The 69,303-nt window shown below is 35.0% G+C and overlaps 9 protein-coding genes, 1 non-coding gene and 1 pseudogene across 11 annotated transcripts in view; 6 read left to right on the top strand and 5 right to left on the bottom strand.

Moving 5' to 3' along the window:
• Positions 1–1,838, bottom strand: part of LOC139882712 (serine hydroxymethyltransferase 3, chloroplastic-like) — a 2,514-nt gene extending 676 nt beyond the window's left edge. The window contains exons 1-8 of one of the 2 annotated variants that reach the window (XM_071866988.1): positions 1,615–1,838; positions 1,245–1,430; positions 984–1,158; positions 778–895; positions 575–687; positions 340–462; positions 120–224; positions 1–39 (exon numbers count right to left, since the gene is read on the bottom strand). The exon at positions 1–39 is cut by the window's left edge and continues 48 nt beyond it. In XM_071866988.1, coding sequence (XP_071723089.1) covers positions 1–39; positions 120–224; positions 340–462; positions 575–687; positions 778–895; positions 984–1,158; positions 1,245–1,430; positions 1,615–1,838 — 1,083 coding nt within the window. Of the gene's footprint in view, positions 40–119; positions 225–339; positions 463–574; positions 688–777; positions 896–983; positions 1,159–1,244; positions 1,441–1,614 lie in introns of both variants that reach the window. The other variant, XM_071866987.1, reaches the window with a different exon arrangement.
• A 2,547-nt stretch (positions 1,839–4,385) lies between these two features.
• On the top strand, positions 4,386–7,183 carry LOC139882720 (rho GTPase-activating protein 5-like). Its single transcript, XM_071866998.1, has 5 exons — positions 4,386–4,669; positions 5,568–5,688; positions 5,783–6,133; positions 6,359–6,924; positions 7,075–7,183. Exons 1-5 carry the CDS (start codon positions 4,524–4,526, stop codon positions 7,181–7,183), a joined length of 1,293 nt encoding a protein of 430 aa, XP_071723099.1. The 5' UTR covers positions 4,386–4,523.
• A 490-nt stretch (positions 7,184–7,673) lies between these two features.
• On the bottom strand, positions 7,674–9,173 carry LOC139882719 (uncharacterized). Its single transcript, XM_071866997.1, has 3 exons — positions 8,804–9,173; positions 8,305–8,529; positions 7,674–8,206 (listed from the first exon to the last, which is right to left on the bottom strand). The coding sequence occupies exons 1-3, from the start codon at positions 9,171–9,173 to the stop codon at positions 7,674–7,676; spliced, it is 1,128 nt and encodes a 375-aa protein (XP_071723098.1).
• Positions 9,174–29,988: 20,815 nt separating this feature from the next.
• LOC139882714 (RNA-binding protein BRN1-like) lies at positions 29,989–37,686 on the bottom strand. The gene is made up of 10 exons (XM_071866991.1): positions 37,650–37,686; positions 32,783–32,920; positions 32,578–32,660; positions 31,710–31,761; positions 31,475–31,600; positions 31,212–31,291; positions 30,818–30,997; positions 30,433–30,736; positions 30,198–30,341; positions 29,989–30,116 (listed from the first exon to the last, which is right to left on the bottom strand). Exons 1-10 carry the CDS (start codon positions 37,684–37,686, stop codon positions 29,989–29,991), a joined length of 1,272 nt encoding a protein of 423 aa, XP_071723092.1.
• An 18-nt stretch (positions 37,687–37,704) lies between these two features.
• LOC139882718 (U1 small nuclear ribonucleoprotein C-like) lies at positions 37,705–38,532 on the top strand. The gene is made up of 3 exons (XM_071866995.1): positions 37,705–37,773; positions 37,815–38,052; positions 38,282–38,532. Exons 1-3 carry the CDS (start codon positions 37,705–37,707, stop codon positions 38,530–38,532), a joined length of 558 nt encoding a protein of 185 aa, XP_071723096.1.
• A 506-nt stretch (positions 38,533–39,038) lies between these two features.
• LOC139882717 (uncharacterized) lies at positions 39,039–42,701 on the bottom strand. The gene is made up of 8 exons (XM_071866994.1): positions 42,644–42,701; positions 42,018–42,359; positions 40,208–41,856; positions 39,835–40,104; positions 39,684–39,764; positions 39,465–39,576; positions 39,292–39,358; positions 39,039–39,126 (listed from the first exon to the last, which is right to left on the bottom strand). The coding sequence occupies exons 1-8, from the start codon at positions 42,699–42,701 to the stop codon at positions 39,039–39,041; spliced, it is 2,667 nt and encodes an 888-aa protein (XP_071723095.1).
• Positions 42,702–42,905: 204 nt separating this feature from the next.
• On the top strand, positions 42,906–42,977 carry TRNAP-AGG (transfer RNA proline (anticodon AGG)). The gene has a single exon. It is a non-coding gene; the product is annotated as a tRNA-Pro (tRNA).
• A 1,066-nt stretch (positions 42,978–44,043) lies between these two features.
• LOC139882716 (secoisolariciresinol dehydrogenase-like) lies at positions 44,044–45,919 on the top strand. The gene is made up of 3 exons (XM_071866993.1): positions 44,044–44,090; positions 44,958–45,026; positions 45,115–45,919. The coding sequence occupies exons 1-3, from the start codon at positions 44,044–44,046 to the stop codon at positions 45,917–45,919; spliced, it is 921 nt and encodes a 306-aa protein (XP_071723094.1).
• Positions 45,920–46,297: 378 nt separating this feature from the next.
• LOC139882723 (bifunctional 3-dehydroquinate dehydratase/shikimate dehydrogenase, chloroplastic-like) lies at positions 46,298–49,416 on the bottom strand (annotated as a pseudogene).
• A 10,164-nt stretch (positions 49,417–59,580) lies between these two features.
• Positions 59,581–65,649, top strand: LOC139882715 (protease Do-like 2, chloroplastic). The gene is made up of 21 exons (XM_071866992.1): positions 59,581–59,796; positions 59,916–60,041; positions 60,241–60,288; positions 60,711–60,784; positions 60,947–61,010; positions 61,283–61,327; positions 61,468–61,575; positions 61,869–61,946; positions 62,025–62,091; positions 62,250–62,308; positions 62,551–62,650; positions 63,068–63,147; positions 63,534–63,590; positions 63,706–63,809; positions 64,318–64,405; positions 64,498–64,583; positions 64,702–64,726; positions 64,820–64,891; positions 65,135–65,185; positions 65,260–65,320; positions 65,408–65,649. Exons 1-21 carry the CDS (start codon positions 59,581–59,583, stop codon positions 65,647–65,649), a joined length of 1,851 nt encoding a protein of 616 aa, XP_071723093.1.
• A 1,643-nt stretch (positions 65,650–67,292) lies between these two features.
• Positions 67,293–68,471, top strand: LOC139882713 (F-box protein At3g07870-like). Its single transcript, XM_071866989.1, has 2 exons — positions 67,293–68,197; positions 68,240–68,471. Exons 1-2 carry the CDS (start codon positions 67,293–67,295, stop codon positions 68,469–68,471), a joined length of 1,137 nt encoding a protein of 378 aa, XP_071723090.1.
• Positions 68,472–69,303: the final 832 nt, after the last annotated feature.

Below are 69,303 nucleotides of genomic sequence, written 5' to 3'. Positions count from 1 at the left end.
AACTGTTAGTGCCCCGATTGTGTTATTGTGAGGACCGCCCTGTACAAATAAAAATTATGTCATTAATCAAAACTATGTAGAAGATAGAGATTTTAAATAAATATAAACAAGATGCATGCCTGCAAACCAGGAAACACAGCATTGTTGATGGCAGATTCTAAATCAACGCCAAGAACAGGATCCTTCTTGAAGAAAACCATGCCACCTCTCGGACCTCTCAAAGACTGTAAATGAATGTTTAAATTAACATTAAAACTAGAAGATAAGAAAACCCAGTTTCTACAACACATAAAATCGAGAAAGAAGATGTATTGAACAGCGTTAGCAAAAAGCATTCACCTTATGTGTTGTTGTTGTCACAACATCACAGTATTCAAATGGGTCAGCAACTACAGAAGCAGCAACAAGTCCACTTATGTGAGCCATATCCATCATCAGAAAAGCACCAACAGAATCGGCTATCTACATGTGTAAAAGAAAAATCCAGCAAGTTAATTGCAAGAAAATAAGCACCATGCAGAAAATTAGTCCGCTGAAAAAATCGAGTATTTTAGCAGCCATATGAAGCAACTACCTTCCTCATGCGAGGGTAGTCAAAATCTCTGGAATAAGCACTAGCGCCAGCTATAATGAGTTTTGGCCGAAATAAGATAGCTGTTTTTTCCAGCATATCATAATCAACAAGACCTGATTCAAATTTCATTCAAAGTTTAATCAACCATCAAGCAATTGATACAGCAATTTATTGCTTAAGACCTAAGTAACACGGTGCATTACCTGTAGTTTCATCAAGTCGATATGGCATTGACTCAAAATAGATCGAAGTGCCAGACACCCGTCTTTTAGGGGTCATGAACCCATGAGACAGATGTCCGCCATGAGGCAAGTCCAAACCCTGAGCCGAAATACGTGCAAAAAACATTAAATTTAGCATTTTATACCAGAAAAAGATTATGATGACACGATGAATGAAGGAAACCTACCATTATCCGATCATGTGGATTAAGTAGGGCTGTGTAAACCTCAAAATTAGCTGGAGAACCAGACAATGGTTGAACGTTGACACCCCATTTCTTTCCATCTAAGCGGAAGGCAACCAAAGCTCTTTCCTGGCAAAGTATCTCAAGCTCGTCGATGTACTCATTGCCACCATAGTATCTTTCATGCATAAAGAGATTGTCAGACAGCTACAAATGTATAAATTAAAATATAAAGAACCGTTGCATGCAATTCTCAAGCTTCACCTTTTGCCAGGTAACCCTTCAGAATACTTGTTCGTGAGGCATGAGCCAAGAGCCTCCATCACTGCTCTAGATGTAAAGTTCTCCGATGCAATAAGCTCCAAGCTCTTGACTTGACGCTCCTTCTCCTTATTGATTATTTCACACACCTCAGGATCTGCTTCGCTCAACCCATAATCTACGAAGTTGCTTATGATACCTACATATTTTGGACATTCGAATCCTCAAAAGACGTAACACATTAATCCAACATAATTCAGCATTCAAATCCTCAACATTGCATATACACCCACAATGACAGAAAAAAAATCCATATTAGAAGTGTATAAAACAGTTTGAAAAAGACGAATGGAAGAGGGAGTTAAATTTAGACTAACCTCCGTTTTCAGGCACAGACACAGAGATCGAAGAAGACGGCCTCCCAGTAACCAAGCTACCTTCGAGGGAAGATGATCTACAGGGCTTCAATGAGTTGAGCTTAGCCTGAAGTGGAAATCCATTAACAAAAATGCCATTGGAAGGGATTGCAGAGGACTTAGTCCAAATGGGAAGCTTCTGCAAAGGACCCATCATTGCGGCTCCAGTACAAGCTTGCATTTTGAATTGGAGAGGCGTTCAAGACAAAAAGTCCTACACAAATCCAATTGAAATGAGAACTAATCAGAGAATGATCCTTATTACAAACAAATTCGCAAACTTAGAGCAAGGGGGAGGAAGTTAAATGCAGTTTTTCATCCACTTCCACTACATACACTGACAAGTCTCTCTGAAAAGAAAAAATTCCGGGCTGGGGTTTTTCTCAGTACTGAATAAATAAACCTCCAAGTTTCAACATATTTTTCATTTCAAAAACACTATCAAATAGGGCTCTTCGAATGGGAAACTGCTAAAACACAACTGTAAGCAATAAACACAGCCAGCTCGCTTGAAAGCCAATAAGAAAAAAGAAATTCTTACTTACACAGTAGACGAGAAAACCCTCTGTTGAGTGGTGGTTGGCTGCGGAGAGTGATTGTCGAATAGAAAGAATATTGTAGCGGCGGCAAGCAAGTCGCGCGACTGTTGAACAAAAAGATGTAGTAAGTAGCAAGGAGAAAGAAATGGTCTTATTGGTCCTAAGATTTTATAGTCATGCATAAGTTAGTCCCGATTAAAGTTTTTCAACAATCCATCGTCCAAACACTATTTCAGGGCTGTAAAATTAATAATAGTAGCCTTTGCTGAGCATATAAAATCATGGGCCTGAGCCTGTGAGTTTTATTGGGCCTTACACTGCTTGTCTGCCGAAGAATGAGTGTATCGTACTGTATTTTTAGTACACACAAGTGTGTTAAAAGGACAGTTATTGTATTTCGTCTATACTACGAAGCAGATTTGTTTGTTAAAAATTAAAATTAAAATAACGAAAGTGTTTTCATGGCTAATGCAAATAGTAAGAGATGCTATTAATTGCAAATTGAACGAACGTGAAGTCCGTGAATAAACAAAAGAAATTAATAATGTTGTTAAGCAAGCAGAAACAGAAAACAAATAAAATCAGGAAAAAGTCAGAATTTGAATTTCGAATTTAGGAGGGAGAGAGATAGAGATTAGAGAGAGAGCCAATACTTATACAAAAGTAAGCTTTGATTGTCTATTCGTGCCACACATGCCGTATACTGTAGGTCCCATATAACCTATTTATGTTTTTTACTTTCTCTGTCTTCGTAATTCAATTCCTATCACATTTTGTACTGTACATTTTGGAAGATATATGTATCTTTGGAAAACACTAGGACTCTAGTAGTATTTCATTACCAACAATCATGATTAAATAAGTAATCCTTCAAGGACAATCATCAAGTTATAATGCTCAAATCTAACGACAAAGCTGAGTTTTGCAGCATAAACGGGTTTTCAAGTTTCTCTTTCGCCATTCGTTGGTCTATTGCATTTACTATTCAAGTTTTCCTTTCTCTTAATTAATTTTTCATTAAGAATGCATCTTATCCAACTAGACAAGATGATTCACATGTAGAGCTACGTTCTGGCAATCAAAACTAATCTTATGAAGAATGGTAATGAGATTATCGTTAGCTAGATTATGAGCCACCTTATGTCCATCCCTCTTGACAAAATAAAAAAACACAAATCGGATATAAATTATGCTTTATTCTTAATAACCTCTTTTAAATTACCACTGAGGTAGAAGATTTACAAGCATCTAAAAGATTCACATTTTAATATGAATCAGATCCTTCACTAACTATTGTCAAGAATATTACTAAGGAGCGAGTATAACAAGTAAATGGATTAGTTTTTTTTTTTTAGTTAATCGATTAGTTAAGCAGTAAGTAACATCAAATTACATTTTCGAGCTAACCACCCTTTCAATTATTTTTCTAATATTTTCGTGTACTGATCTTAATCCTACCTGTTTCATTAGATCACCCTTTCGGTTAATTTGTTCAACCACCTATTTATATAACATACAAATACACCATGATGATAATGATTTTTCAAGCAACCAATTCAGAAGTCAATTTGTCTTTTTGATGAAAAGCTCCTTATTTCTCTACTCAATTGTTTTTGACAACGTGTACAAATAAATGTTGATAAACAATGAGATTTACTAATATTTTTAGAAAAATGATTTAGTGCATTCGATTTATATTTAAAATATGTTTCGTCTTGTTTTAATTAACCTAAAAAATCAATTTTTCGGTAATTTTTAATGAAATGGCGAAAAAAATACTCACACAATTAAAATTAATTAGAAGCCCCGCTACACACGACAAACAAAAATATCAGTACGAGTAATTTGAATAAGTCCAATGGTCAGAGTAATAAGCAGAGTATAGATAAAAGTTGTCTCTTTAAAAATATAATTTTTTGAAACGAGTGGCCGTTTGAAGTTTGAACTCCCATTTCGAAGCAACAAGTCACGTTAAAAGCTTCAAGCGGCTTAAAAAAAACCAGGTCTTTCTTCAATGCAACCAAAACCCATTGAAACTCTACTTTCAAACTCACTGTTGCTTAGAGATTACAGAGGAGCTCATCAAACCAAACAGGTACAGTGTACTTTGTTCAAGGAAGTAGTAAACGCTGTGTCTAACAAAGAAATTCCGGAAAACTATGATGATGGTATCAAAAAGCGGCGTATGCGGCGGCGGCGGAGGAGTGAAAACGAGGGAGGAGGAAGAAGAGGAGCAGGAACAGAGCCAGGTCTCTATTTTGGAGCTGTTGCTGGTTGCTCTGAGGAAGTCAATTGGGTCTTGCCGTGTAGAGAGGGCTGATGACATCATGAGCACCGGCGTCCGTCAGATGGAGATCGGGTGGCCGACAAATGTGAGGCACGTCGCACACGTCACTTTCGATCGGTTTAATGGATTCTTAGGACTCCCGGTTGAGTTCGAGGTTGAGATTCCAGGTCGAGTCCCAAGTGCGAGGTAATTACTAATTTATCTGCTATAAAGTCATAAAATTCGTCTTTTTTATTACTATATTATGATGGGTGATTGTAGTTTCTTGTGTATTCATCTGGGTTTTTCGCAGAAATTCAAATTTGAATCAATTAGGCAGGCGTACATTTCATATCTTCTCATATTTGTTTTTGGCTTAAGTTCAGATCTACTAAAACGAGAGCTAGTCTGTTGAATTCAATTTGGACGTGATAGTTCATAACTGATAAGAACTGTTCGTGTTTGCATTAATGTTTTAGAGAGGGAGAGAGAGAGATCAGTAGTATTGGGTTGTTGTGAAGAGTAAAAGAGAAATGAATTGAATGTAGCATTGGTCTTATATTGAAATGCCATTTGATTACGCATAAATGGTGGTACAAATTTTAGAAAGGTATAAAAGTATTGACCTTTTATGTTCCCATTTATCATTAATCTTAAAGTAGTTGAAGAATTTTAACTTCGTTAGGTTCCTTAATCCTCATATCATATAAAGTTTTGACTTATTTTCCTATGAGCAATTTAATTGCCAAATTAAGGAGGAGGTTCATATTCAACCTCCCATGACTCTCCTGAATTCTACTTGTAAATGTCGCATAGTCAGTTAACAAGTCAATTTAATTCAATGAAGAATATGTGGTTATTGCATGTCATAAACGGTGTAAAGCTATCTAAATTCTGCCGATGAGTGATTGCAAATGTGAAGCTAGTCAAGTACTATGTAATGATATGTTTTAGGCACCCTATTGTTTCGTTACAATGGATTTCTAGTTATTGCTCCATGATTCTACAAATAACAGTATGGATACTTATCGAGATGTGAATTCCTTTTCTTGTTAATTTCGTTTTACTTTGCTTATTCTAACTCGTGAATTTTTCGAAAACACAGTGCTAGCGTGTTTGGTGTGTCTGCAGAATCAATGCAATGCTCTTTTGATTCAAAAGGGAACAGCGTGCCAACAATCCTTTTGCTAATGCAAGAGAGATTATACATTCAGGGAGGCCTAAAGGTGCTATTAATCTGTACCTTATATTTGAAATTTCAAAAATGTTTGTCTGTGAAGCTTTCATTCTATATGGACTTATATATATACTTGAATGTAGGCAGAAGGGATTTTCCGGATAAATCCTGAGAACAGTCAAGAGGAGCACGTGAGAGAGCAGCTGAACAGGGGAATAGTACCTGACAATATGGATGTACATTGTTTGGCTGGTCTAATAAAAGCTTGGTTCCGGGAACTTCCATCAGGAATACTTGATGGACTTTCTCCAGAGGATGTTCTAGATTGCAACACCGAAGAGGATTCTGTCGAGCTCGTCAAACAACTCAAACCTACTGAGGCCGCATTGCTTAGCTGGGCTGTAAATCTCATGGCTGACGTTGTACAGGAAGAAGAATCGAACAAAATGAATGCAAGAAATATCGCTATGGTCTTCGCTCCAAACATGACTCAGGTATGTATGTTAAATCTTAACAGTCCTACTTATTTATCGGATTTTTCTAAAACGGATAAAAACCTTCAAATTTTGGAAAGATTATAAGTATTGATGCAAAATCAATAGTCTAGTTTAAAGTTGATGGAGAAATTGTATAAGTATACTATGATTTATAGTCAAGGTTTTGTTGTCTTACAAATTGGTTCCTAAAATTTTGTTTCGTTTCATTTCTGTCCTTTTTAGATGTCCGATCCTCTGACGGCATTGATGCATGCCGTTCAAGTAATGAACTTGCTCAAGACGTTGATCGTGAAAATGCTAAGTGATCGTGAATCCGGTGGATTCTGTTCACCCATGTCGTCATCAGGCCATTCAACGGACAAGGACGATTACGACAGTCGACAGGAGATGATGGATCATAATACCAGCTCATGTGAACTTAGAGGGCCGATTTCAGATTATGACGCCCATAGCCAGCAAAGTGGAGACGATGATGAAGGAGATGATGATGATGAAGCCGAGTCGTTAATTAGTGAAACCGAGGAATGCTTCTTTGGAAAGAGAGTTAATGACAACATCAAGACAGAATTAGCAACTAACAGTTTCAGGGAGCTCTCGTCAGGTAATTTGAGGAGACAGCTTGCCAATTGCTTGGGAGCCAATATAGATTCTGGTGTCTCATTCACTACTGACAGCAAGAATGAAGTTTCTGGTTTGAGTTCAAGTGAAGAAGAAGAAGAAGAAGAAGAAGAAGAAGAGAATGTCATCTCCAATGATATTGTAATGGAAGACGGATTCGTGGAGCCCACGTATCCGAGACAGCCCTTTATCTCTCGTGAATAAGTTTGATAGAGCGGTTCTTCCTTAAAACCAAAACCGTGTCTGTTAAAATTTAGGTTGACTGTTCAGTTTAGGGCTGAACTTGTGTGTGATTTCGTATGTTAATTTGTTTTTTTTAGTACTGGGTGTGGATTGTCAAAGTTTTCTGCTCAGGCTGATATTGTTAGTCGGAGATTCTACGTTAGATGGATGTTTCTTTTGGCAGCTAGACTTTTGTGTAACACTTGATTTCCTCAAGCAAGTGGTTCCATTTCATTGTTGTGATATGATAGTTTAATTAGTTTCCTTACAAATTAAAACATGTGCTTTGTTCTTTGCTAGTTGTTTTTCTTGCTCAAAAATCCAACAAGTTTCTATTTCTACACACAAGTTGTGCATGGGGAGTAGTTATAAAAATGGGTAGGGGTGTTCGGTGGGGAAGATTTCTCACTTTTCATTTTCTCAAAAAAATTCACCACTTCTCACTTTTCATTTTCATAATTATCAAAACTTATTTTTTTATATTTGTGATTTCAGTTTTTCATAAGAAAAAAATACAAAATTTGTTCGTAAGATGTTTTCTACGTTTTGTATGTTTTTTTTTTTTGAATTTTATTTTATATAAATAAAAAATCATTATAATATATTTTTCTCAAATATCAAATGTCTCATCTTATACAAGTAAATGATTACATTAATTAATTTTTAGAATTAAGAAGTTCATGAATACTTGTTGACGTTATTTAGTCATCAAATAAAAATCACAGTAACGCATTAATAATACGATGACACAAAATAAATTAACGACATCGTCGACCACGGCGTAATCATTCCACATCTGCGTAGCAATGGAGTCTCTAACCTCGACCATTTGTATTTGTTGCGACAAATCTAAATGAATGATATCTTCATCAGCGTTTGCATTTCGATTATTATTGAATGGCATGTCTTCAACATTATATTGTGAAAACAAGTTATCAGTCATATCCTCTTGTCGGATGAAGTTGTGCAACGCACAACAAACTATGGGTAATAGCCTTTGTCGTCGAAAACTATAATTAGGCATAAATTTAAGGATAGGAAATCTAGCCTTCAATACACCAAAACATCTCTCAAACATATTGCGGCATGATGAATGTCGATGATTAAATAGCTCACGTGTGCCCCTATATGCAACCCGACCCCTGCTACTAAAATCATTCAAATGATACCTTTCTCCGCGAAAAAATCCCGGTACATTCGGAAATCCAGAGTCGACGAGATAAAATTGATCTGTGCATGTTATATAGTATATTAGCAAATAAGGTCGAATTTACAGTTAACAAATTGTTTAAGAAAATAAATAAAACACACATATATATGTCCAGTACTTACTATCGGTTGGCATAGGGAATGCATGTTCAGCCCTTGTAACCGCATCAATGAACACTCAGGAGTCATTTGCAGTCTCTTCCCATCCCTATAGACAAATGTGAACATCATGTCGTGAGAGCAAGCGGCCAATGCATTTTGGGTCAGTGTACTCTTACGCCCACGATAAGATTTGAACTTTTTACTTGGAGCCCAAGCTGCTACATGTGTGCCATCGATTGCACCTATACAATTCTTTTTAAAGAAACACAAAGAGACACGCATGGAATTAAATCCTATTATTAATGCACATATCATGTGGGCGATTGTAATACTTGAATCTTACCTGAAAGTATGGGTACCATTTTGGATTACGAAGAATTTCATGTTGAACGTTTCCTCTATTTCGAAATTGAATAATAGTTTGAGAAAGTCCAATTAATGCTCTTAAAACTTTTTTTGTCCATCAATGTACTGTTGCGGGAGAATGTTGAAATCTATCGCCAACTACTCGCATACGGGCACTTTGGCTCAAAATATAAAAACACATGGCTATGCCTTCTTCAACTGATATATTACGTTGATCCTGAAGCAAGTCCATATCTCTTAATCTGTTGCACAACTTTCTAAATATATGAGACCTCATCCTAAAAAGATCGTATGATCTTATAGGATGACCATTCAAGACTTCTTCCATGTAAGCCCTGCCACTTAAAGCAGAATTCATGCGAGGCATTCTTTCAATTCTTGAATGATTCTTGACTGCTTCTGTTAAGTATATGAGGCCAATCATAAATTCCATCAACTCTATAGAGGAGGTTGTGCTCACAGATTCCAATGAACCATCGGACTGAGTGTCACTTGAATCATGCTCGATTTTGTTTGACATCTAACTATATATAAATATCTATAATAATTAATTTAACTTCAAGACGGAGGCAATTAATTTAAATGAAAAGAAACATTTCAGGATGTCGAATTTTTGAGACTTGGACTACATTATTATTTTGGAAATGTTGCCTTCCATCTGGACATGGACTACATTTATATAGTTTCTAGCCACATGAAAACAATGACAATAGCTCAATAATTCAATTAAACAAATAGCCACATGTGACTTAAGGTCACAGACAAAACAAATAGCCACAAATAGTCACTTGTATTATGTGAATGTAGCATGGCCCTATATTTATGTGATGACCAATGATCTTTCAACCTAAGAAAAAATTTCTCTCTATTTTTCAAATTGCATTATCCTAGCAAACAAGAAAAAGAAATATTCTAGTCAATTCCCACATGCTATGCTCCAAGGATCCATGTCAAGTATAAATAGCCAATGTCCTTCCATGCCTCAGGTCAGTTGAAATATTACAGAGTGAGCTATAAAGTCACGGACTACAAGCAATCTTTACTGTGAAATACTTTTCTTTGTGAATAATCTATTTGGACCAGCCATAGCCACATGTGACTTTATCATCTACCATTGATCCCCATCAATGTCTACAGAATTGCATAACAGTCCTAGTACTATAACTAAACTCCTGGCATAGACACAACCTAACATAGCTCATGGGCAAAACAGATAGCCACATGTGATTTAAGGTCATGGGCAAAACAGAAATTCATTAATTGAAGTTAAATAATTCAAAGACTATAGCCACATGTGACTTTATCATCTATAACTAAACTATTGCTTACATAATTGCTTACAGAGGAGGATGGGATGATTACACAGCTCCGATCAGCGAAGCTTATTCTGAGCCACAACCTGGCACAGCCTGGCATTGTATAAGGACTTCTGAATAACAGAAGGCACCATACAAACTATCTAGCAATTATAACCCGTTAATAGATACATCAAGACATTCACAGTAATATGCAAAAGTAATAGAATACATGGATTTCATCACTTAAAGTAATATGCAGAAGTAGTAGACTACATGCATTACATACAGAGCTTAAAATCCCACAAATTACATTAAAGCATAGTTATAAAAAGTAAATCAATTCGGCTAGAATTCATCTTAAAACATTATGCAAATAACCATTGTAAAATAACTTCTGACTCATTTGGCCTTTGGAAGTCCTTGCAGCTCCAAGGTTTGTAAGTAATCAATTTGTCTTTTAGGTATCATTTTCAAGAACTTCTTCCTCCACTTTAAGTCATCGCAAAGTTCAATGGCAATCGTATACTGCAAAGCCGACAGACCATCCATGTTGTTTAAGACATCCATGACCTCATCAACTGTAAATTCATTTTCATCAACACTCATATAGCTTGATTCTTCCATATGTTGTTTCTGATTTCTCTTTTCCAGCCTTTGTAATTTTTTCTTGGTTAGTTCATCCCTTGAAGACATAGATGCAACAAATTTTTCAAAACCTTCATCTAGTTTAGCACTTTTACCTTTTGAGTTAGTCATGTGCTTGGAATGACCACCACCTTAATCAATTGATTTATTTGCCTTTTTCTTCGGTGTTGACGTAACAACATCTACATCTTCTTCCTCTCTACTCTCATCGATCCCCTTAAAGTATACCTCATCAATAAATCTTTTCTCATCAGATGTGACAGGTCTTTATAAAGACGAGAAAGCGTATATACTACTGGCAATGGTAGGACTGGAAGTCTGTTTTATCACCTCGTAGGTTTTGCATCCTCTACGTTTAAATGTGTTGTATTTCTTTTCTTTCTGAAATATAAATTCATAAACGATAAATGTGATTCTCAGTTATAGTTGATTTAACAAGCTGCATAATTAAGTTCTTGAGAAGTAATTGCACAAGAAAGCTGCATCAGTATATGAAAATGACAATACAAACAGTAAATTGAGAAGTTCTAAAGCATTATAAGGAGATCTAGTCCATAACATGGTCACAAGCAGCAACAAGTAGCAGAAATATCGAAATTAAAATAGATAAAAGACGTTGGATCATGCAAAACCTCACCGAAATACTGTCTCAGAATTAAGATTATTGCAGGATCGAGAAATATGACTCTTAGTTATAGTTGATTTAACAAGCTGCATAATTAAGTTATTGACAAGTAATTGCACAAGAAAGTTGCATCAGTATATGAAAATGACAATACAAACAGTAAATTGAGAAGTCCTAAAGCATTATAAGGAGATCCAGTCCATAACATGATCACAAGCAGCAACAACTAGCATAAATATCGAAATTAAAATAGATAAAAGATGTTGGATCATGCAAAACCTCACCGAAGTACTGTCTCAGAATCATGATTATTACAGGACTAGTAATAACAAAGTAGGAAAAAATTACTAAAGCGATAACCAGAGATTATTACACATACCATAATTAACTTTAGCCACACTTCTTCAGGAGCAGAAACTATGTTTCTATCAGGATCCCAAATAACACCAGTGTGGTTGATAAGCTTAGTGAACAGCCGGTAGGTCGCACGTAACCGATGATATTTCCCTCTCGGTGAGACAACACCATATGACTGGCCAACTAATCCAAGCAGATCCATATCAATCTTTGCCCAATCTTTGTCATTGAAGCTCGGAGAATTGTTCGGATGGACTTTCACGCGCTCATATATTATTTGCAGGAATGCTAGCACATTTTTCTCTAGCCATTCCTTAGTGCCATCCATGACTCTTGACACCCTAACCCAACTACCAATCAACAGCAATATAAGTAATGTTATTCACAAAACAAATCAGGTATACATGATATAAAAAATTCTTATATTCAGCATTAATCAGCTATGCAGACAAAAAAATAAAGATAGATTAAATATTATATAACATATGGAGTTTGCAGTGTAGTAGACCACCACTGAATTACAACTTAACCAAAAAATTGCAGTGAAAATATATTAGATTATATTTATGAAACTAAAAACTATCGATAGTGGAAACTAGTGAAACAAGCAAGAGTGATTATACCATGTGAAACCGACACTTTCGACCCTTCTGTCCACCATTTTAGCATAGTTGAAAATTAATCTATCTCCAATTCAAAACCTTAAATCTAAATCTCAAAATTAAAGCTTATAGAGAACAACTCAAATACTAACCAATATCTTGAATTGCTGCTTCCGACTGAAGAACAAGCCCCCAAAGTTGTCGCCGTTGTCCCGTTAGATGCTCCTACTGTTGGTGGAATACTGGTTTGAAGAGAAGAGTCCTCATGAATCGTTTGCAGATGTGGTAAGAGACGAGAGAGTTGTGAATTTATGGACATTTTGAAGTGGGTATTAGGTTGGTTTGGTCAATCGACATGTATGGCATGAGTGGAAGGCAATTGAAGGTCATTGATTGCTATTACACTGAACGCCTTCTTCAACTGATTAGATTATTGTACTTGAGGATACATTCAACGAGAGTAGGTCGACGCAGAGACAACTAATTGTGAATCTGGAATTGAACGATTTTGGGCAAAACGAATTTGAGGAATGTAATTGAAGGCCAAATATTGTGATTACAGTGAACGAATTGAATTGTTGTGGTTGGGGAGGCATTCAATGAGACTTAATCGGCTGAGAAGATCTCTTGCAGATCTGGATTCCAAATCCAAAATGAAGAGTGTTTCAGAGCAAGAGTAGTGTCGGTGTATTTTTTTAATATATATGGATGGGTATAATGGGTATTGTTTATTAGTCAATAAACAGTGCGTGTGTCTTCAATTCTTAGAAATGAAGATTGAAAAGTGAGAATTAGAAATTTGGACATCTCTATTTTTGTCTTTTTCACGAAATTTTTTAAAAAAATTCGTTTTCAATTCTTATAACGAACGAATTTTCAGTTAAAACAAAAACTTTTAAAAATTAAAGAATTTTTTTTAAAAATTTCCCCACTGAACACCCCCTAGCTTTTTGACCTTTTGGCAACAATTCAAAATAGGGCCCTATTATAGATATGTCCTTCCTCTTGACAGTTTTGTTTTCTTGTGTTCTGGGCTGGGTAGATTTCAGAATGAATAATAGTAATGAACTAGCTACCCTTCAAATTCACAGTACAATCTTAATTAATTAATTTGCCATCTGCCGACAATTTTCACCCACCCCTAAACAAGAAATTCAAAATTAATCTACAGAAATTAATGACTGATCAAATGAGAATTGATTGTTCGAGAATTTTTTGTTTAGGATTTAGTTTCGAAAAATAAGGGTGCGTTCATTGCGTGTGTATAGAGTGTGTTCCGTCTTGTTTCAAATATGAGCAAGAGATTATATGGATTAAGACGAGATTGTATGGATCAAGACGGAACATCCTAAATTCTCTAAGTGGCCTAATACTTTCATTACTTTTTCTATTTGTATCTACATCTACATATATAAAAGGACATAATTTCAGTATGTTAATTGTTCACCATGGCAGGGAGGAACAAGAACTGGCTAAAGTGTATATTCCACAACTTGGGCTAACAGAAGCTAATTGATTTGATTGGGTTACTTTTTTTAAGGTCCTATATATTCATTCTTTATATATTCATTCCCTATTAAGTGGATGCTAATCAAAGCTTAATTTTAATAATGTTGTTTAGAAACAAACTCATAAATTAAGTAATGAGAGGTTCTCGAATTAGGTTGGACATGAACATCATCGATTCTTGTTGATCGGTCAGTAGTGTTATTGGGAACCATTTTTAAAACCCAAATTATGAAATCAAGCTACACCGGGTTCTGTAATCATGCATGGGTTCCCAATTTGTAGTAGAAAATTAATTAAAAGTGGCACATGAATTATAGTATAAGATTATAAAGAATAGGTAGGGATGAGGTTGGCTTATCATGAGCAAGTATTGGGTTCTATGGCTCTTTCCAAAAGATAAAATGTGTTTGAAAAAATTATTAGCATCACTAAATCATGATAAGAGATTCTACGAATTTTATTTTAGACACGAATATATATTCGTTTACTTTATAGGTTTTTATTTATTTATCCATTTTGAATATTTTATATGTTTTTAGTGAAAAAAAAAACTACAAATCGATTATCAATTATTATTAATTATTATTATTAACATTATTATTATTAACAAAAAGACATATAGGATTTTTCTTTTCTTTTTTAAATAACTCGCGAGTGTACAGCAACACCTTTTATTAGCCTATGCGTGTTTTTCACGCTCTAGCTATGCAACTCGGATTTTTTTTATTTGTTTCTATTTCATCTGTTGGATGCCACGTCGCATCTTTGAAAATTAAAATGTAAAAACACACTGAAACAGAGAAGCGGTTAACGGCCCCCAAAGCAAAAAACCAGACACGATCCCACGTTCTCTTCCCATTATGTCGATGATTAGTCGATTCTCAACCATCTCTTAATAGCAAACCTCCCTGACATCAGATTTCGTTTTCTCGCCGTTGTTTTTCGTCATAGTTGATGGACCCGGCTATTGAAGAGAAAGAAGATGAACAATCCATTGAAGAAGAAATGGAGAAAAAAATCTCACAACTGCTCTCGATTGAAGATTCATAGTAATTTGTTTACTCCATCGTCGTGCAGTGATTTGTCTCGGCCGATTAAAGAGACAAAAATCTTCAATCTCCAAGATTTGTGGGTCAGGCTTCTGAATTGCCACAACACAACTGCATAGTCTGCATTCTTCAATTTTTGTCACTGAATTAAAGATGGATTGAGTTCAGGTGCACTAAATATTTTTTATTTACGTTTTACATTTTCAAACCGTTCATTTTCATGTTTAAATTCTCTCTTTTTTCCTTTTTTAAAATTTTGGATCTAGGGATTTTAGAATTGAAAAAATTCACAACTAATGATATTCGATTCTACGTAGGATGTCTGGAGCTTATCCTGGGTTCCCAACTATTCGAACTATGGGTGGATTTGAATTAACTCAAAAGTGATTATAATAGCCGATGTCATAGTCAATCTGTCGCATAATGCTTTCATGTTTGTTTACTCTGTACTAGGTGAATAAAAATGTTTCTAATTGTTGGCAGGCTGCTAGAGATGACCACGTCGATGATATCAAGGCATTAACATCTTCTAGCATTTCTCTGGCTTCAAAGGGTTCAGAAGGAAGAACAGGTCATTAGCTTATCCCTCTAACTCTTTATACTTACTTTTGTCCTAGACATTATGCTTGATAAGCTAATGACCTGTGAATGAGCTTACTTTCCGCCGTGTAGCTTTATATTCTTCTTAACACCTTTTCTGTTGCAGGATAGGCTGGATATTGATTTGGAATTGAAGCAGGTGTTGATTTTATTGCAGTATCTTCTGTCAAGTATGATGAAGAAATTAAGCTTCTCAAGAGTTGTAGTTGAGACGTCTCCAGGCAGGTAGCAGCCTAACATACATTTTTTTCATGCATCAACATGTTATTGCTGGTTTGTTGTTTAAATTAGGTCATACTTACGTACATGCCTCATCAAGTTTGTATGTTTTACACACTAATATTCTTGCACTTGTAACTCTGTATTTGATTAGCACCGCTGCCGAAAGTTCATGAAAATCATTATTATTTTTATGATGGTTCAAACTATATTACATGTATCCAAACCAATCATTTCAGTTTAAATTTCCAAATTGAGGTATTTATTCTTTCTTCTCTGAACATGTGCATTGATATGTTGTCAAAGACGTGCTTGGTCATGGGACTTTTGGGTAGGTTGCTAAATGCTGGGTTGAAGAAACTAAAAGTTTTGATGCTGTGAAGATCATAAAAAATCAACCAGCTTACTATCAGCAAGCATTGGTTGAAGTGTCAATCTTCACAACAGTATGAAGTTCTCATTGTTAGCTTTACATTTACTCCCGTAATGAGTTCATGGCGCAATTTCATATGGTTGTTTATTTTGTAGTTAAACAGGAATTATGATCCTGACGATAAGCATCACATCGTTCGTATTTATGACTACTTTGTACATCAACGTCAACATCACATCGTTCGGATTAAGCCCAGCATTGCTCAGATCCCAATCAGATTCCGTCGGCTCCTGACCGATTCCCGATGTCTCTCTCTCGGATTTTGTCCACTCTCTCTCTCCGACATCGCTGCAATAGGTTCTTCCATTTTTCTTTGCTCTTTCGTTTTTGGTTTTTAAGTTGATTAAAGTCTCACATCAGCTTTCTTCTCTCTATCAGATAAAAACAAAACGAAACACAGAATTGCTTCAACTCGCTACAGGTTATGTCGATTAGAAAAAACACATTTATTAGAAATTATGCTAAAAAACATTTCTCTTCAGCCTTATTTTGGGTCTCGATTGTATGTAGTTTTTTAAAGTTAGTTGTTGTTAGATGTCATGAAATCGTAGGTGGGAAATTTCAATTTCTGTTTTTGGATTGTAATTCTGGTGTGCAGACATTAAAATTTCGCTAAACATGAAGTTTATAAAAGCATACGAGTCATTGTCTTTAGGTTGAAATACAATCACTGCTTTGTAAATTAGGTAGTTGATGTTGAAATCGTAGGTGGGAAATTTCAATTTCTGTTTTTGGATTGTAATTCTGGTGTGCAGACATTAAAATTTCGCTAAACATGAAGTTTATAAAAGCATATGAGTCATTGTCTTTAGGTTGAAATACAATCACTGCTTTGTAAATTAGGTAGTTGATGTTTTAACGTTGGTAACTCTTCTTCTTAGTTTTGCAGGTCATTTGATTTGTGTCCATTATTGGACTTGGATCTTATGGAAAAAGTCCTTGAAGTAAGTATCCGTCGACCATAAGTTTTAGAAAAATTCAGAAAGAGCAGCTTAAGTTGAAGTTGGTATTATGGCAGGTTCCGAGTGAAGATGCGGTGAATGTGGCAAGGCAACTGGCATCGAAAGGACTTATGCTACCATTACTCAAACTCTCCTATTAAATAAATTTTATAACATATTAAATTTTCAAGCATTGGATTATTTTCAAGGTTCACCTGCCTGAGGATTTGGTAAACATCAGATTAGAAAAAAGCCTGTATAGAGACAGGGCCATACAATAGCTAAAGGACACGAGAATTATGAACTCATGTTTAATTTGCAGTTAGGAATCAGGTAATAATGTGATCTTTTCGTTATCCTCTTCTAGCATGTTCTCTTAGAATTTAACAAACGTGAATTAAATTCGGAATTTGAGAAGTTAGTTCCTGGGGTGATAATGATTTAGACATGTTAATAAACCAATAGCTTACTTTGTGAATGTTGTTTGTCCCAAATATGCCATAATGTGTTCAATGCTCTTAGCTCTTATATTTGGTTGGGTTTGTAATTTTCTTTGTGCAGACATTCTGTTGGTAGACCGGCTCCAGCTATAAATCTTGACTTAATTTCTTCAACTTTTGACCCCAGGGAAAAAGTATGGATGAAGTTTCCACAACAAGGATCGAAGCACACTCCACCTCCCCAGTCTTGTGATTTCAAATGGAAGGATTACTGCCCAGTGGTTTTCAGGTCACTCCCGGATAATCCTTTACTTGCTTGGACCAACAATTTACTTTTTCTCGAGTAATTTGCAAGAAACACATCTAGACTTCTGTTTTTTTGAGGCTCACAGAATGTCCGTATTTTATTTCCGAAACTCTCAGGAAGTTTTCAATGTGGTCGGTGGATGCAGGTGTATATGGTATCGCTATGTGGTGATTATACTCTACGAGAGCTCTCATCCCCTGGAAAGAGTGGAAGCTTCCTTTACCTAACTGACGACGACAAGTTTGAGTTTTGTACACCATAGAAACTCTGTTGGAAGACGAGTGGAAATTGGAAAGGCTTGAAGTTTGAATCGAAGTTTGAGAGATTTTATTGTTTACCCTGACGGATCGATTACCAGAAGTCCGTTTGGTCGTCCACATTGTCGCTGTAAGAGATCAAAATGCTTGAAATTGTAAGTGACAATTCATGCAAGTTGTAATGATTGCCGATGACTTTTCCACTAGAAATGCACACTACATTAAAGGAAATTGTTGATGATGGCATGGAAGTTAACTACTGAACAGCAGCGACACTTACTTACAAACTCCAAAAGATGCACCTGGAATATTAAATTCACTGCCAAGATTATTTACATTGCATATAGTGAGAATGATTGCATAGGCTGATTTTGTTTCAGTCTCAAAATGCGCGAATTTGATGTTTCCTATCGTCTATTTCTTTTGTTGGAGTTCCTTGCAAACTGAGTCGTCAATGTTGAATTATGTGGGAATAGTATTTTTTTAACTTTTATGAATAGATATTATGTATCACTACAGATTATATTTGCATACCCAAATTTCTTGTTAGATTTTTTTTTTCTTTTTTGAATCTACCCCTACGTTCGCCACAGCTGCTTTCCATAAATTCAAATGCATTGTTATGCACATAAAAGTTTGACTTCTTTAAAGATTTTTCTCAAAGAAAAAAACTTGATTCCTCCCATGGAGGGCTTCATTCAATAATGTCAAGAGAAATTGCTACATAATCTGATTAATCTGATTAGAAATTTCCACATAATTCGCCATTGGCAATATTGAGCTCTCTTACCGTTTTTTACGTATTTGACAAGACTATACATAATATAAAATAATTCATGTTATATTTATATTTGTTAGATTTTGTGTATCGCACGGAGGTGTATTAATTTGTATATAAATAAATAAAAAATCTGAAGATATATATAAAGGTGTCAACATTCGACCATAAAAAAAAAAAGGTGCCAACATTCGATATTATGGGTTTTATAGAAAAGGAACTTTATATCATATCTTCGAATACTCTTTATTAATTCTATTTGGCATTCGAAAAGAGAAAGTGACAAAGAAATAAAAATATTAAAAACATATGAACAAGAGTAATTCGTGAACCGAAACTATCGTGATAGATACTACCTTTATATCATAATATATTATATTTTTAATATATTATATTTTTAAGATTATTCAAATGGACATAATCTAATAAAGATTATTAATTAAATATATATTCATATAAATAAGTCTAAAAATACAAAATACTAGTATGTGATATAAGTAATTGAATAATTGCGAGTAGCTAATGTCTTGTTACGATTTAGCTAATTTACAGTTAAAAGCAATTTGACCAGCATTCAACTATAGCCTTTACCTTTTTCATGAACATTTCTATGTTTGATCCTTCCCAGAAAGAAGATTGTGTAGGAATTTAGGAAGCAAAGCAACTTTCCCAGAACAATCTGTCTTCCATCTCCTTATTCTTCAATCGCTCATCGTCAATATCGACATTATAACTTGGATTTAGACTATCTCGGAACGTCCCTATTGTTGGTCGATTAATAATCTTCTTCCGTCTTTTCCGGCGAATTGTGTAGCTATGAGCTTCTTCATCCCCTTCTCTTTGATCTTCTTCTTCTTCATCGTCATCAGCAACTAATAATTCTTCTTCAATATTGTTATTATTCACCACTTGGTTAGTAATACTAGTAGTGCTAGTACTCCAATCAAACTGGTGATGATCGGACGGCTCGCATTCGCAGCAGCAAGACTCGGCATCATCGTCGTCGTCCTCCTCGTTCGAGCGTTTATGAACGTTAATATTAGAATAATAATCCTCAGAATCACCAGAGTCCTCAATGAAGAATAAAGAAGAGATGTTGAATTTAGCTGCTGATGATCCATTATTGAAAAAGTTCCTCCACTCCATGTTTCCTCACCAACAATATTATTAATTTTCCTATTGCTATATATGAGAGTAAATGTATTTAAACATGGGGAAATTGAGTTGTAGTGTAAATAATGTGACGTGGGCTGTCTTGTTTGACGATAATTTATGAAAAAAAAAAAAAAAGTGGAAGTGAAGAAGAAAGCAAAATATGAATTTGGGAAGAGAAATGAAAGTGACATAAACCTATAGCCTTTTCTTCTAGAAGGAACAACAGGGTTGGCTACTTTATAATATTTTATTCTCCACATATATAATTTAATTCAATAAATATGCGTGTCACGTTATAATTACAAACAACTTTTTTTCTTTCCCCATATTTCATTTGGAATTCCATCATACAACAAAATTTCGTAAGAAAAATTATACCACATGATAAATATCATACACTATAAAAAACAAATCTCCCTACTCGATCCAAGATAGTATATTTTAGATAAATTATTGTATTACTAATATATAGCGCGTTTTAAATTATCGATCGAACAGAAAAATATTTATCCAAATTTAATCATTAAAGGAAAACGCAAGGTTTATTTTTGGATTATCTGAAAAAGAGAAAGATCGTACATAGAAACAAAATAGAACGGTTCAAACATCATGAAGCATTTATCTAAAGAAAGATCGGAAGTCTTTCTAGAAGAATGGATCGAGTTCATCTAGAACTTCATTTATTGCATGTGTACAATGCCTTAAATTTCCGAACGAATTGGCTTTAGTTTCTACAGATAGACAATTTTGTAATACGAATCACACAATTACAGTAATTGTGGATCTACATTTCTTAATGAAATTTTACCTGTTAATCAGTTATTTATTGGTACTACTACTATATAGTATACTCTTAACGTCATTAACGTTATTTCTGTAACCAAACATCTCAGTTTCTAGAGCCGGAATGCCAACATGTCATTAACGTCCCCGTTTAACATCCGTTTCATGCCAGTTATTTCCCTTCACATAGGATAAAGTGGACCCACAGTGAATGCAGCCAATTAACAAAACATGACTGGTTGTCCTATGTGGCCATTTTACTGACATGGACGATGAAAATAAATAATCTTCTTCCACCCGTTCGTTATTTCTGTAACCAAGGGCCTGTTCAGTAGACAGAAATTTTCGGAAAATTTTCGAAAATTTCTCATTTTTCACAAAATTCTCATTTTCATTTGAAAATCCGCTCGGTAGACGAGTTTCGTTTTCGTTTATTCGTTTTTCACAAAATTCTCTGAAAAATGAGATAGTTAAATTTGAAATTTTCAAAATTCTCAAAGGACTGGAATGAAAGAAAAAGAAAACGTCAGGGGTCAAAATGTATTTTCCCTTTCTCACAACCACCACTGCCGATCGTCACTCCATTCACGGCCGCCGTCCGTACGCCTCCGATCGAAGTTGTCATCTCCTCCCGGAGGCTTTGTTGTTGTCGTCGTCGTCGTCAGATCTAAGCTTGGACGACTTCGTCTTAGTCGTCGTCGCGTCGTCGCCGTCCGTACGCATGCTTTTCATCTAAGATGACGATGGCTGATCGAATTAGGCTGATCGCGTCCGCGGAGGAGGAGAGGTGCAGCTCATCATCGACGACGTCCTCGTCTTCGTCTTCGTCGTCGATTGGGAGGAATAGTGACGACGACGATGAAAACAATGAAAATGGTGACGACGACGATCAAAATTGGGTTCGGTTCTTCGTCGGAGCTATTGTTGCCGAATTCAGTTAAGGGGCTTAAAGCTCTTATGTCTGTTGTTGTTCATAGGAAGCTTTGCGAGGGAGGCGATGAAATTGAGATTTTGACTAAAATTAGGGATTTTGACCAAAATTAGTGAAAACGAAATGAAAATTGGCCACCGAACAAGTTTTACAAAAAATAAAAACGAAATGAAAATTGAGAATGTACAGTAGTTTTCGGAAAACGAAAACAAAACGAGGAGTTTTGCTACTGAACGGGGCCCAAACATCTCACTTTCTAGAGTAAAGTGGGACCCGTTTCTTTGTTGGTTGAATCGAGATCTCCTGATAAGAGGAAGTAATCAATTCTTGCAAAATCTAGATCAGAAACAACAGCAATACAACAGCACAAGCAAAAATCGCAAAGAAATTGAAAAATTTAGAATTATGATTCACTAAATAGAAATTATAGTCATATCCCATGTTTCGATTTGATTTGATTTTTAATCACTAACTAAAATTTAATGTTAGTATTTAAGATGTTTTTGATCTAAAAAATCTAATTTGGATAACGAATTACTAAAATTTCTCTCATAACCAATGCAATCAAGCTTTTAAAATCGTGTAAAGAAAGAAAAATGGAATCTCAAATTTGCTTCTCTTCTCATCGAATCTTCTAGGGTTTATTTGGAAGTTACCGTGTAAATATATGATTGTATAATTATTATGGTGTAATTACATGTCCGTATAATTACGTATGAATTAATTATGTTTATGCCGTTTGGTTAATACTGTCTAATTACGTTGTAATTACAAATGTATTTTTGGTTGTCCAATTGGTATTTATACTATTAGATTATAAAAAAAAAAAATAGAATAAGAAACAAATTAAAACTGTGTAATTACACCAATTCCTATGGGGAGGTCAGAATTGAAACTATGTAATTACACCCTCCGAATTACACGCAATTATATATTTTCAAGTAATTACACGGTTGCCCAAACACGTCAACCGTGCAATTACATGCAATCGCACAGTTTTTCAATTTCGAGGTGACACACCCCTATTGATTTTTGCTTGCTTTTCACTTCAGAGTAATCCACAACGCATTTACGAGTTGGCAACACTATAAAACTATCAAAAATTATAGCTGAACTTCATCTTCTCCAACTCGACAAAAATACAGTTTTTATCGACTTTTTGCTTGACTTTTCATTCTAAGTTTGATCAATAACACAATTGCATCTAAACTCCTTCATTGCACTACTACTAATTTGACCGAGGCTTTATTTAACTAAAAACAACTTCTCAAATTGAACTTGATCGAAACTTGGTGATCACGGTAAAACAGAGCACAAACCCATCAATGTCATCTTCACCATGGCTTTAGAACTTCAAGTTAAACATTCAGATAGTTTTAATGGCTTGTCCTTAACGATTTCGAATCAATAAATTCAGTTGCAACAATCCAGAATGAAAATGCCCAATTCAAGTTCCCAACATACAACTCGAGCACACATTTTGGAATACAGACCATGGCAGACTCAATTGAACTTACAGACTACTTCATAATGACTAAACGAGACTATTCAGATCACTAATTTAATCTGATCTTATTCAAATTACTGAAACTGAAATACATAGGTGGTACTAGATGAAATCCTCGCAATCATATATATATGAATTGTTTTTTTTTAACGTTCCCAACGAAATTCGAACATTCAATTTTTCGAAAAAAGAGACGATGTCTTAACCATTAAACCACTGTCGTGATTGATCTTTCATTTGTTTTGAAGGATGAAGACATATTTATTAACTTCTGACACATTATAATAATAAAAAATAATCTTATGTATGATAAAAGAAAATTTGACAAAATGTACTTCATCCTTTTCTCAAATCGATTTTTTTAATATATTAATATATAAAATAATATTGGAAAATATAATATTTTTTGATCAAATTTATGTACGAAATTAATTTTATTTTAAATAAAATAAAAAATTTAAAATATGATGTATTCATGGATGGAATATTATTCATGTTAGGCACATTAAAATTACTTTTTAATTAAAGATTGAGAAAATGTCTTGTTTAACTAGCTGCTCTGGTCTTGGTCTAGGTCTGCCATTGTCATGTGTATATATTGCGAAATTCTTTTGTTGAAAAAGGAAATATTCAATACAATACTCGGTGGTGGCTGCCACTAAGAAAAGTGTGTTAAGGAGTCATGATAAAAGGATCGGATTAGCAATATTAATTTCTAATGCAACGAACGACCGTGGAAATTGAGCATGTCGTCAAAAAGACTAAAGTTACTGCTAGTAATACTGTTTTTTTCTTTTATCATTCATTTTCCACAGAGAGCATAATTAATAGAAAGACTGCTACTTTTTGAGTCTTGATTGGCTTAGCTTGATGGCATGCGTAATTTATATTCTAGAAAACAAGGCTCAAAAGTTTATATTTCATTAACATGAAAAAAAGTTTATACTATTTCACTAGCGTCCATTGAACGATCTATATATAATTAGGGTTTTTCTAAAGAGTGCAAGTTATATAGATCGTTAGCATTTAATACTACTCCATTAAGATAGATTAACTACAAAGTTTAATGTAAAAATATTGATTTCAATCCATATCTAGCTAGTGTAATTAACTCTTTAGTTAACTCACTCATTTAATTATTTAATATCACTAAATAATTTTTTTGGTTTCGTAATATATACACTTTGTTTTCAATTATATATATTATAACTTCAATATATATATATTATCATATTACATGCTATCAAATCCTTTTATTTCCCATTTACCATATGATTTAAGTACCAAAATAAACTAAATTATAATAAAATGTCATTTAATTGTTTACGAGTTCAAAAGTTCTTCATATTTTTGTAATAGCAAATATAATTATATATTAATTGAATTTAACTAAATTATACTCAGTATATGAAATTTAATGTTTAAAAAGTGGAATGTTGCACTCATTAGAAAAACCCTTAATATTTTAATCATTTTACCATTAAATTATATTATTTCCGATTTAACATATGAATATAGATAACAGATTTTTTAAAAATAAATTATAAAATATAGTTCAAATGTTCAGGTTGAAAAAGAATAAGCACTTCTCGATTTTTTACGATCATAAATAATTATAAGTAAATTGAATTTATTTAAATATTTTCAAATATAACTTAAAAAAAAATCAAATATTACTCTCATTTATTTATATTTTCATTGTATACGGTAAAATAAAGATTAAAATATAGTAACTATATTTTATTTGTACTGGTAATGTATAATTATTATTTTTTTCTGAAAAGTGAAAAATTTTAACTGACTTGTAGAGGAAAGTATAATAAAATTTTATAGATTAAGCATCCAAATTACACAAATTACTGCATTACTAAAATTATTTTTTATTATATTATAAGTAGGCGAGTAAAAATATTTGGATTGACATGAGTTAAAATACAAATTTTACATCAATTTTGTAGTTGTTTAATGGTAATAGAGATATTATTAAATGTTTAAAGAGTGCGATGTTGCACTCTATTGGAAAACTCATATTCTTAATCTCAAAACAAATTAAAACTTCTTAACTACTATTAAGGACTCATTAAGTACCTTTTCTCATCTTCTTATAGATCGAGATTTTTAATTTTAAATTTGTTTCAATTATAAATTTTATTGTCAAATTAGCATCGGACACATGACGTTTATTAACGAATAGTAATTTGATACATGTATTTTAGAACTTTGATTTTAATTAGGTTTCAAGTTATAATTTTAAGTCAATGATATATATATTATATTCTAATTAAGAAATCAAAACATAATAACAACATAATGATTTCTAATAAAATTCTACCAATTAATTTTTTTAATATAATAACTTTATTCCTAATCAATTTCCTATATATTATTTAAAAATTACTCCTAATAAAATTCGTATATTTTTTTTTCCTATTCCTAATTAAAACGGACACATTTTCTTTTTTTCTATTCAAACGTACTTATTATTAAAATAAATATTCCTGATTAAATTATAATATATATTATTTTTTTTCTAATTTTTTCATTAAACTATTATACCTCACTAAAATTCGTTGATTTTTTTTCTATTCTTAATTAAAACGGTCATATATTAATTTTCAAACAATAAAAACAACTAAATTGATTAGATGCAATTATAAATTTTATTATGAAGTCAAATCTTCATATATAACTTTTACCTTTTGCTATATTTATTAATTTTGAAAACAAAATAAATTTTAAATTTAATAGAATTGTAGATTTTAAAATCAAATCAAAATAATTATAACTGATATGAAATTAAAATAATCTTTTTAATATAATATTTTACATAAATTTAATAATATTTAAAATAAATAATCATTATATAAAATTTTATATAATATATATTTAAATTATTAATTTTTAAAAGTATGGATTTTATATCCTTCTATTTCTAATAGCTAATTTAGTGTATTTCTATTAGCTAATTTTGTTGTAAACTATAACTCCCAATCTCCCATCATTTGCGATGCATATATATATATATATATATACATATATATTATTCTATTTATCTATTTTTACATAGCAAACAACGTTCATTAAAAGGACTTAACTTTGTCTCGATGCATATACTACCTCCGTCTCAAAATAGATACAAATATTTCAATATAATTTATATATAAAAATTTGCATCTATTTTAAGACGGAAGTAGTATTAAAAAACCAAAAATTATTGGTGCGTTGGCCCCCAAAATATATTATCCAAAATCAGGAAGTTTGACTTTTAGTGAGCGTAACTTTGGAAAATGTTAAGAAATCTTTTGAATGATTAAAATTGATCCAAAGCTAACTAAAACAAAGCTTTTGCGTGTTTCAAATGCCTACGACAAAAGTTCACAAATAAGGACAGAACACCCATCTTTCCATCCCATTACCATTTCACAGCAAATTAAACAGAATACTTACATGTGTAGTTTCCAACACAACTTACCTAATAGTTTTTCGTCTCTTTTTATATGTAATTTTTGATAATTTTTTTATTCCTTATTATATGTTAATTTTTAGAAATTTAAAATCAAATTATCCATTATATCTTTATCTTTTAATACTCACAGCAGCCAAAGTCAATGATATGACGTTTGCTACATCTAAAGAAAATACCAAATCAGCATAAATAAAATGATGGTGGATTTAATTGAGTCATGTGTTTGGTTGGATTTGAGATTTGGCATAGGGTTTAATTGAAGTCATCAACGTTGGATTTGAGGAATCGAGCAGAGGTGGACGACGGCGTTTGGCTGACGAGCAGAGGTGGACGACGGCGTTTGGCTGACGAGCAGAGGTGGACGTTGTTGTGGCGGTAGGTTTTGAGGCGTTGTCCCGACGATGCCGGCGTGAGGCTGACGAGACGAGACGAACGACGAGAGACGATGGATGGCGACGGGAAACGAGATTCATAGGAGATTGTGTTTCCAATTTTAATTTATTTTTGAAAATTTATTTGATTGCTGAAAAAAGAAAGTGAGATCTAAGTTTAAAACCGTAAACTTTATTGAGAAAGATGTAGAAATAGAACTAAAAACAGGAAATTATAAATGTGTATTAAAAAATAAAAACGTAAACATTTGCATAGAAAATGTGAGAAAGATAAATATTTGTAGTTTTTCCGGAAATGATATTTTCGGAACAAGCTAATTTCGGAAATGACATTTCCGGAACGAGTATTCATTAATTAGGTGTAGATGTAATTAATTAGGTGATTCCGGGAATGGCATTCCCGGAATGAGTTTTTTTTTTTAAATCCGGGAATGGTATTCCCAAAATAAGCTTCTTTTTTTTAATTCGAAAACCTCGTTTTCGAGAAGACTCTTTAATGTTCACCTTTAATTTTTGGGTGTATAAAAGTAGCGCACCCAAACTAAAAAGGCTTACATAAATGTCCAGTCACAGCAAAAATGAGCATAATAATGAAACTAAAGCTGCCATTTCTTTTAATTTGAACTAACAAGAGTGATGTGGGTATGATTTTCGAGCTCAAAAAGATAACGATGGCTGTGTCTAGATTGATGTAGTTTTAAGGGAGAATTCGTAAATTATGATAAAAATGTTGTCTATTTAAGTATATTATTGTCTTAATTTTAAATTATTTAGATTTTTTTTTTAATTTTGATGAAATGAGCAAAAGATATATAAAAAGAGACGAAAAGAGTGTATGATGTTGTTTTATTAAACTAATTAAGAAGTGACAAATTTTTTTGTGAAGGTGTTTTTGATAATCAAGAGAAAGCATTATATTGATAAATCTCTGTTGGCTACTATTGCTAAAGAAGGTGATAATCCGCCTTACTCATTGTATTGTAAATTAACTATACTATGAATAAGTTGATTATTATTTTTTGGCATAAAATTAAAAGTACATGATACAAAAATGGTTGCGAAAGATCTAATCCTATCAATAATATTCTTGCAGGCCAAAAAATAGTGACCGATACTATTTATATTATTAACCACCATGAGTACATCGGACTCAAACAAAACACGAGATAAGTCAAAAGATTTAGAAAAATGAACTCCCAAATGTAGGGCTGATGCTTCTGCATAAGTAATAACAGTTTGTAAGCTTATTTGCGAAAGCTATCACTCGTAGTCATATCATCATATGTATATTTAACATCCAAGGAATATGCTAAAAGGACAAACTACATTTTTGTCAGCAAAGTTAAAACATTTTTTCTTTTTTTTAGGTTAAAGTTAAAACATGAATCGACTTTTTTAGTTAATCCCAAATCAAACATTAGTTGTATTATGTATAAGGGGAGATCTCGATCATTTAGTCAAAATTTGGCACCTAACCCCGTAAGCAAACAAATTGACAAAATCTGCTTAGTTCTTTTTTGTTAGCATGATTATACTCGTGCAATATTAACTATTCTCTCTGTCCCAAATTAAATATTAATATAAATATAAATTTTTATTTTACATTAAATGTTAATATAAATATAATTTTTTGTTTTAAATTAGATGTAAATTTTCACAAATTTAAAAAATATTAATTATGTTTTTTCATTATACACTCACCACCTTCACCATTTTCATCCACATATTTTATATGAGAATTTTTTAGTCTATAAAATTATAATTATATTAAAAAATATATTTAAAAATATATTTTTTTAATTATCTATTTTTTTAAATTAATATTTTGAGACGGAAGGAGTATAAAATTCACACTTTGAGAAAACAAATCAAAGTTGGACAAATTCAATGTCAATTAATTGGACGATGCTTGTAGTAGCTATGTGCCGCCAAATACTGAACTTAAAATGAAAGTAGTTTTCAGATGACAACAAAAGCTGCTCCAGATAATCAAAAGCCAGAGATGAAAAAATTGAAGGAATAAACAAATCAAAACCACGACTATAACACATTAAACAAATTAAGTTGAACGTTGCTTAATTGCATTATTTTTTGTTTTATGAATTTGTTTGTATCAGAAGTATTTTGTAGAGGCGAGACTGTTGAAAATGAGGAGGATAATAAAAAAAAGACAAATGGGCGAAAGAAAGAAAGAGACATCACGACGGTGAACTTATCTAAAAATTGCGAGCTTCTACCTAACTTTTATTTTCTACTTGCAACTTTTTTTTTTAATATAATTTCCGTCCTAAAATTGATATAAAATTTTCAATATAATTTATATGTAAAAATTTATATTTATTTTGAGACGGAAATATTAACTTCTACTTATAAGTTTACTTCCGTTATTTGCACCGTAACATTCTGCTACTTAACTTTCAATCTTATCATCAAAAAAAAAAAATCAATCCGTAACAGCAGGTGAAAACGTGTTTAACCAAAATAAAGTTCAAATAGCAGAACGTAAAATGAAAGTTCTGATAGGTGTTTGCCTCTATGTAATAATTCCCAAATTATTCTGGGGGCACTTAATTTGTATACGGTTTGATATAAATTTACTTGGGACCTGAAAACATTTCTTAACTTTAGAGGGTGCAAATATAAAACTTTGTTTAAATTAATGTACCTAATTAAATTGAAAAATAATAATTTCACTATTGTTGATTAGAGCATGATCGATAATAAGAAGAAAACGGCAAGTCATTCATGCAGGCGGTGGAAGCAAAAATGGAGACTGTCTTAAAGAATAAACAGAAGTTTGGATGGAAAAATCAATAAATTGCTAATTAGTTTAGTGTATAAGTTAAATATCATGATACAGAGATTACAAATTGTATGAATTACAAGTTTTTTTTGTGGGTTGAATCCCAATGCAATTACAAGGAGGATTAGAACCACGCATGTGACAGTTTATCCCAGATCATCATGTTGATTACCCTTAATCAGTCGTCTCAATCAATAGGGTTGCATGAACACCTTTCCATTACTAACTTTCCTTCCAATCAATAGGGTTTACTTAATTTATTGTCCCTCTTTAGCTGAACTTTCAATTTCTTACCACTTAATTGGTATCCATTCATCACACCAATAGCATTCTGAGCAGAAGCTGCCGAGTCATAACTGACGAATCCTGTAAATAATTAAAGGCTTGTCAACATACATGCTATTATAATCGGATCCAAAGGGAAAAATGATCCTCTTTTAATCTTACCAAAACATTTACTGACGCCAGTTGCTTTATCTACAAACACTTTGGCACTCAAGACCATTCCGAATGGTTGAAATGCATTGGCAAGCTCTTGATCGCCGAATTCTTGAGGTATATGATAAATGAAAAGATTAGCACCAGGTGGACCTAGCAGAAAAGGCAAAAAAGAGTTAACATGAAACAAGTAAAGACTAAAATTTTAAACTTTTTTAGGAAATAACAGAAAAATCAGGCAAACCTTCCAGCTGAGCACCACCAGAGTTTGCATTGCCTACTGAAGATGTTGCAAAGTTGTTGCTTCCAAATGAAGTTTGGCCTGGTCTAGGTGAGCGGTGATTCATCATTCCCGCTCCATATGCCAATGGCATGTAACTTGCAGGAGAAGGCACAGGATAATTTCTTGGGCCCATGGTAGGAGAAAGAACAGGTGATACTCCTCGTAATGCATTTCCTTGGTTCATAGGAGAAACCATGTTATGGAAACCCTGATGATTTTGCGTTGCTGGTAAACGGTATGGCATGAGTCCATAAGCACCAGGGGCCTATAAAAGACGACATAATTACTTTTACTGCAAATCTGTCCCCCTCTTAACTACAAATATTTCATAGAAAGCATGCCTTACCTGATATCCATAACCATTATATGGTGGGGCATACCCCATTGGCAAGGCTCCAAATATTGAAGGATGTTGCGAGTCAATATTTGGTATATTGGAAGCCTGAGAGTGTGCTTTTTGAGCCCTCCGAGCTTGCCTTTCCTTTTCTGTGTCCGTCCATTTAACAACCAATGGAACCCTTGAACCCTTGAAAAGGAAAGCAAATAATGACACAAAGCACATGTAATCAGAAAATATACTACTATACATGCTCGATCCATTAAGCAAATAATGACACAAAGCACATGTAACCAGATAAATCTGCAAAATATATCCACAACAAACTCCTTAGACTGGGAGTGATGTTTTGAAGCTGAATTTTCAACTGTCCGAAAACAAAAAACATAGAGTGAACACAGACCTCCATTTTATGCTTCCCGTTTACTGCATCGATTGCAGCCATGGCTCGTTCTTTCGTTTCAAATTTCACAAAAGCACAACCTGCAAAAAATAGACAGAAGAGAAAATGTTCAGTAGTCAAGATTGTGACTTTTTTACTCTTTAGCTCAAGAAATGCAATTAGGATGCACCTCCTGGGTCTTCCACAAAAGTTTTACTCCTAATAGAAAAGAAAATAGGGGAAAATGAAAAAAAAAAAAAAAAAAAAGGATTCCATAAGTGTACCTTTGCTGGTCTGTTGAGAGCCTCTCAGAATTTGTACGTCGTTTATAGTTCCATAGGTCGAGAACAGTGCAGAAACCTCTGCTTCAGAAACATTCTTTGGAAGCATACCGACAAAAAGTTTGTGTTCTGGAATGTAGGGAATCAAATTCATAATATGTATATCCTTTGAGACACATCAAATAATGTAAATTCAAAAATACAGCCAAATAAATTAAACGGAGATAATATTAAACACCTAGCCTTTCCAACTCCCCATCTGCATACTTCACTTGCAACGGGCTTGATGCCTGAATTGAACAGAAATATCAGGGCGCATTCTTATCAGTAATGTTCAGCAAAAACAGTACACAATAACATGGTGAGTAAAACAATGCAAAGATAGCAATGCATGTGAGCTGAGAATCACAGAGGTTGACAATAAACTCTGCATCAACATAATTTTATCATGTAAGGCATCACAAACTCTCTCAAGTCACTTTTATAACCTAGGCCAGAAAGTTGTTTGGTGTAGCATTCAGGTAAATTGAACTACAAGGAAGACCATATGCAATGAACCCCCTAAGTTTACTTATTCAGCATTGAAGAGAGTTTCCATTAACTATCCAGACTTTTATATCTTATAAATGGTCATCTCTCGATAGTTTATACCCATCAAAATCATCACAGATAGTACCCTCTCAGTCTCTCACCTTCAATCCTTTGGGTTTGCCTTTTTTAGACTTCATTAATTGCAATTCTGTAGACAACATTGATGCCTATTATACAGTCAAAAGTGGAAACCTTTTTACTCCACCCCACATGTGCTTAAAGATGATAAAGATTTATGGTTGTCAGTTGAGTTGTTTTAACAATGCAGCATTAATTGGGCACGTTTCAATTGGTAATTTCATTTTTCATGAATGATATATGGACAGGACAGGAGTAGCACTGAATAATTGACAGCACAGCACGATAGTCAAATACCTATTCATAGCTAACTTTCAAGATCTCTGATATAACACTTCGAGAGATCTTCAAATCCTACAGCTAAAATGCACGCATAATGTGGTATAAAATTAACCAACGAATCAATCACAGACAGACAGTGACAAATCTGCACTAACCCCTGGCAATGTCTTCTTATTATGACAAGCATTGACCGCCTTATCAGCCTCCTCCCGCGACGGACAAGTCACGAAACAACACCCTACACAACACTCGAGCACAATTAGAGTTTAGAAGAGCTTCGATCACACACACACTCAAAAGTCAAAATGCTAAAATCGAGCAAAATGTGAGATTTGGGAGAGAGAAGAAAAGACAAAAGACCTCTTGAAAGTCGAGTGGCCTTGTCTTTGATGATGTTGACTTCGTCAACGATAGCAAATTCTTTGAACATTGCCAGCAACTGAGCTTCATTCATATGCTTGGGCACTTGACCCACAAACAATTTGACGCTCTCAGGGTCTATTATGCCGTCGCTACTAGTGCTCGTCGTGGTTTTATTTTCCGCCATTGACGCTCCAGTCCAATGCTCTTCTTCTTCTTCTTCTTAGAATTTCTCTCTCTAGATTCTCGTCTGTTGAAGTATTTCTCTCTCTCTCTCTCTCTCTCTCTTAATTTCTTCGCGTCGCTTGGTTGTCTTCTAAGTTTGGGAATTCTGGATGGGCAAAGTTTGGATCTTCATAGATTTATTGTAATTAAATTAAATATAGAGTCCAAGTGGCACATCCATTTACCTTTTTGACCTTTACAGCTGTACAAGTTTCTGAGCTTTTGACAACATCAACATGCATGTACTTACTCTACTCTGTACAGTTTTATGATAGTCGTAAACAGCGCTTGTCCTTTTGAAACGTGGGTTTTATTATTATAAGGACCTTTTTGACCTTATGTTTCTTTGTTTGTCCTATATTACTAGAACTGTCCACTATTAGGAAGGAAATGTATGTCCACTCCAATTAAGTTAAACACAAGGATTTCATTATGAAACATAGAGCCACGTCGAAGAGATGAGAAGATAATTTATGTTATTTTTTAGATTAGCGATGTTATGAGCGTCTTGACTTTTTTCTTTACGTTTATCCTACTATTTAATTTCTTAGTTAATACTCCCTCCTTTTCTGTATATACTATAATTTTATTTTTTTAAATTCATTCAAAAATTGATATATATAGATAATAATTATAATGACTAAATATATCTGTCTTTAAATGAATTAAAAAATCAAAACGATAATTATTTAAATACAGAGAATATTTATAAAAAAATCAAAAAAAAAAATTGAGTACCGTAAAAACATAACAAACACATTCCTAAATTATTGTTTTATGGTCGAACACAGCCATAGAAAAACTAAACAATTTTTTGGTTGGTCCCGAAAAAATATAGAAAAACACTCGTGTTAAATCTATTTTCATTATAAAGGTAGAAGTAGAAAGCACGTAAAAAGTGAAAAACTAGTAAGAAATGTGTTGACCATGCATTACTTCCTAATTACGTTGACCAGTTTGTATTAGTTTCAGTCAGTAGTAGTACTGGTGTCAATTAAATCTGGTTACTGTAAGAAGGGAGGGAGGTACGGAAACCGTTACCGGTTGAGGGGAATTGGAGTACTCTAGTGTTGTAGGGTCTGTAGACAATGACCGTGTCAGCTAAACGGGAAATGTGACGACAGTCAACGGTTTTTTTCGATTTTGGGAAGGGAGGGAGGGGTAAAATGGTAAAGAAATGAGAGAGAAAGTAACGTGAAAACCGAGGCAGCGGAGGATAAGTACAGTACACCGTTTGTAAATATGTGGAGTATTGTATCTTGCCAGACTGTCCTCCCGCCAGCGCTTTTTCCTCCAAGCTCTTCTATTTACTCATTTGCCCTTCCCTTCATGCCAACTTGCATTTTTACGACTATCATTTGCATTGTTTATTTGTTTATTAATAGTCCACCCATATTATTCTTTACTACTACTATCATTAAATTATATCATAAAACAATGATAATAGTAGCAGAAATGTGGAATATTCTAGTTTTTTCGGCTGCAGTAGAATATTCTAGTTTTCATTAGTAGTTTTTTCTTTTTGTACAAATAATAAATAGATTATAGAAATCAACCTCAAATGTCTAATATAATGAAAAATACCAAAAGTGAAAATGAGGAAATTAAAATAAGCTATAATTAGGGGTGACAATGGATCGGATATCCGACTAATTTTGGATATCCTCTCTGAATCTGACTTGTCTTATCGAGTATTCGAACATGTATCAAACTATAAAATCCATAATATATTTAAATGAATCAGATATCGAATATCCACAAACCTGTTTATAAATTTAAATTTAAGAATAATATACTTTTTAAAAAATACCCACTCATTTTATTTAATATTTATGTAAGAAAATAAAAAACTATATGCATCCAACTCATTGAATTTTTTTAATATTCGAATACTATCCAAATCGAATATCAACTTCAATACTCTAATCCATCTACAGATAGATGGATATCCAAGTAATGAGGTCGGATATCCTCAAATTACCCATTTCTTAACTCCAATTGCCAATTCTAAATCTATTTACATTAGAAAAAGGTAGAAAATCACTACTTATTTTATTTGTAACTACATGGAATGACTTTTATGTTACTTGAACAAACATTTAAAAAGTCTAGAAGAAACACCTTAGATAATTGCGTTGGTTTTGTTTCCGACACGAATATATGACTCAGGCATTTTGGTATCCGGCCGAGTGTACATTTCATTTCATGTGCATAATTAAGCTGTGGCATAATCAAAATTTAATTAAATGTGGTCAAAGGAGTAAGAATTAAAGGAGTGTAGTTATCAAGAAATTTGAGAACAATATTATTCAGTTCACCGACAATGTGAACAACTTCCGCTCGAAAGAGTAAAAGTCAGAGAGAGGAGCAGATCACAGCTGCCAACCATTCAATATTTATTTGCAAAAAAAAAAAACCACACTTGCAGTGAATTTAAACTAGCTCCACGAATTCTGTCTTTCGTGGTAAGATTAATATACTATAAAGTAATTTATCTGTGTAAAATGTCTTAATTGCGACTGTTTTCTGCGTAAATGTTTTTTTTTCACACATTTTCTGAGTAAATATTTGGATGTGACAGTACAGATACTCCTGATAGTAATTTTTTTTTCTTCTTTTTACATCAATTTCTGGATAGGGTCCAAAAGATTTTAGCATCCGTTTTGGATAGGAGGGTCGACAGTGGTCAAAAACTCAGTAATAGTGGGCTGATAGAGACTCAAGCCGTTTTCTAAAAAAATACTCGAAATGGACTTCACCTTCACTTGGCATCTTCTCTTTTTCTGGCTATACAAATTAGAAAATACACAGAAATATGTTGCTTCTGCTTAAATTGTGGCCTCTTTAGGATTCATTTCACTTTTGGAGAAACAAAAAGGGCCTATTCCAGCCTCTTGATTTTCTGTGGCCACATACAGAATCTACTTTAACCTTATTCTATCAAAGTTTCACCAAACTTCCCCCCCAACAAATGGAAATATGCCAATATCAAACATTCAATTTCCTTTTTGTATCCAAAAGAACTTATATTCCTAAAGTAGACTAGGGATGTAGTAGTCTTTATATCATATTACCGAAAGTTTAATCATAAAAATAAAAATAAAAAATACCTTGGTTTCCATTTAACTTTTTTTTTTTATTTCATTATAATTTTGTAGATCGATTCTTAAACATGAATTAAACTAATACTTTCAATTTATTCAATGTCAAACAGAAAATTGTTAATTTTATGCGATTATATACTCAGAGACGTCTACCCTAAAAAGAAAAGAACTGAGCCCAAAATATTATTCAAACAAGATGAGAAATTTTGGCCATGAATAGATCAGATCACAAGACAGGTTGTTTGCCAGATGGCTGTTATTATACGATTTAATATGTGTCTATACAAGTATTCAACTATGGTCTAATAATCAACGTCGAAAAGATTGATGCCGGTTTCGATTACTTTAATACCAGAGCGTATGTTAAAGTAATCTAATCTCTATCATCAGAAGAAAAAAAAAAGTAATCTAATCTCTCACTAGTGGTGTTGTTAGATGTTTTCTGATTCATGTGATTTTATGAAGCAACAAACAGTTTGCTAGCTTGGAGCTAGTTGAATTGTGATCCAATAAACACAACCAATAATTTCTAGTTTGGAACTAGTTAAATTGTGATCCAATTGTGACTTCGGATCATGATTATATTTTCAACTGACTGTTTTTTATTTTCTATATTGAACAATCCTCGCACTTGTCTATTTCAACGGTAATATATTGTTCTTATTAAACTTATAAAAAGAAAAAGAAAAGAATACATCACTAAAAAGTTGGCCCAATTGGCTAAAAGAAATGCTGATAGCTCAATCAGAATGTTTATTCGATTAAGACCGTGGAAGAGACTTTTAGATGAAAAATTGAAACGTTAAGGTTAATCAAGACAAAAAAGTTAACGTTAGGGTATCCCGTGAACAATTATGAAATATTGGGGCCAAACGTTGGGTTTACCCAAAACTAATTCAGCATACGACAATTGGCACAAACTCTCTCACCTAGGGTTTTTCTGCAATTCTCAACTTGGGGGGTGTTTAATCTGAATTGACATAGCTGGAATTCCTACTCGAAAGCTATGCCTAGGTATAATTCGATTCTCAACATGATTGATTCTCATCTTCTTCTAATTCACTATTTTAATTTGTTTATTCATCATCTTATTCGTGATTATATAGGTATTATTGTGATTATTGCGACACGTACTTGACCCACGACTCTGTAAGTTTTCTTTCATTCCATTCTTTACTAGTTATGTTGTCTGTGTGTCTTGTTCAATTCAGCAAATTGATGTTAATTGCTTTTATTCCTGTATGTTATGTTGCGTAACTGGATTCAAAATTCCAATTCTCTTCATCGTCAAATGTGCTTTTTTTGGTTAATTTGATTAGCTTTCTATGGTTATAGTCGAAGCTTAATTGGTGTTAGTGCTTCGATTAGCTTTCTAAACACTCTTATTTTCCCCAATTGCTCGTGGGGTTTATTATGTACTACTTCCATCCTAATTACTTGTCGCTCTATACAACTTGCGTAGGAAAAGCTACAAGTAATTAGGGATGGATGGAGTAAGATTTTGAAGTTCTAATATAATGAAATTCCATATTCCTGACATTTTTTTTGTTTTTTTTTTTTTTTTGTTTCAGCCATCTGTTAGAAAGCAGCACAATGCAGGCTACAAGCATAAGGTTTGGTGCCTTTTCGTTTTATCTTCTGTTAGAGTATATTAAACAATATGTTTCTTTCTTAGCTTGAACTGATTTATTCATTTGTTTTAGGCAAATGTGAGGCAATACTATCAGCAATTTGAGGAGCAACAAACACAAAGTTTGATTGACCAAAGAATTAAAGAACATCTTGGTCAAGCTGCTGCATTCCAGCAAGTTGGCGCAGCTTATAATCAACATCTACTGGCTCAGAGGCCTCGTCTTCCCGTTTTACCAACACCTATGATGCCAATGCCAGGTGGAATCAGGCCTCCAGTTTTGCCAAGACCACCAATGATGGCTCCTCAAGGTAAACTAAACATTTATAATTACATTCATCTTTCTTCTGTTCATGTATGTGTTTGTGATTAAGCTTATTGGTGATTTATTGGTTTAATGTTTTTCTGTTTTTGTTCAAATTGAGTTTAGAATGATTTTGCCAGTTGCTTTAATGCTGCATCTATAATTAAAATGTGTGGTTTTGTTATATGGCTGCAAGAACAAATGAGCTTGTATTTTAATTATTGATGGTTTGGCAGGTTACGTGCATGCTCCTGGAATGCCACCGATGATGGCACCACCTGGGGCTCCTCCATTTCAAGGTCAATTGAATGGTCTCCCAAGGCCACCACAACTCGCTCCTCCGACAACAGTACCAGGAACTACGGCAACACCAAGTCCCAGTGGTCCTCCACCTCCTATGGCTCCACTTCCAATCTATCAACCCAATCCGACACCACAAACTAGTGGAGGCTTTGATAGTTTCAACTCCAATGAACAAAGCCCCTGAGGCCAAAGTAGGATGGTCAAATCTAAGTGATTGCTTTGACCCTTCATTGGACATTTTTCTGCCTAATAGTGTAATGTATGGAGTCTTAATTTTTGTTTGAATATTATTCTAGTAATTAAACCGCTGAATCATTTTTGTAAACGGATTTGCTGGAGGATTTGGGAACAGCAAGGCACAACTTGGTAGTTCACTTGAAGAATCTTTTAAAATATCCAGGGTGTTTTTTGAACTTGAGCCAGTTTTACTGAATTGTTATTCACATTCTTTGTTTAACCGTAAACAGTTAGTTAACTTAACAATGGCCGTTGGACGAACAATACACATAGTGTAAGATTTAGATGATTAGATTTCATTACTAAAACTAAACAAACTTCGTAATATTAGAAAACCACTTTTTCCAATGCAGTACATTGATCATCTCATTAAAGTTTGCTTTACAAAAACATCGCCCCCTAGGGTTCTCACAGAATTTGCACGAAAGAAGAAAAAGGAGCAAAGGAGAATAACTAACTGCGCTTGTCCATTGGATGATTCCTCGTTCTTGATTTTCTATTGCTCTGGTTCTTCTTTCCGTGGGTAACGAAAAGCCGATGCCTGTAATTAAAAGACAATGCATGGTTCACTTACACCAAATGCAGTATGGTTTTGCATAAAAAAAAAAGAAAAAAGAAAAAAACTATATTCTGGTAAATAATACAAGTGGTTTGCAAGAAAAGTGTAGCAAACTATCTTTTGTTCTGTTGCAATAGTAGGACTGACCTTAAAAGATCCAGTTTTTGGACTATGATTCCATTAAGCAGAAGCTCTGATGTATAAACAGCTACACCTGCAAGTCATATCCAACAGTCGCTGCTAAATGAATACTTGGGTTTTCTTTTATATATTACAAAAACAAAAATGAGAGAAAAGAACAACGTTGGGTGTATTATTACCTTTACTGAGGAGAGGCTCACAGATTGCTCGATCTTCTTCACAAGAAAGGACCAACAGATCATCAAGAATCCTTAGATTGTTTCCTAGAGGCATTTCATTATGTTCTAGAACCTGACAGAGAGATTAATTTTAGACTTTCATGAAGGACTTGACGAATCATTTAAATGATCACATATAGTTTCGGAGATGCAAGGAAAGAAACTCGCTAATAAGCATACCTGTCCATGGACTATCCTGATTAAGCTAATAATCATCTCTTTATCAGGTTTTATGTTTGGGGTAATGAAAACTGTCTTACCCTGTAAGAAGCATCGGAAATTAGTTTAATGAACTCAAGCCTCTTATCACAATCCAAAGAAAGCAATTAACCTTCAAAAGTGGGTGTTGGTTGGCCTGAGCCAATGATAGAGGCAAGCTAAAACCGATTTCTTTCTCCTTTTTGACATCTCTGAGGATGTAATTTTTCTCATCAATTAAGCAGCCTGCTTCCCCACAGCTATTCAGCCACAAAGGTGTTACCACCGGCTTACCGAGGGCAATGGCTTCTAACATATTTCTTGTACGCACAAATCTATCGACTATAAAATGTGTGGCATCAATAGAACTAGATGCAGAGAGAAGGCCTAACCGTGCCAAGATCTGACGGCATAGGGGAAAAAACACTCGTTAAGAAATACTCTTAAATTGGTGATCTGTTGATCGCAAATGCAAAATATGAATGAACAATATCATCTATACAGACCCTTTTCTGGTGCTTAATTGTATTATCATCCAAGTGCTGGCTAAGCAAGATACGGGAATCAGCCATATTTCTTTGTCTTCTCATGTTTCTGCAGGTGAAATCAAGCATAGATTTGGGGACTTCTGATATTATTACCTCTTTCACCAAACTCGGTTTTGGTAGAATTTTTTTGCCCGATTTTGTGTAATATTCGTTAGACACATTTTTCGAGGATGCCACACTTACACATTGATCACAACTGACTGTTTTAGTACACTCTGAACCATGGAAATGATTCTCTTTGCACTCTGACCTTTGACTGCACTTGCTGCTTTTCTTTACATCATTCATCACTAATGGGGTAGAGAGACTGACAGCTTCAATTGAATGCCTTCGTACTTCATGATTAGATCTTTTCCGCTTAGGGTATTTCCATGCATCTGATGTTAGGCCAAAGGCCACGCTAGCTTGCTCTTCTAGTTGCTCCATTTTGCCATTTCTGGATTCTTCAGGTGCAGTTAAACATAATCTGGGAGATTTCTCTGCAACACGATGCTCTTTAGGAAGATTGGGAAATGAATATCTCCTTTTTCTTTTGTATGTGAGGATACTTCCCTCTGTAGCGTCATTCATTCTTTTTCCTGAAAGGTCGGCTTGAGGGGTTTGAACTACAGTCGATGTCAATGATGGACTCCCTTGTTGGCCAAGAGGCTCGACTTCTAATTGTTCACCTCCAAGGGGTCTATGATTATCTAGCCTTAATGAAATCATATTGTCTTGGCTCTTTTGAGGCTTTGTAGTGGTGTCTGTGCCCATAGTTCCCTCATTCTTTCCCTCCTTTTTTGCATGGACCTGCGTCATGCTTTTTGATCTGGTTGTTATTGCAAACTCTGGATACAAGTTCTTGTTGTTTGATTTCTTGCAGGCTGAACTGGAAAACCTCCGACATTTTTTTGCAGTGCATTTTCTTCTCATTGCGTTCTTTGAAATGCCTCCAGAATCAGAGGTTGCAGTTTGTTCAAGGGAAGCAGGTTCCATATGAGATGGACCGTAGAACAAAGCTTCCATGGCTTCTGCAGCTATTTGAGTGTCAATACCAATATCGGCCATTTCTAGTGTCTCTCTTTCAGAGGCACCAGCTTCCAAGTTCGTCAAACCAGATATAGATTTCTTATTTACAAAATCCTCAGGCTTATTTGCTCTGTTAAAGCCTCCTTTATGGTTCAAATGATTGGCCTTCTGGTACTTTGTAACCTTCGTTGAAGATCTATCCCTGAAGCTTCTGAAGTCAAAAGGGGCCCCACTCATGTGCTCACCAACACCTCTCCCTTCTTTCTGATCAGTATCAACCCATTCAAAACTTCCAATTTGTGCTATTGGAGATCCAGGTTTTATTCTCTTAGCTAAACTATAACGTCCTTTTGCACTTGATACAGGAGGCGATGTCAGCCTGACAGTATTCCTAATATTAATTGCTGGAGATGAGTCCAAATTGCCAGATGTGAGGAATTGGTTTACAAAATCAAGTGCAGTAGATTCGGATAACTCTTCAGGTTCCTGAGAGAGAACATAATTTAACTTTGCGCAACCCTGCTCATTAGCGTTCAACTCTGGAACAAGTCTCTTCTGATTGATGCTCTCAGAATCATTAACTGGAGATCCCTTAACCCCTTCATGACAAAGATATAATTGGTCAGTAATGTCCTGTGAGATTTAAAAGCACACTCATAAGAAGTGGACTTCCAGCACAAAATACATGAAAACAATGTTGAATGGACAAATAAACTAGATAGAAACATCTTGTCTCAGACGTGAAGAATCAAATACTAACCTGAACTACAATTTTTAGCAGCAGAGCCAGCAATATCCGCATTTGCTGACAAAAGCGAAGTGTCTTTCTCAGTTCTTCTACTAGATCCATGGAAAGACAACTTATTGATATCACTCAATTCTCTGGTTCCATGAACTTCTTCAGCTTCACTGTCAAGCACAACAGCTTTCTCCAAGTCATCCACCATCTCAGTGTTGAAATCAGGTTTTTCCAGCTGTTTTTCAACCAGCGGGCTACCAATCACCTCCGTTTCCTCCAAGGGGATAGTATTTTGGAAATGAATGTCATCTGCGTTCGCTGCTTCAAGTATATTTCCTGTTTGATGTTCACTCAGATTTAAATCTAAAATTCAAAATCAACATGCATGTACAGTTGAAAACTGTATTTCCTTTACCTCGAAACTAGCCATGAACATTAAATCGCTGTTGATCGATCATACGTTTAGGGTTCAACGTAACCAAAAATCAAAACAAAGGAATGAAATAAAATGAACTAATTTCAAATTCAAACATGATCCAAACAATATCCAAATCTAGTTTTCATCATATCATCATGCAGTGTGGTGATGATCGACTGTGAGTGAAATCAACAAAAGCTGAAAGCGCGGATTATTAAAAATTGATTACCAGATGGTGATGGCGAAGCCGGGAAGAGCAAATTCTCCGTATCACTCTGATAAGCCATTAATTTGCCTTACAGTTTAGATCTCACAGTCATCTGATTAAAAATTGAAGTAGATATATAGAGAAGCCGAAAACTGAAAACAACATTGTTGCGAGGCGTATATGAGAAGATTCAAGTGGGAAACATTTGAGTTTTGGAGGGAAAGCGGTTAAATCAATCAAATGAAAAAATCTACTTTTAAAATAAAAGCGCAATGACAACACTGGGCATTTGGTCTAGTGGTATGATTCTCGCTTAGGGTGCGAGAGGTCCCGAGTTCAATTCTCGGAATGCCCCCTTCTACCCAGTTTTTCCATTTTTCAATTTGACTTTTCGCAGCATTAATAACATCTTATTCTCTCCAATCGCTCGAACTAGGACGTTAAATGTTGTGAAAAAGATGTAGTAAAGAAAATAAGATCAAACAAGACAGAATTTTTGATAAAAATATGAAATAGACTAGAATATTAGTAATAAATACAAAAAAAAAAAGAGATTAGAATTTTATTTTTTTTGATAAAAGGTATATTTATTAATTAAATTTATAAATGGGAGAGTCAAATTATGTCAATATTCCGACAATCCTCAAAATTAGGGGTCAAAACATAAAAGTTATGGATATTATCGGTAACATCATCCACTAACTTGACTATCATGATAGATTACAAGTGAAAGTATTTTCCAAAATAATCTAGGATTGATACAAGCATATAAATCGTACAAAATAAGAAAGCGAAATCAATCTATCCTATGCTTTGTGGTCGACCAAAGATGGACTCCAACTGAAGATGTAGTCGAGTCGCTTAAAGAGAACCGGAGCTAAGTTGCCTTAACACACGTCCCACTACATGATATTTAAGAGTCGGTCCAATTTTGAAAAGATAGGACTGAAATGTTTACAAAATTCGCAGGCTTAGCATTTCTAAAGTCAATTATATGACTACAAGGTCTGCCACGACATGTCATATTAATGTATCTTATATAGATAATAAGAACTCTTCGATTTATTTGAATTGCAAATTTTATTATCAAATCAAAATTCGACATATAGTGTTGGGTTAAATTTTTGACAACGATTAGGATCATGTTCTTCAGGTAATTTGAGTGGTCTCGGTACACTTGGTCTTATTCTTATGTGGTGCAATGGTACTGAGAATGAGATACTGCATCTACCATTTTCAAATCAGTTCATATGCAGTTTTCAGTATGAAATAAAGTTACTATCATAAATCGTAACGAGACTGATTTGGATTTTGGAACTATTTCTTTAGCGTTGCAATTTTATGTGGCGGCATTAGAGCCATCCCCATTCCTCGTTAGGGTATAAAATTTAGAAGAGCTCAATAAAGTTACAGTATAGCAAATGACTTGGATATTGACGGATGAAGTAAATGACATTATTAGCCCTCAGTAACTGACGTCCAATAAATTTTTGTCTTTTGAAAAAACATGGATCGCAACTTCCAATCACCAAGCTCGCAACTTGGAAGGGGCATATTTATATTTTTATTCTGTCATGAGTCAAATATAAATAATAAAGCTATCTGGTATGTGCATGTTTCTGCCGACTGCCATTTTATATATATAAGCAAGCTTGCTTCTTCTCTTCTCCGTCAACTCTCTCTAAAAGAATTTCAACAACACAGAGAAAGCATGTTCAAGATTGGATTCAGGTTTGTATTCAAAGTTGCAATTAAGCTTTTTTTATTTATTTTTTCCTTTTTAGTTTAAGTTAACTTACAATTCCTTTCTGATTCTATTCTTCTTGCTGTTTTAAATTAATCAAACATCAACATGAATGCTTTAGATTCGTTTAATTTCGTGAGTTCTGGAATTCGAACTTGTTACCAGACATTGACTTGTTATTTTACAAGCTATGTATTTTATTTTATTTTAATTTCTGGTTCAACTTTGTTTTGGACGGTGGAATCATGTGGGAATGATTTGACTAGCTAGCTGGCCCATTTGAAGCAGATTTTTATTTTATTGGGATCCAAGAACCAACAAGAAGCTAGCTTGGTTTTCAGTACCTGCCATGTGACCTGTTCCATTTTTTTGTTCTTTTCTTGGTTGCTTTAATTTCCATTGGCCAATTATTATAATTTTAAGAATCAATGGCTATTGGCCGGCTAAACTTTTCGTGGCCAAATAAGCACATCAATCAAATTTAGTTTCTTCATTGGTTCAAATCATCTTTTTGGTGGCCAACTATACTGCATTACTTAATATTAAACGTACTGATCATTAATTCACATTGACATTTTCTTTTTGAAACAGGAAAAATTTCTCTGTTTTAACAGCCAAAAGCTTGTACAAAGGACTTTCGACAGAGACTGCCAATGGAAGGTAGTAATACTCGGAGATTATTTATTTTTTACCTTTTTAATTACTAATTCACATAAGCTAATTACTGTGTCGTTTTCATGTGTCCAAGAAAGCTGGATGGCAAGGTGGCGCTAATTACCGGAGCAGCCAGCGGAATCGGCAAGACCACAGCTGAGAAATTCATCAGGGAAGGGGCTAAAGTCGTAATTGCAGACATTCAACATAAGCTCGGACAAAAGGCGGCCGACCAACTTGGACCTAATGCAACTTTCATCTTCTGTGACGTCACGAAAGAATCAGACCTCTCCGATGCTGTTGATTTCGCCATTTCCAAATACAATCAGCTAGACATTTTTTACAGCAATGCAGGAATTCCCTGTAACAGTCCTAGAAGCATCGTTGACCTTGATATATCGGCGTTTGACCGAGTCATGGCTATTAACGTTCGTGGCGTCATGGCTGGTATAAAGCACGCGTCGCGCGTGATGATTCCTCGTCAGGCTGGAAGTATCCTCTGTACGGCCAGCGTGACGGGACTCATGGGAGGATTAGCACAGCATACTTACAGTGTGTCTAAATCTGCTGTTTTAGGAATTGTGAAATCTCTGGCTGCGGAGCTGGCACCGCATGGGATCAGGATCAATAGCATATCGCCGTTTGCGATTACGACGCCGTTTGCGATGAAAGAGATGAAGAACATGTTCCCTGGCGTTGAAGAATCGGTCCTTGAGAAGATGGTTCATAGTTGTGGAGCGTTACGAGGGACTAATTGTGAACCTGGCGACGTGGCCAATGCTGCGCTGTATCTTGCGTCGGATGATGCTAAGTACGTTAACGGCCATAATTTGGTGGTAGACGGTGGTTTTACTTCATTCAAGAGTTTGAATATGCTAACACCGGATCAGGTGGAGTGAGTTTTTTACTTTTATCTTTTTGACATGCTAAACTCAAAAGAGCAATTGAAAGAAAAATCATAAGACAGAATCAAGGTTGTCTGTTTCAGATTGTGGGAGTATTTCTCTGAATTTTGATTTGAGAAAGTAAACTTTAGTTATATACTATTGCTATTTAATGTGTAGAATCATTGAAAGTTTCATCCACCTAATAAGAAGAACTATAGCAGAGTTATTCTTCTAGGCTTGGCTTGATCAGTGCCTGTGTGCCGAGATTTCGGATTCTGTTCCCGAAGTTTGGATTCTTCTCAGGGAGCCGGTATTCAGTTTAACATCCTCCGAAAACATTGCAAAGGAATCTATCCTGACACGATTTTTCGTTATGATGGTGCAAAACAATCAGAACTGTTCTAGAACAAGCTTGCGCATGAAGTCTTCTGGAGCTGCAAAGTAATGGACACAAAATTCCTGGTTATCGGTAAAAGAAACATTCACAATCTTACAAGATATGAATTTCTCCACATTTTAGAAAATAGTACAAAATTGACAAGAAAATAGATACCTAAACCATTTGTAAAGAGCCTGAATTGACCCAGTGCCTGCCTGATGAACATTTCGACTCCACTGACAGTAATGGCTCCAACCTCAGCAGCTTCTCTTAAGAGCCTTGTATTCCTTGGAGTGTAAACCGCATCAATAACCAGTTCGTATGCTTTCAGAGCCTCCTGAACAAAAAATGCTCATCAGGATAAAATTGATCACTAAAGTTTTCTATTATATACTACATATCAGATAGATAGAGAGATTGAGAACCTTTGAAATAGGAGTTTGATTGATGTGTGGTTCCATTCCAACGGCAGAAGCATTTGCAAGAATCATCCCTTTCGCCGTGCTGAAATGCTCCAACCTCTCCAATGGTAGTGCTTCTCCTGAAACTGCTTCTGCCAGAGATTTTGCTCTCTCTTTCCAAGCAAGATAATTAAAAGTTTTAGAAATGTGAAAATAGTAACTTAAAAAGAGCTCCCATGCTTTTGTTTCTTACCATAGTTGCGATTGAAAATGACAACTCGTGCTCCTCTACTTTTGGCGCCAAATGCCAGTGCTCTTCCAGCACCACCTGCTCCGACCAACACCAAAGTTTTTCCTGCCATCGGAGATTTACCTGACAACCCTCCATCGGTAACTTGTCTTTCTGTTAGTTAATCCAATGCAAAGCCTAAATGAGAAATCGAAGGACATTTTCAAGCGTATCTGATTTCAAAAGAGAGAAATAAATGCAAAAACCTCTTAGTGCATCCTCAATTGCAGATATGGAAGCCTCACAGTCTGTGTTATAACCAATCAACTTCCCATCAATTGTTCTCCTAATGATTGTATTTACAGCTCCAATTGACTGAGATTAAGCATTCTTAGTCACTCATAAGTTGTCATCAAACGAGAATTATTCAACACAGATTTGATTTCCTGACCTTAGCTAATGGATGTACTTCATCACAGCAGGCTACTGCTGCTTTTGTGAGGAATTCCTACACTGCACAACACACCAATTTATAAGAAAAATAATTCTTCAAGTTCTAGGATTCTGCCAAGAAACATAACAGGGGTAATATCGGGTTGGATACCTGAATCCCACAAAGTCGTGTCCGGTATAAGTTCTGAAGAACTCCTTGACATCGTCGACTTGCATCGGAACATAAATTCCGTTAAATCCCGTATGTCTGAAAGCATGATTATGCAGAAAAGGACTTTTACTATGTCCAACAGGATTTGAAATAAGTCCGAACACTTTTGTATCAACATTCAAGTATTCGAGCTTATTATAAACTTTTTCAAGGCTGGAAAGAGATGGCAATCCAGGAACAGGATTTCCATCCAAACATCCATACACTAAAAATCCACCGAATTTCGGTCCCAGCAGCTGGCTTATCAGACCTCTACTACCAACTGCCACAACAATCAATGGCACCTAAGAAAAAGAAATTGAAATGATAATGTTGCACAAGCTATTCAATCATCTCCTAGTTTTAAATATGCTTGAAACAAGTACCTGACAATGGGTGAGAATCTGAAAAATGGGAGCCAAGTCAGTGATAAAATCGACGCAAATTTCAAGTTTGAGTATGTCAGCTCCGGTAGATTGCATTTGTGCAATTAGATTTCCGAGCTTTTCAGCTGTAGGTTTGCATCCATTGACATAGCTCGACACAATTATCTTGCTATTGGACCGATTAATGTTGTTATACTCAGCAATGTTTGTGTTGGATGCTACCTGGAAAGTGTAAGTCTATTTTAGGATTGACAAGGTTTCAGAATCAGGATTCACTTCTTGTTTGCATTCTCCCAATAAAAAAATGGATTACAAGAGACAGATTCTAGTAATACCTCATAGTCGATTTCGACAAATTCAACGTCCAGTTCTAGAACACGTTTTAGTACTTGCAGGTAATTAGATTGTTCGCTTGATGATTTGAGCCTGTAAAAAAAGACAGATTGTTCGCTTGATGATTCCAAGAAATGCTCGATTCCCAAAATCTCCCAACGGAAGGGAGGGTAATGAATACTATGGCCAACCAACATTCATGACTGATTTTCAATTGACACAAAATTCAATGGGGCCGCCGGGGCCCTAATCATTTAATATCCCAATCCCTTCCGTCCAATGTCACAGTACTCTGTACAACTAGTATGTTTTAAGTTTCACGATAAACACATCAATGTTCTTGAGTCATTTATTGAATCAATTCTAAATTACTGTAATTATTTTTTGAGTTTTTTTAACCAATGCAATGTTGTACTGGATAAATATTAAAAACTCGTAATTGTTATGAAAAGATCGAAAAATTTATTCATGATATATAATCTTTCTAAAAGTTTGGTTAATATTTTTATTTTTTCATAAATACTTACGATCTTTCCATAATATCGACGAATTTTTAATGCTTATCTAATGCAATATTGTACTGGTCGGAAAAATCCTTATTTTTCTTTATGTAAAATACTTCACGTTTTTTTAGTGTGAACACCACTTTCATACTTATATTTCAACTAATCTGAGAGTAATTGAGAAAATGAATTCTATTTAATTTATATCCTACGATTAAATATCTAAGATAAGTAAGACTCAACAAAAGCATCACATTGATTAACATGAACAATTTTTTCAACTATTTATATTATATAATGTTTAAGTCCTCCGTTTCGTGACATAGTTGAAAAAATTGTTCATGTCTTTGCCTTCGCTCTAGACACGAAACAAACGAACGGAGCCTAGCTCAAAAATTGAAAGAGATTAAAATGTGGTAATTAATGGCATACTTGTAGGAGAGAATGGCAGGAAGAGGTCTAAATCTGACGAGTGTTTCGAGCTGAGAAAGATTAGTAACAATGGAATTATCCAAATGAAGCTCTACAAGATCAGCTCCTTCTGCTTTAGCTTTCTCCATTGAAGCCTGCATGTCTTCTACACTTTGACATTCCAATATTGGCGTGCACACTACTAAGTTCTTCTTCATAGCCATCTCAAATCAATTACTAATGTCTCTCTTCCTCTTTCTGTATTTGTGTTTTGGAGAAGAGAATGAATGTGGGGATAGGTCTAATTAATATATTTAGACCAGCTGCTTTTATATAGATAGGAATGATCCAGAAATGTCACTGTTACACATTCATTGTTAGAATTATTGCTAAGCGCTTGCGCCTAGCCTTACCCAAAAGTTTTGAGTTTTAAAAATGACCAAAAAATGTGTAATAATGTATATATATGACCAAAAATTATTAAACGAGCTTTATCGAGTTAAATATATATATATATATATATCTATATCGTGACTTTGAAACTAAATATGCAAATCCGTGTTATTTAGTACTATTATTTGTTAAATTAAAAGTTCATATTTTTGTTTGTTATTAAAAATTGTGCCTTTTCGAAATAAATAAACAAATGGTAAAAATAAACCCATTGCTATTTTCTTATCCCACTCCACTCGTGGTTAGGGGACCTTTTGCATCGCGTGGCCTATATATGAGAATCACATATATATATATATATACACTAATTTTATGTACATTACAAATCCTATTATTCACTCGTGTCAAATTCCAGCCATTGATTCAACTACGTACTATCAATGTCTCAATCACTGATTCCAACATTGGAGAGGAAGTTATGTTATAAAGATTTATACAGTATTTCCTAAGCTCAAATTAGAGCTCATATCTCCGAAATCTAGAATCACAAGTCATAAAGTTTATTTACAACCAGTAACTTTCTTGAGCTAGTAATGGAGGTGAGGTCATCATTTCCACCAAGTTGTGAGCTCAGCCTCTCCAACTTCACCTGTTAACCCGATGATGAAAATACCTTGATTATCACTTAAACATCTTCGAGACAATGGGCTAAGAAAAAACGACAACGTTTTACTGAATTTACTGTGCATTGGCAAACTATGAAACCAAAAAAGATCAGCTTTAAAGCAAACTGCTATTTATCCTTTTTATAAACATCTCTGCTTTCATATTCGGCATTGCATTTTCCTAGATGGCTTTCCTCGACTGTTTCATCCTTTTTTTATCATCATATTATTGTTCGGAACTCACAAATCAAATCACGAACAATCCGGAAGAGCTAACAAGCAATAAAAACAGGTTACTATTCTAAACCTATCTAATGTCCAAAATTAAGCCTGTTCTTCTTCTTCTTCTTCTTCTATTCTTTGGACAATCAAGCTAACAGCTGCATTTGCTGATGAGAATGCTCCATGAAAGCTTTCTCGGTAAGATATGGATTCCAAATCTCTAGCCATCTTCAGTAATATCCCAGCCAAATCTGTCTGTTTCTCTACCAACGATTTGTAATATGATTGAGCTGCAACCTTGCTTATTTCAATATTTGTTTCTTCAGGACAATACTCCTCGTCCAACCACTCGTGCAAGGTTACCCTTAGCCACTCCGATTCCTGCACAAAATACAACCAAGTATATCCAATCCATAAAGATTATCTCAAGCTATGAATACCAAAACTGTCCACATTGACATTCTCCTAGCATACCAGATCACATTCGCCGCCATTTAGGAACAATACAGTAGTTCAATTCAATGACGATATTCTAAAATCTAAACATTTACAGCCAGATAAAATAACCCCCAATTTCAAAAGGCCATACAACAGAAACAAGTACAAATTAGCCAATTAGGAATCATCCTGCAACTAGTTCCTTCCACAGACAAAAAAAAAAGTTTCTTCCTTTAAATCAACCCAATTGAGGAAATCCATAATCTTGAGATGGGAAATTGGAAATTGATTACAGTACCTCCAGGGCTTTGGAAGGAATTGACCAATTCTCAGGGACTCGGAGTTCTTCAACTAGGGTTTCTTCTTCCTCATCTTGTTGTTGTTGTTGTGGACTTGAATGAGAGTGACATCTTCTTACTACACTAACATCAAACCGAACGGATTTCAAATTGATTCCAGCTGCTGCTGTGTTCACTTCACATCTTTTGTTGATGATCATTTTTGAATTCGAGACACATAGAAATCTCGGCGATGTTGAAATCGGAAAGGAGCTCATTGTGTGAGATTTTTCCCTCTCTTTTTTTCTTTTTCCTCCTTCGTATAGTTTTAAGATGAAAAGTAAAATTAGTGCATGGATAAGAATTTGCTTTATGTGGGTGTGCTCATGTGACTGAGATTACACTGGATGTTCAAAAGAAACGATGTCGTTTGGCCCACTTGAGTTGAAGGAGTTTGTTGCTTCTCGGCTTATGATTCTTTCTAAGCCGAAATGAGTGTTTGGTTTGGTAACAAAAATTTTATATATTTGATGCTTGTCATGTCAGCTTCTCGCTTGCGCTGCGATCAAAATATTTTACCCTCCTTCTTTAGACATAATTACGTAGCATATGTAAAACCTTGATGATTGCAAATCACTAAATTCTACTACGTCACCGGTCGATCATACGACCACGGCGAAGATCGCTCACTCATATCACGACCTAATCTCTCATAGTATCAAATCATTTGTCACTCTTAAAACTACATTTTCTCTCGTTTCATAGTCTGTCACTCAACTATTTCATCAGCAGCCCAGGTAATGCGCACCCAGTCTTTTATAGATTTTAAAATGCACATATTGTTGGATTCAATATTAGACTTCTTAATTTTTGGCTGTCTAAAATGTCCCCCTTTCTCAATCAAACTTAGCTATGGCAGATTTTTTCAGGTGTTTGTAAAAATGGTACAGAGAGGAAACAAGTGAAGAGAAAGTTACAGGGAATAGAGGAAACAAGTCATGGTAGCTAAGGTTTATCAGGTTAGTTTCTTGTGTTTCTGACGGAAAGTAAGCAGAACTCAAGAGATGGAAATGGCGTGTTTGTGTGTCTGAATGCAAGAGCTATAAACTCTCTAATTTAAATGCTAATTCAATTGTAATAATGTGTCCAATTAATTTGATGATGATATATGGAAGATGAGATATAAATGCATGCTTTGATCTGTTCTAATTCTTGTCGAATGTGATTGTTTTCAGAATTCAGCGAAAAAGAATCTGTTTATCGTTAAAGCAAACTCTAAGGTTGGTAATTTTAAGTGAGTTTTCAAAGATTTTGCTTCAGGATTTGTCATAAATTTAGAGGAACTGGTCCTTAGTATCTTTGGATGTTATGTGCCGCTTAAAAGAGAAAAACTAGATGCATTGTGATCTGTTGGCAACAAGAAATGTGTAGTCTGAAGTCTGCTGCAAATAAAGTTAGATATAGTGGTCTATTTTAAGCATGTTAGTGGTTTCATTTTAAAGTAATTCCTTTCCTTCCCAAAACAACTTGTCTTTGGAAATGATTGTGAGCAAGAATCTAATGATTGCATCTATTTTGAGACGGAGATAGTATTAGATTAGCTCATATCATGGACAACTTGAAGTTCGTGATAGAATGGTTCCTTTCCTAGACAACATTTGTCCTAGGGTTGATTGTTTACAATGATGTTAGCTTTTTAGTTCCTAGTATAAAAACACTCGATCACTTTTAAAACTTAATGAGAAAAGCAGAAAACTCGAACCTCATTCAAATCAATTTCCTTTGAGTTTCTTTTATGTTTAATGAAATTTTTGTTATCTTGAGGTCTCCCTTTATATATCATTCGCTAGACTTGGCTAGAAGCCTTCATCTTCCTACCATTTCAAGTTATGAACAAATACAGTGTTGTGAGATTTTAACTGATTCTGATTTGGAGAATCTAATATATATTATAAAATACTGAATTTCTGTTTTCATCAAATTCTATGGATTTTGATATGAATATGAGCATAAATATATTGTTTGAGAGGAAGGATAGTGGTAATAGCATATGGGCTTCAGCTTAAATCAACATTCATTAAGTCCAATCAAATTCACAAATTCATGTCTCAATTATTATATTATCCTAATTTTATCTGTATTAAGATTTTTATTAAATATAATTCTTAACTAATTAGGTATTATAATTGTATTATATAAAGAGCTATCTTGCTATTGAATAAAGTACACCATTCTAGCTTAACACTCAATTCTATCATTCTATCATGGTATTAGAGCCACACGACAAATCGTCCAGAAAAAAAAAACATTGTTTTTTTTTTCTTTCCCCAGCTCGTCACCATATCCGATCCTACAGCCATGACAACCACTTCATCAAACCTCATCACCATTAATCCCATCACACAAGCTCTTCTCAAGCTCACTTCATCAAACTATATGGCTTGGCGCTTTCAATTCTATAATTTGTTTATCGGTTATGACCTCCTCGGCTTCATCGATGGCACAAAACCTCAGCCACCTCAAATTGTTCCTGCTGATAGCTCCACCGCCCCAAACACGGCTAGTAGCTCCACCGCTCCATCCACCACCCCAAACCCATCTTACTCTCTTTGGGTTCGTCAAGATCGTCTCATTCTTAGCGCCATCACCGGAGCCTTGAGCCTACCATCATACCATTCATCTCATCAGTAAACACATCTAAGGAAGCTTGGAACAAACTTGAAGCGATCTATACTAAAGTTTCGTGTGGAAAAATCAAACAGGTCAAAGCACAACTTAATAAAGTTGTCAAAGGCCAAATGTCAATTACAGATTATATGCAATCTATTCGTGTTCATGCCGACCACTTAGCCTATCTAAAATCTCCAATGGATCCTGAGGATCTTACCGACAAAATCTTAGCAGGTTTAGATGATTTTTACAATCAGGTTAAATTGAATGTCAATGCCAGGGATAGCCCCATTTCTTTTGATGAGCTACTTGAAAAGCTCATTGTTGCTGAATCTGAGATGCCACCAAGTTTCCCATCTCACTTTCCAGCTACTGCAAATTCCACCAATCGGTCCTCGAGTAGGAACTTCACCTCCAATCAAAATACTGGTTCCTGGCGTACGCAAGGGTCTCAAACTCCTAACCCTCGATCTCAGAACTCTCAGCAATCTGGTCACCAGAATGCCCAATCATGGTTTACAAATGCTACTCAGCAGCCTCAAAACAATCAACAAATATGGAATTCAAGCAATAATCAGCAAACTAATCATAGAGGAGCAGGTCCAGGTTACTAAGGTAAATGTCAGATTTGTAGCATGCAGGGACATAGTGCCAGACGCTGCCCGAGTGTCTGTCTTGTTCCGTTGACAACAACCCTAGCTGCTTCATGGCAACCGTCTGCCAATCTTGCTGCTGCATCTTCATCATCCGGTTCACAGTCCTGGTTGCTTGACACAGGGGCCTCACATCACGTCACAACGGATCTTGCCAACCTCTCCCTGCATAACACATATAATGGTCCTGATGACATTATAATCGGTGATGGTAAAGGTCTTTCTATCAGCCATATTGGCAACACTACTTTAAACACATCTATTAAGCATCTAAATCTTGACAATGTCCTTTGTGTTCCTCAAATGAAGAAAAATTTGGTGTTTGTTTACCAGTTATGTGTTACTAATAATGTTGCAATCGAATTCTCACCCTTTGATTTTTGTGTGAAGGAAATTTTAACGAGAAATCAAATTCTCAAGGGCGTACCTAAGCATGGAGTTTACGAGTGGCCAGTGTCATCTACAGTCCTTGCCTGTCCGGCAAGTTTTCCAACGTCGTCAGTTTCGTCCGTCAATTGGCATGCACGATTAGGAAATCCTGCATCACCAATTGTCAAAGCTATGTTAGATTCTTCTAGGTTTTCGTCAAAATTTGTCAATTGCAATTACATTGTCACTCTTGTTTAATTAATAAGAGCCACAAATTACTTTTTTCAAAATCATATTTTTCTTCCACCAAACCTCTGGAAATCATATTTTCCGATGTCTGGACATCTCCTGCATTATCATATGATAATTTCAAATACTATGTCATTTTTGTTGACCACTACACAAGATATACTTGGTTTTACCCACTTAAAGCTAAATCTGAGGTTAAAGATGTATTTCTTCGTTTTAAGAGTCTAGTCGAAAATTTTTTTGATCTAAAAATTAAAACCTTGTATTCTGATAATGGTGGAGAGTATATTGCTTTAAAAGATTTTCTAGCCATTGCTGGAATTTCTTTTTGGACTACTCCAGAACACAATGGAATTTCAGAACGAAAACACATGCATATTGTGGAAACTGGGCTTACTTTACTTTCTCATGCATCTATTCCTATTAAGTTTTGGTCACATAGTTTTTGTACTGCTGTCTACCTTATCAATAGAATGCCCTCACCCAATCTCAACATGGTCAGTCCGTATACCCGCCTATTTAGACACAAACCAAACATGTCCCGCCTTTGAGTGTTTGGTTACCTATGTTATCCATGGCTCAGGCCATACACTCAACACAAGCTTGAATCTAGATCTAAACCATGTCTATTTTTAGGTTACTCGCCCTCCCAAAATGCCTACCATTGTTATGACATTTCTACTGATCGATTATATGTGTCTCGTCATGTCAAATTCATCGAGTCGGTTTTACTATATGAAGAATTATCAAAACAGCCAGTTCACTTACCTGATTACTCAGCAGCTCTCTGGATACCTCCTATCGTCTCTGTGTCTATCCCAGTGCCTGAGTTTTCAGCTCCGTCTCTACTCATAGCTTCCCCTGAAATTGCTAACCATGTTAATTCAGTTCCTGCAGTTACTAGTGCTTTCATACAAAATAATCTTGAGAATGTAGCTGACTTACCTTTGCCGCAAGCCGCTGCCGCACCTACTACAGCCTCACTCTTGCAGCCGTACATTCAGGATGAGAATATTGCTGTATCAGCTCCTCCGTCACAAGCAGTGGACAACTTGGTTCAAAACTCACATAATATAGTCACACGTAGCAAGAATAATATCATCAAGCCAATACAGAAATTATGTTTATCGACTCAACTGCAGACTAGCGTGGACTTTGAACCTACAACAATCACACAAGCACTTAAATATTCGCATTTGAGACAAGCATGTGCAGAGGAATTTAACGTCTTAATAAAAAATAGTACCTGGACTCTAGTTCCACCAGATAAAGCACACAATGTTGTTGGCTGCAAATGGGTTTTTTGGGTGAAACGGAACTCAGATGGCACGATTCATCGCTATAAAGCCAGATTGGTCGCCAAAGGCTTTCATCAGCGACCTGGAATTGATTTTCAAGAAACATTCAGTCCAGTTGTAAAACCTACAACCATTCGCATTGTTCTTACTCTTGCCCTTACAAATGGTAGATCTCTAAAGCAACTTGACGTGAATAACGTATTTTTTACAAGGACCCCTAGCTGAAAGGTCTACATGTCGCAACCGCATGGTTTCACGGACTCCGACAATCCTACCTATGTCTGTCATCTCAGAAAAGCTATTTATGGCTTGAAGCAAGCTCCGCAAGCCTGGTACCAAGCTTTGCGGCAGTTTCTTATTGATACTGGATTTAAAAATTCTTATTCTGATGCTTCTCTATTTATCCTTAACTCGGATGTTGGTACTATTATTCTCGTGGTCTATGTCGATGATGTTATTATCACAGGAAGCAACTCTCCACTGATTGAAAAATACATTGCTCTCCTAACTGCTAAGTTTTCTATCAAGGACTTAGGGACTCTACATTACTTTTTAGGGATTGAAGTTATTCCAAATTCTGATGGTCTGCTTCTATCTCAGAAGAAGTATATTCAAGATCTACTTCATCATACACAGATGACAGACTCACGCCCAACATGCACACCCATGGCCAGTTCACCGACTCTGACACTAACTTCAGGGACGACACTATCTCAATTTATTCACTCTCCGACAACTGATCATGGCAGGATGTGAAACGCCTCCTGCGTTATCTTGCCAGTACCATAGATGACAGCATTCAGCTACACCGAACTTCGAATTCCAGTCTTCATGCTTTCGCTGATCAGTCGACATCTCAGTTGCTGCAAGCCTATTCCGACGTCGATTGGGCTGGTGACAGGGATCATTTTCAGTCCACGGGCGCCTACATCATCTTCCTCGGGCGCAATCCAATTTCTTGGAGTTCGAAGAAGCAGAGGTCCGTTGCTTGTTCTTCAACTGAGGCGGAATACAAATCCGTTGCTAATACTGCTGCTGAGCTTAATTGGATTTATAATCTGCTTGTTGACCTCAATCATCATCTTCCTCGCACACCCGTCATTTATTGTGACAACGTGGGTGCGACTCAGCTCGCTTCGAACCCAGTTTTTCATTCGCGTATGAAGCACATCGCCATCGATTTTCACTTCATTTGTGACCAAGTCCAGGCCGATGCTCTTCGGGTGTCTCATATCTCCGGCGCTGATCAAACGACAGATACCTTGACGAAGCCTCTGCCAAAAGCTCGATTTGAGCTGCTGAAGTTCAAACTTAGGCTGCGTAGATGCCAGCCTATTTGAGGAAGAGTAATAGCATATGGGCTTCAGCTTAAATCAACATTCACTAAATCCAATCAAATTCACAAATTCATGTCTCAATTATTGTATTATCCTATTCCTATCTGTATTAGAATTTCCATTAAATATAATCTTTAACTAGTTAAATATTATAATTGTATTATATAAAGAACTATTTTGCTACTGAATAAAATACACCATTCTAATTTAACGTTCAATTCTCTCATTTTATCAAATGGTGCATATGGGTATTTTAAATAATTTCGTATTGCTGCTCATGAGGGAATAATGTAATTACAACTATTTAAAATGTTAATGGCAATCATATCACATGAGTATCCTTTTATCTTTTCCCAATTTAAACATTTAATTTACCAAACACATATATAATATATAAAAAGTCATAGAAAAACTATATTTTAAAATAATTTTATTAAACATCAAATTCTTTATTTTCCAGTCACTTAAAAAGAAGTGTTTAGATAAGAAATAATAAATATTTTAGAAGGTTCAATAAAAAATAAGTTGATTTTGTTTGATTAACGTTTATAACTAAACAATGATAGTAGTATAATTTATTTATGAAGGAAACAATTGTCATTCATATGTTTTTTTTATTTAATGTCATGATGTAAAATTATTTCAATGTCAATAATATATATGTTTTAAGATATATTGAAGGAAATAATATGCCAGGTGACTTTTTTTTGTGAGAAATATATATATGATTGTGTATGTTGAACTTATAAAATTATCAAATCGGCTTTAAGGAAAGTTTACATTCGATTGAATTATACATACACTTGCAATAATATATATGTGATAGCCTAATGGTTGTCAAGATAGACTTTCATCTTGAAGGTCATGAAGTCGATTCTTCAAAATCGCAATTCTTAGAGAAATATCTCTCTTTGTATAGTCAAAAATCGTTGAATAAAAAAAATTATTAGTTTTACATGTAAATAATAAATCGGCCAAGAAAAAGAATTATTATTTTACATGTTATTTTATTATCGATGTCTATTACTGTATTACACTAAATTTATACTGTATATATATGTATAAAAAAACCGTATCATTTAATGGGCTTCGACTCAAGTAATGTAACCCAATTAATCTTAAAAAACCCGGCCCGATTAGTGTTCCGGTTGACTACAATCGCATCAATTTTAGTTCAGTGAGAAAACCTAATACTGGCTTCAATTTCATGCGGAGAACTGAAATAGAGGCGCCAAAATCAATGGTTAAATCAACCATTTGATCCTTAGTATTTTATGAATTTTGTTATTTGGTCCTTCACTTAATAGTCCCGTTAATTTTGTTGACTAGGGAGCTCAATTCATAGAAAATGCTATATACTTACAAGTGTGATACCTCTACTTAAAACGTTGTCGATTTTATTGGCTGGGTCCCTGAGTTATATTTACAAGAAGAAATTGTTTTCGAAACCTTTCTGTCAAATTAGGAACGATTTTAATGGAATGTCCTAAATTGCATTCGAAAAGATAGTCTTGGGGGGAGAATGTCAGCTTTGTCCGTTTCGTCTCGCTACGGTTTGGTAGGAGTTGATTCCAATGAACTGATTACGTCGGCTTGTGATGAGTGATGAATATCCTGAATCCTCCATGTTTTGCCAGTTGCCAAAATTCGGACATTTTTGCCCAACTTAAGACACAAGGGACCGAGTATTCGAGTTAATAAAACAATAAGGACCAGATATTGGTTTTTAGACTTTAGCCATGAGGAACAGAACAGAAAAGGAGGGGAAAGGGATAAGAGAATTTGCAAAGAGACGAGATACTGTCACAAATATACTATGGCCATAGCAGTCACCAACACCTGCTTCTATGGTCTCCTCCTCAACTCCACCGTCAAATTCAGTCTCTCCGCCGTCATTCCTTCCCAACGCCGTCTCTTAACGTTGCATCGGTCCTTCCATCCTCGAGCTTCTTCTTCTTCAGCAGCTAACAACAATCCTCGTCCACGAAAAAGCGCTCAAAAGAAAGAATCGTTGTCTTCTTCAAGCTCACTGGTAAATTCATAATTTTATCATTTATGTTATGTGTGCGTGTGCATATTGCAGCTATCTTTTAATTGGGCAAGTTTAACTGATCGAGCAATTTAATGGAATACTATCTTTTAATTATGAAGAAGGATGTTGTTTCCCAAAAGAAATACTCTGGAAGGTCGAAAGAGATTGATTCTAGTAGTGGCAAAGCATTTGGTTCTCAGAGAAAGGAGAGGAGAGATTTTCAGTTGGATTTGTCAGAGCAGCAGGTACAACGTACAATTAAGTTGATTTGACTTCTGTTTGCTCTTTTCACAATCCAAACTTTCATGTTTGATGTTACTTACAGAAATCTCGCATCGATACCTAGTTTGATAGGAAATGGAATTCATTTACCAAGGCTCAATTCCTTTTTTTCCCCCCTTGCTGTTTATACGGTTGTCATGATGCATTCGCCTCCATTTTCAGGCCGAGGAAGGGAATATTCAGGAGGCTGTTCTTAACGCTGTTGTAAAGGTATTCTTTTATATGCAAGTTCATTCGATCCTTATATTTTAGTGACAACAATAGACTGTAGTTGTCTGTTAAGCAAACTGTGGTACTCCTTGATATTTAAAATGCATGGCTAACAGCATACATGGTCATGAAACACACAGCTTCCTGAACTTTTATAAGATACAATAGATATCCATGAAATCCAAGGTCCGGTAACTAAGTTTAAATTGGAGTTTTTGGTAAAATCTTACCTGTCCAAGAATCCTACTCTAACGGCATGATGTTTTCAGTTTCTTTTCTCCTGGTTTACCAAAGTTATCAAACGGCTCTTTTGATAATCCTAGTGTTTTACTGAGACTAAAGAGCAATATATTGGACTCACTTTATTTTGATTTTCTTTTGTTTACTCTTCAGTAAGTCTTCATTTTTTTCTTTCTTTATAGGTTTACTGCACTCATAGCGCTCCGGATTATTCTCTTCCTTGGCAAAAGCAAAGGCAATTTACAAGTACTGGCAGGCAAGTTTTGAAGTTTTTACTAGCAGCTGCTACAGAGGAATCTAAAACACACAATATTTTTGTCAGTTTTAAAAGCTAAGAATAAAGCGTATGTGGTTCTTTAACATTTCTTATCCTTCAAATACTGCCAGTGACATGAGTTCTTTTCATTGCTTCATCCAGTGCCTTTATGATTGGAGAAGGAAAGCTTTTGACGAATGCACATTGCGTTGAACATGACACACAGGTATTTCACAATTCACATATACACATGCAATTTTGCAGATAATACTTTGAGACTTGAAGATTCTTGTTACTTGGATTCTCCTAAAGATTCCTAAGCTTGAGATAAATCCTGGATGAAAAATTACTCTCGACTTGCCTTTTGATTGAGGGGTATTGAAAACCCATGTTGTACAATTGGGCTTGGATGAAGCTTTTGCTAGTGTTAATACCTCTTTGGTTATTACCTTAAGCAAGATTGCTTATCCACACTTTTTCTTCTCTTTACAATTGCAGGTTAAAGTGAAAAGAAGAGGAGATGATACTAAATATGTGGCTAAGGTATTTTCAGACAGAAAATAACAATTTGATGTATTTATATTTTTATAGAAATATCATTGATAGTGTTAGATCTGATAATCTTAAGATGCAGTTGGTATCCCATTGTACAGTGTTTTGTGATTAATTGTCTTCAACTGCAGGTTTTGGCAAGAGGTGCTGATTGTGATATAGCTTTGCTTTCAGTTGAAAGTAAGGAATTCTGGAAAGGAGCTGAACCGCTCCAATTTGGGCGGTTGCCTCGTCTACAGGTTTAATTTTTATTTTTCTGAGTTTATGTTGTGGGGCTTTATATGGTTCTGACGTCTCTCTTTCCCCCCTTCTGAATGACATTCTGTGGAGTCTAAATGAATTTGACGGCATAGGCATATATCTAAATAAAATATAAAAGAATATCATATTGGAAACGTTAGAGGCTCTCAGTTACTGTTCCTTTCTCAACAAGATAGTTTTAGAGAGTGATTATTCAGTATCAATTTTTTTTTTCATTTGTGGGTTATATTTAGCTGTAACCTGTTGATGCTTAATTCTTCATGATTGGCAGGATGCAGTAACTGTGGTAGGATATCCACTTGGAGGAGACACCATTTCAGTGACAAAGGGGGTTGTATCACGAATAGAGGTATGGTTTACAATTCATAGGAGGTTTGATCAATTGTTGAGACCTTATTTAATATGAATTTTCTGTTTTAATGATCAGGTTACATCATATGCTCATGGATCATCTGATTTGCTGGGCATTCAAATTGATGCTGCGATTAATCCTGGTCAGTAGATACTCATTACCTCAAAATTTATTGTGTAGTTAGTGCAAAAGATTTCTTAATTACACGTGGAATTGTATTTTGTTGTTGTTGGTTCCTCCTTTAAAAGGTTTCTTTGCGTATCTTTGTGATAGCCACTGCTTATACTTGCTAGATTTTAGGTAATAGTGGTGGTCCTGCATTCAATGACCAGGGGGAGTGCATTGGAGTGGCATTCCAGGTATTCTTTCTGGCATGCTGTTGCGAATTCTATTTAGGTTTTACTTGGTTGGGTTGGTCTAGAACTATGTCTAAGTTCTAATATGCTTGTTAGCCAACTTCTCTTTTTGGGGGATATTGACTTTACATTCTCTTTCCTCTTATTTTTACTCGCATGAAGCTTCAGAATTTTATATCTTTGCAGTATCATTTTCTTTTCTATTTTTTTTTCACAAATCACAACTAACAAGACACATCCTTTAGGTCTACAGATCTAGCGATACTGAAAATATTGGATATGTGATTCCGACAACAGTTGTATCTCATTTTTTGGATGACTATCAAAGAAATCGAAAATACACAGGTGGGAATGCTTCTTGTCTTCCATATGTTCACACACTAGAATTTTGTGTTGTTTTGGCATCTGCAATTGTTGTTGTTACTGCATTAAGGATACCTTTGACGTACCACACATTAGCTATCCGCTAGTATCCTGCCTAGTTGGTTTGAGGCTCAGCCCAAGCCTTCAGCTTGTTCAATTAAACTCATAACTATCCTGTTTTTTCTTCTAAAGAAGACAGTTCGGTTTTGTTAGTGGTTGGCTCAGTTTTTGACTGGTTTGAAATTTAGTTTATTTAAAGAGCCATTATCATCTATAGATAGTTACTTGGTATTATGTATACATTTCATATGCAACTAAGAAATTCAACCTCAAACATGTAGTTTGAGTTTTCCGTTAACGTGGTGTAAACATGAAAGAAATTTATCTAATGACTGTCAGGTTTCCCTTGTCTTGGAGTACTGCTGCAAAAGTTGGAGAATCCAGCATTACGTGCCTGCTTAAAAGTAGAATCCAATGAGGTACATTTCATTATTTACCATAGACCCACATGCACATGTTGACAGCCTTCAAAGACACCCATACATAATAAAGCCACCTATGGTATGGAAATAATATTGGATGAATAAAGTAAAATAATGACAGCTAAGTTTATTGAAAGTTCGATAATAGAGAGGACAGAGCAGAAAGTAAGACTGATAATTAAGAATCAGTCCTTATCCATGCTATGTTCGAGTTCAAGGCAACAGTGACAAATAGCATTGCCATCAATGATCTTGTGGTTTTAGTTGACCTATTGTTGATGTTTTTGATAAGTTATAGAACAAAGTCGGCTCTAATTTTTTGGTATATATATAGTTCCTTTATAATTTACAGTTCGATTAATTTTACTCTCTGGCTTGTGCAGGGTGTACTAGTGCGAAGAGTTGAACCTACTTCTGACGCAAGTAAAGTTCTAAAAGAGGTACTGGGAAGAATTCATTTTGTAGTGATTTTATTCATCAATACATCTATTATATCAAGTGAAGTAGTTCAGAGCCTGGCCTAAAAAAAATCTATTGCATACCTGTTCTTTCCAGGGAGATGTAATAGTAAGTTTTGATGGTGTTCATGTCGGATCTGAAGGAACAGTGCCATTCAGATCAAACGAGCGCATTGCATTCCGCTACCTTATTAGTCAGAAGTAATTTTTTACTCTTCGTTCTTCTTTCTTTGTGCTTATTTGTTTCAATGTTTGGGGAGACCAAAAATGTTTAGTATTCTCATCGATGTTTTACATTATAGGATCACCCTATTAAGTTAATCCGGACAAGCATTCCTTCCCTCCAACTTCATAATCCTCTTAGTTTTTCTCTGCATGGTATTTACATCTCATTTTTTTATAATGAGGTGGCAAGCCGTAATGAGGTGAAAACTGCAGTGGATATTGCAATTAACTCTATGTTTTATGCTATAATGAACATCTTGACATCTAATGTGGCCAGTAAATCTGAATTGGTTTTGTGATAGTATGTTGCATTGGCTAAAGTTATAGTTCTTTCCATTATTGTATGATTTTAACATAAAGCTAAATGAAATTTCAACTCTGTTTGCTGTGACCTGCTATTTCATTTCTTGTTTTCATTTTTCAATGTATTATTATTATTTAAAAGGTTCACAATACTCCTCATTTCTAAATTTTATGTATACAGATTTGCAGGTGATGTAGCAGAGCTCGGTATAATTAGAGGAGGTGCTTCCATGAAAGTTCAAGTAGCTCTAAAACCACGGGTTCACTTGGTATGCCCTCCTTAATACGGTAGTTCAATTCTGATGATACAATACCAGTTAATATGCTATTTATCTGAAACATCAAACGCCTTTGCTTTAAGGTTCCCTATCACATCGACGCCGGGCAGCCTTCATATCTTATAATTGCTGGTTTAGTCTTCACCCCTCTCTCAGAACCATTAATAGAGTACGTTGCATCCAACTCCTGAGACTCTGTTTCATATTTTAATCTTTGCCCATAGTTTTTATCATTGATGCTAGAAGAAAATTATTTTACATGTTATTATATTGATCTTTGACAACAGAGAGGAATGTGAAGAATCAATAGGGGTAAGTTTCTTTATAACCGAAAATAATTAAAACCTTTAACCAAATTGCTAACTCAAAACTCGAGTAGTTGACATTTAAAACATCTTGTCTCAGTTGAAACTACTAGCGAAAGCACGGTACTCATTATCAAGGTTCGAAGGGGAACAAATGGTGATCCTTTCTCAGGTGCGATGCATCCTAATAAGAACTTGGAATAATCGTTTCTACTTAACTTGCAATTCCATGCAGTAGGAAATGTTCTTAGTTGCAACTTCTTGCTCTCTTTTTTTATAGTATGAGGCAACAATTCTCTCTTGATTCTGCTCATGTTTAACTATCATATGCAGAATATATACAAAATTACGTGTTTTATGTTTTTAAATTTAGTGCATTCTTGTCTGTTTCTTATCCATTATCTTTCATCATTAGGTCTTAGCAAATGAAATCAATATTGGATACGAAGATATGAGCAACCAACAGGTAAGTTTCTCTAGTGGTACATTATATTTTCTGTCCTACTAGATTATTGATTGCTATAATGGAAAATGCGCCAGGTTTTGAAGTGCAACGGAACTCGAATAAAGAACATCCATCACCTAGCACACCTTGTGGATTGTAAGTCTTCAATCTTCTAGACATGCATGTTTTCGAAAATTTGTGTTTCTTCAATTTCTCATCCCCTCGTGTTTATTTAATGGCCAGCTTGCAAGGACAAGTATCTAGTTTTTGAATTCGAAGACAATTTCCTTCTCGTGTTAGAAAGGGAGGCAGCTACAGCTGCTTCATCCCATGTTCTTAAGGATTATGGGATTCCATCGGAAAGATCTTCCGATTTGTTAGAACCTTATCAAGATGCGGGCGAAACCCAAGCTGTTGAAGAAGAAATCGGGGACAGCCCAGTTTCGAATGATGAAATTGGCTTTGAAGGAATCCTCTGGGCGTAATTAGTCAAAATTTCCAGAGACATGATCCTTATATCTCTCAACGTGTTCCATATTTGGGAACACGATGAGCAATTCCGGGCTGCCAAATCAGTGCCAACCGTTCTTCTGGCGATCGATGATGGATAATGTTCTTCCAAGTAAAACTTGGCAATTTGATTTGGCGGGTCTATCTCCAATTTTGGTTTTATTGATTTCCAGCAAACGTTTAACAGTCTGCAGAATTTGGCTGCAGACTAACCTTGCATAAAAATCTTCATTGTTTTGTATTGATTAATAATAGTAATCGCTAAATTATTAACGGTTGGAAATAAAGTTCCTCAAAAGCTTTTGTTCATTATCATAAAAAAAGCTTTTGTTCATTAGTCTACTAGACTCCTAGTAAACCAACTCAATCCAAATTCAGCACATAATACGAGACTGAACACGGAACAGTTTTTAAGAAAAAAATTAGTAAGAATGTGTCGGAGCCATGTGCAAACAATTTCTAGCATAAGGACCAATTCAACAAGTTTGTTGAATTACAAGGCCAAGCAAAAGCTCTGCACTTGAAGCTTAGCTTGCATCAGCATCACAATATGTTTGGACCGGATAATTGTATTTTTATACCAGAAATGTACTTTAGCTAACAAACAATTTGGTATTTCGAATTTTTTTAATAAGTGGGTATCTATTCCGTTAAATTTATAACAAAATCATGTCTACCGTAAAAAATCGCTGAAGTGACACCATTTTTCCGTTAAATCTTGTCCAGTCAGCTCCACATGTGCAACATGTCACGTGTTGACTCAGCCTATGTGACACATCATCATCCTCAACTTTTGTAAAAAAATTATTAGAATTCGGCGACCACCACAATCCCGCCGCCGTACCTGATCGTCGGATTTCGATTTTTTTTTTGGAAATTTCGATATCACCATAATGTTCACCTCGTCGAAACAAGTAGGATAATATAATTATTTTTCAGAATCCGGCGACCACCCACCACTGACGGTGGTTCGGCCTCCACTTACGGCCGGGCAGTCATCGGTGGTCACAGGGATTCGAAAAATTTTATATACCCAAACTTGCTTCGACGAGATAAATATCATGCTGGTGTCGGAATTTCCAAATTAAAAACCGGTGGTGCAGATCTAACATTAAAGTTTCGAACACCGCACATTTAAGTTTAGATCTGCACCAAACGATTTTAAATTTGAAAATTCCAAAACGACCATGACGTTCATGGGAATATAAAATTTTTCGAAATCCAACTATCATCTACGATGGCTGGCAGTGGGACCACCATGGTGGTTGCCGAATTCTGAAAATTAAGGTTGAGAATGATGACATGTCACTTAGACTGAATCAACACGTGACGTGTTGCATATATGGAGCTGACTGGACAAGATTTTACTGAACAATGGTGCCACTTCAGCGATTTTTAACGATAGATATAATGTTGTTAGAAATTTAACGGAATAAATATCCACTTGTTAGAAAAAATTTTGAGGTATCAAAATGTTAACTAAAAATCCATTTCAGGTACCAAAATTACAATTATCCGATTTCAGGACAGTTCATACTCAAAGACTCGCTGAATTTGCTTCGTTCAAATTAAGAACCCTAGAAATTTCATCTTCAGGAAAAAAAAAATTGAGTTTTTAATGGAGGGAAGTGGCTGTGTTACAGATTCGATGCAATCGAAAACAATTGATGATCTTCCGGAAGATCTTTTGCTCGACGTTTTTCAAAGGCTACCCATCAAAGCCCTTGGCTCGTGCATGTGCGTGAAGAAGAAATGGCGTTCCATTGTCAAAAATCCTGAGTTCATCTCCTCATACACTGTCAACAACAGCAAAAAGAAGCAATACACGGTCTTTTGGAGCAGCCCTAGTCAGTGGGAACTCTTTCTCGAGACTGAAAGGTTCGATTTTTATAAGCACTTGATTCTTCCTCGTAGCATAAAGATGTTTGACGCCTCCATTGCTGTTTGTAATGGTGTTCTCTGTCTAGCCAAGGAAAACGGTACTATTATTTTATGGAATCCCACAATTAGGAAAACTCTAACCATCCCTAAGCCCAATTTCTCTAAATTCTATGCTAACACAACACCTTTAGGATTTGCGTTTGATTCCCTATCGAATGACTATAAGATTGTTAGGATTCTGTTTTCAGAAAACTCCCAATCACCTCAAGTTGGGGTTTTCAAATTGAGTGGCAATTGCTGGAAACTTCTTTCCGATACTGCCCCCAGTTCCATTCCTTTCGGACCTCCTCTTCCGCTTCTTAATGGGGCTATCCATTGGCTAAGTGGCTCTAGTTTTACATCTATGTACAAATTTGGTGATGATCGTGCCATTGTAGGGTTTGATGTGAATGCCGAGATATTTCACGAAATTAAGTTGCCAGAAAGTTTAAAACCCGAGGGGAAAAAAATCCAATTAGCTGCTTACAAGCAGACTTCAATTGCAGTTTGTAGCAGCGAGCTTCGAGTTAATGGAGAAGCTGGTTTAGAACTATGGATAATGAAGCAGTATGGTAACGTGGATTCATGGACCAAGATATCCCTGTAGGCTAGTTAGTTCAAGTATAGTGGGGCTTCGACTTAAAGGGGAGATTTTGTGGAAAGTGGTGTTGGATGTTGCTACATCCAGCGAAAGAAATTTCAGATGTTGACCATTTCAACTGACCCTGAGAGTAAAGAAGAGAAGAAAATTGCACTTACCTTTGAGGCTTTAAATCCCCGTTTTAGTGGTACTAGATATCTTGAGGAGACGCTGCTTCTTCTTGACAATACTAATACTGTGACTGGCTCCATGGACGAGATTTGTTATCAAGATTGAAGATGCACCCAATTAAGGCTTAATATGTATTGTAATTGTTAGAGTTGAAGATGCACTCGAAACTCGTGTAGTTCTTATCATTGTCTGTCTTATTTTGTCAAGATTGCTGTCGTTTTACTTCTGGACATTTTGCTTAAGTTGTAAATGCCGAACTGCTATGTCCTCCGATAAATAACAATGGTAATCGTGAAAATGTTTTATTTGCGGAATCTTTGTTCTTTTAAATTGATATTTTGGGTTTTCTATATGCTTTTGCAGTATGATGCAATTAAAGACAACCGAAATCTTAACATTGCTTAACTATTTGTTCTGTAATAGTTGCAAATAAAGAGTCTCAAATGCCTTTTCTTTTCCATCCATCCATTCATTCATTGTCTAATACTATATAAAAACCAATACCAATCAAGCAGAAGAAGAGAGTAGTGAACTCAGTTTAGAGAAGAGAGTTGATATCACTAGCTATGTTTTGAGCATCATAGGTTGCCCCATGGAGGCCATTCCTCGACAATCCGACACAGTACAGTCCATTCTTTCCCTTCCAATGATTTGGGAAGCTCGGCTTTGGTAACCCTTCCTCGTTCAACAAGTAATCATCCCCCTGCTCAACAATTTATTCAGCCAAAATTTATTAATTCAGTTTGATATTAAGGGGATAATCCTATATATAGCTAATAATTATCATTCTGGATCCTTAAGTAAAGAGCCATCCGTGAAGTTTGAAACACAAGGATAAATGACTAGTTTACAAATAAAATTATTCCAAAGCAGAATTTTAGGAATAGAACACCCAAGCATAACGTGATACTCTATGTATAAGTCAGTCTAAGTTAAT

The sequence above is a fragment of the Rutidosis leptorrhynchoides genome, unplaced genomic scaffold (genome assembly GCF_046630445.1).
Source record: "Rutidosis leptorrhynchoides isolate AG116_Rl617_1_P2 unplaced genomic scaffold, CSIRO_AGI_Rlap_v1 contig30, whole genome shotgun sequence".
In the NCBI taxonomy this organism is placed as follows: domain Eukaryota; kingdom Viridiplantae; phylum Streptophyta; class Magnoliopsida; order Asterales; family Asteraceae; genus Rutidosis; species Rutidosis leptorrhynchoides.
This window is presented reverse-complemented; position numbering and strand designations above follow the sequence as displayed.

What these genes read in the sequence shown, in the direction of transcription:
- LOC139882720 (XM_071866998.1), top strand. Translation starts at nt 4,524, where the DNA reads ATGAGCACCGGCGTCCGTCAGATGGAGATCGGGTGGCCGACAAATGTG. An exon ending in TCGCTCCAAACATGACTCAG is followed by an intron (nt 6,134 to 6,358) that starts GTATGTATGTTA and finishes TGTCCTTTTTAG; the next exon opens with ATGTCCGATCCTCTGACGGC. An exon ending in GACGGATTCGTGGAGCCCAC is followed by an intron (nt 6,925 to 7,074) that starts GTATCCGAGACA and finishes TGTTTTTTTTAG; the next exon opens with TACTGGGTGTGGATTGTCAA.
- LOC139882719 (XM_071866997.1), bottom strand. Translation starts at nt 9,173, where the DNA reads ATGTCAAACAAAATCGAGCATGATTCAAGTGACACTCAGTCCGATGGT. An exon ending in TATTTTGAGCCAAAGTGCCC is followed by an intron (nt 8,530 to 8,803) that starts GTATGCGAGTAG and finishes AGAATTGTATAG; the next exon opens with GTGCAATCGATGGCACACAT. An exon ending in CCTATGCCAACCGATAGTAA is followed by an intron (nt 8,207 to 8,304) that starts GTACTGGACATA and finishes TAACATGCACAG; the next exon opens with ATCAATTTTATCTCGTCGAC.
- LOC139882714 (XM_071866991.1), bottom strand. Translation starts at nt 37,686, where the DNA reads ATGGCTGAAACAAAAAAAAAAAAAAAACAAAAAAAAT. An exon ending in AAAAAAAAAACAAAAAAAAT is followed by an intron (nt 32,921 to 37,649) that starts GTCAGGAATATG and finishes ACGGCATAATAG; the next exon opens with ACCCTGAGAGCGTCAAATTG. An exon ending in TGGTGGTGCTCAGCTGGAAG is followed by an intron (nt 30,342 to 30,432) that starts GTTTGCCTGATT and finishes CTTTTCTGCTAG; the next exon opens with GTCCACCTGGTGCTAATCTT.
- LOC139882718 (XM_071866995.1), top strand. Translation starts at nt 37,705, where the DNA reads ATGCAGGCTACAAGCATAAGGTTTGGTGCCTTTTCGTTTTATCTTCTG. An exon ending in TAGAGTATATTAAACAATAT is followed by an intron (nt 37,774 to 37,814) that starts GTTTCTTTCTTA and finishes CATTTGTTTTAG; the next exon opens with GCAAATGTGAGGCAATACTA. An exon ending in ACCAATGATGGCTCCTCAAG is followed by an intron (nt 38,053 to 38,281) that starts GTAAACTAAACA and finishes ATGGTTTGGCAG; the next exon opens with GTTACGTGCATGCTCCTGGA.
- LOC139882717 (XM_071866994.1), bottom strand. Translation starts at nt 42,701, where the DNA reads ATGGCTTATCAGAGTGATACGGAGAATTTGCTCTTCCCGGCTTCGCCA. An exon ending in TGCTAAAAATTGTAGTTCAG is followed by an intron (nt 41,857 to 42,017) that starts GTTAGTATTTGA and finishes TTTGTCATGAAG; the next exon opens with GGGTTAAGGGATCTCCAGTT. An exon ending in TGAGCCTCTCCTCAGTAAAG is followed by an intron (nt 39,359 to 39,464) that starts GTAATAATACAC and finishes TATGACTTGCAG; the next exon opens with GTGTAGCTGTTTATACATCA.
- LOC139882716 (XM_071866993.1), top strand. Translation starts at nt 44,044, where the DNA reads ATGACTTGGATATTGACGGATGAAGTAAATGACATTATTAGCCCTCA. An exon ending in AATGACATTATTAGCCCTCA is followed by an intron (nt 44,091 to 44,957) that starts GTAACTGACGTC and finishes TTTTTGAAACAG; the next exon opens with GAAAAATTTCTCTGTTTTAA. An exon ending in ACAGAGACTGCCAATGGAAG is followed by an intron (nt 45,027 to 45,114) that starts GTAGTAATACTC and finishes CATGTGTCCAAG; the next exon opens with AAAGCTGGATGGCAAGGTGG.
- LOC139882715 (XM_071866992.1), top strand. Translation starts at nt 59,581, where the DNA reads ATGGCCATAGCAGTCACCAACACCTGCTTCTATGGTCTCCTCCTCAAC. An exon ending in CAATTTACAAGTACTGGCAG is followed by an intron (nt 60,785 to 60,946) that starts GCAAGTTTTGAA and finishes TGCTTCATCCAG; the next exon opens with TGCCTTTATGATTGGAGAAG. An exon ending in CGCTACCTTATTAGTCAGAA is followed by an intron (nt 63,810 to 64,317) that starts GTAATTTTTTAC and finishes TTATGTATACAG; the next exon opens with ATTTGCAGGTGATGTAGCAG.
- LOC139882713 (XM_071866989.1), top strand. Translation starts at nt 67,293, where the DNA reads ATGGAGGGAAGTGGCTGTGTTACAGATTCGATGCAATCGAAAACAATT. An exon ending in TCATGGACCAAGATATCCCT is followed by an intron (nt 68,198 to 68,239) that starts GTAGGCTAGTTA and finishes TTCGACTTAAAG; the next exon opens with GGGAGATTTTGTGGAAAGTG.